The sequence below is a fragment of the Apium graveolens genome, chromosome 5 (assembly GCF_009905375.1).
Source record: "Apium graveolens cultivar Ventura chromosome 5, ASM990537v1, whole genome shotgun sequence".
Lineage (NCBI taxonomy): Eukaryota > Viridiplantae > Streptophyta > Magnoliopsida > Apiales > Apiaceae > Apium > Apium graveolens.
Window position 1 is genome coordinate 34,238,646 of NC_133651.1, and position 72,089 is coordinate 34,310,734.

At 36.6% G+C, this 72,089-nt stretch overlaps 4 protein-coding genes across 9 annotated transcripts; 2 read left to right on the plus strand and 2 right to left on the minus strand.

The window, feature by feature from the left end:
- Positions 1–29,056: 29,056 nt before the first annotated feature.
- Positions 29,057–53,948, plus strand: LOC141723811 (uncharacterized). Of its 4 annotated transcripts, none has more exons than XM_074525715.1 (9): positions 29,057–29,364; positions 29,612–29,704; positions 29,821–29,899; positions 30,002–30,080; positions 32,334–32,373; positions 32,458–32,592; positions 32,816–32,953; positions 34,165–34,501; positions 53,790–53,948. In XM_074525715.1, the coding sequence occupies exons 1-8, from the start codon at positions 29,129–29,131 to the stop codon at positions 34,448–34,450; spliced, it is 1,086 nt and encodes a 361-aa protein (XP_074381816.1). In that variant the 5' UTR covers positions 29,057–29,128; the 3' UTR covers positions 34,451–34,501; positions 53,790–53,948. The 4 variants fall into 4 exon arrangements, with proteins under 4 accessions (XP_074381816.1, XP_074381814.1, XP_074381812.1 ...); XM_074525713.1 differs by having other exon boundaries at positions 29,058–29,364; positions 53,786–53,948; XM_074525711.1 differs by lacking the exon at positions 53,790–53,948 and adding an exon at positions 35,001–35,353 and having other exon boundaries at positions 29,058–29,364.
- On the plus strand, positions 37,263–40,709 carry LOC141723810 (vacuolar lysine transporter YPQ1). Of its 3 annotated transcripts, none has more exons than XM_074525710.1 (12): positions 37,263–37,695; positions 37,782–37,824; positions 37,967–37,993; positions 38,249–38,347; positions 38,441–38,547; positions 38,698–38,875; positions 39,179–39,280; positions 39,394–39,492; positions 39,610–39,630; positions 39,755–39,813; positions 39,905–39,995; positions 40,276–40,415. In XM_074525710.1, exons 1-12 carry the CDS (start codon positions 37,424–37,426, stop codon positions 40,285–40,287), a joined length of 1,110 nt encoding a protein of 369 aa, XP_074381811.1. In that variant the 5' UTR covers positions 37,263–37,423; the 3' UTR covers positions 40,288–40,415. The 3 variants fall into 3 exon arrangements, with proteins under 3 accessions (XP_074381811.1, XP_074381810.1, XP_074381809.1); XM_074525708.1 differs by having other exon boundaries at positions 37,290–37,695; positions 40,336–40,709; XM_074525709.1 differs by lacking the exon at positions 39,610–39,630 and having other exon boundaries at positions 37,272–37,695; positions 40,336–40,709.
- On the minus strand, positions 49,950–50,420 carry LOC141659966 (uncharacterized). Its single transcript, XM_074466915.1, has one exon. It carries the CDS (start codon positions 50,418–50,420, stop codon positions 49,950–49,952), a length of 471 nt encoding a protein of 156 aa, XP_074323016.1.
- Positions 53,949–56,276: 2,328 nt separating the features above from the next.
- On the minus strand, positions 56,277–57,442 carry LOC141659967 (uncharacterized). The gene is made up of 2 exons (XM_074466917.1): positions 56,842–57,442; positions 56,277–56,695 (listed from the first exon to the last, which is right to left on the minus strand). Exons 1-2 carry the CDS (start codon positions 57,440–57,442, stop codon positions 56,277–56,279), a joined length of 1,020 nt encoding a protein of 339 aa, XP_074323018.1.
- Between the last annotated feature and the right edge of the window lie 14,647 nt (positions 57,443–72,089).

The window sequence follows — 72,089 nt, forward strand, 5'->3', positions numbered from 1 at the left end:
TTCAATTGTATTTTACAGTTTGTCTTCACTTGTAAACTTGGTGATATATATAAACCAAGTAGCAGCTAGTAATTAGATATGAATTTTCCTTGAGCTGTTTAGAAACATCAAAAGAGAAAATCATCTAGTTTGTACTAGGAAGCAGCTGTGATTTAATTCTTTGAATCACAGATTTTTCTGAAATAACACATCTCTGGTGGAACAACAAATCCACCAGAAAAGTTTTTTAAGTTCTTTGTGTTCATTACATTTGTGTTTGAATATATATCTGTCTGCATCAGCTTCAAGCAATTCACACACATTTGATCACTCAAACACTTAGCCTTAGAAACTGCTCAAAACTTGAAAAAGTTTTGAGATTTACATTCAACCCCCTTCTGTAAATCTCATTGTTAGTCCACTGGGAATAACAAATGTGTCATGGAACAGAATGTCCATGGAAACTTCATTGTCTACCGGGACTCTCTTGACAGGATAATTTCCAATTATCGAGGTGATAACTAGGGGAACATCCTAAGGAAACTTCTGACCTTTAAGGCTGGGATCAACGAATTTAAGTGTCATCTCAGTCTTAGCTTGTCTAGGTGCACTCCGACTATTCTCATTACCTCTTGGACGTAGGCCTTTAGAGAGTTTTTTTATCTCAGCGGTCTTTGTCCCTCTCGAGATCATATTAATAACTGACCCTCGTGGCTGTGGGTTACGATCTTGGTCGTTACCCCTTCGATCATTATCTTTTTTCTGGCCTCCTTCATCTTCACCCTAACTGAAATGTCCATACTTTCCTCTTCAGATTAAAAATTCAATTTCATCCTTGATTTGTCTGCAGTCGTCGGTGTCATGACCAATATCCTTGTGGATGCTACAATATTGGCCCTTGTCTCTCTTCTTGGGGTCTCCCTGTAGTGGCTTCGGCCATCTGAATTCCTTGTCCTTCTCGATCTCTAACATGATTTGGCTCATTGGAGCATTCAACCTCGCATACTCTGTGAACCTCGGTCTTTGATTCTTCTTGAAAGCATAATCAGAGTTCTTTACAGTTCGAGGATATTTGTCCTTGGCATCATACTCCTGCTCCATTTTTTGCTTCTTGTTGCATGTGGCATCACTGCTTGCAACTGCCTTCTTCATGCTTTCCTCGACCTTGATACACTTTTCGGCTTTCTTTTGGAGCTGTAACATATTTTCAAGGGGCTCGTTTGGCTAAAGACATCTTGAAGGATTCATTCTTAGTTCCTTGTTGTAAGGCTATCATGGCCACCGTGTCATCAAGATCTGGTATCTTCAAGTTCTCCTTTGTGAATCGGTTCAGGTAATCTCTTATGGATTCCTTTACTCCTTGTTCAAGGCTCATGAGATAAGCCAAACTTTTTTTATGCACTCTTCCATGGATAAATTGTTTGATGAATTCCTGAATTAGTTCTTTGAAGGACCCAATCAAGTTGAGGGGTAGATGACTGTACCATTTTTTATCCATACCGTCTATGGTTTGAGGCAACGCCTGACACTTAATATTATCATTTACGAGTTGCAGCATTGGGACATTAAAGAATGTCCTAACATGATTTGTTGGGTCACTAGTACCATATGCCTTGATGGTGGGCATATTGAACTTCTTTGAGATATGGGTGTTCATAATATCTTCAGTAAATGGGGGCTTAGGATCATCGGGATCTCCTATGGGCATTAAGTTAGTTGGATCGGCCATTGGGGTAACAACCCTTTGTCTTGGTATCGGACCTTCCAGGTCTATGACAGGAGAAAAATCCCTTGATCTTCCTGTTAGTGTGGGCCTTAGGGGCTGATGCATATCCATGTCATATTTTAGCATTAGGATTTAGGCTTCATGAGCCCTTATCATATATTGGATGTCTTAGGAAATCGTCCCTTGAGTCCTTCAAGGCTGACGGTGGCCTCTTTGTTTAGGCTCCTTTCTTGTACAGCTCCTCCTTGGAGCGATCTCTTCCTCTGATGAATCTGAATCTCTCTTTGAGTAGGGTCCAGTAAAGTCACGTCCTTCAGGGATGGGGCTAAGCCACAGATGTATTGGGACGTCCGTCCTTCTCCTTGGCATGAGAGGCCATTTCCTCGAATCTCAGAATACAAAGGCATCCCATAAGAGGGGTTAGTAGCCCATGGGATCACGGTCATCGATATCTCATACCAAACAGGTCGGGTATTCAATGACGCATATAGTTACTGGAGTTGGGGATTCGTCCCTATGAATGGATCTAGAATTGGGGGATTCGTTCCTTAGAGGAGGATCTTGGATCGGGGGTTGAGTTTGTGTTTAATTCATTGACACATGAGCTCCTCATCCTTCGGTGGCATAGGTTGAGTGTAGAGGGATCTTAACGGTGGATGGGATAGTACATGACAAAATTGGATCATCAGCCCCATCATTGTTTATGCTCCGTGTGTTCACCATAGTTGATGTTGTCTTCCCCTATACCGCGCCAAATGTTGTGGAATAAAAACTATTATTGTGATTGTCTTTAATGCCAGGGCTGATGAGCTTCGATTTTTAATGGTTGTTCATTGCATTCGAGACTATTGGTCCCCGTAAGATGCCTACGTATCTCTGTGTTGTAGATAATCAAGCCAAAAACGTAGTTTTAGATTGAGGGGTAAAGCTCTTTATATAGATGTTGAGTCTAGGGTTAGACTTAGGTTTGGGGACTTGATGGACAAGTCTCCGACTTAGATGGTAAGTAGGACTAGTCAAGGAGGTGGATTCTAGATCCTTTCTTGTAGGAGTCTGTTTTCATGTTGGACATTTTTGGGTCATCGTGAACTTTATTTTTAGGTCACCTCATCGGGCCTAATGTGTAACTGATTTTTATGTCGTGGTTGCCACGACCCACTTTGGGTCGTGGTTGCCATGAACTACTTAGGTCGCCATGATTCACTTTGGGTCGTGGTAGCCACGACCTACTTTGGATCGTGGTCACCACGACCCACTTTTATTGTGGTGTTCATAGATTTTGATTACGGAATTTCAAAATATAAATCCGCACATTTTAGATCACTAGAGTCATCAAGAACATCCATTAGTACATCTCCAGTTTAGTACTAGTGATTATAATGATTATGACGATGAGTATGATAGAAGAATGTTGATATACAATGGTTGTATTTAACCCATAAATATTTCTCATCTATCTTACTATGATTGTGCCTGATGTGGTTTCTTTCTCCACTTGTTCTGTGCCACTAAGTTACCTTTCTTAGCCAACAATATAGATTTCATTTCATCACAAATGGGTTATGCTATTACTATAAGACATGTGATATTGCAATTTATATGCGTTGTATGTTCTATCCTACAAAGATAAAATATAAATCTCACGAGCACTTCATTATTCAATGTGCATCCCCCAAGTACTCGGTGTGTAGTGCAAGTAATTATATCATTACGGAGAATACCATGGAATATACATGTGGAACATGCAGTAACTTCCAGATGCATGTATTATGTGCATCAAGTAGAATGAAACATAAATTTTAAGAACACATATAACTTTGAAATACCCTCCATTCTTCAATGAGGGAGTATTATATAGTGAAATATATGAAGAACAAGTTAATAATCAGTTATGGCTCTATCATTATGGTGAATCTGATCACTCTTTTCACTTTAATAACCTCTTTTGGTATGCAAGTGTCAAGTTAGGAGGGACAATTGAGCTTCATATTAACGATCGAGTACACATACTTGGTTTGGTATAAAGATGCGTGAAATAAAGAGTAGTCCCAACTGCTTGTATAAAAGCTTAAATAAGCATGAAAGAACGAACATTCCCAGTTACTATTGTAAAATCTGTAAGAAGGGTACGACTTCAATTATTTTTTCAAATGTGATGGTTGTGAATATCTCATCTACTGCAATTGTTTCATTGAAATCAGGGATGAGTAACAGGCTAATTCACTTTAGAGTTCATATGGTGTTTTTGTATCTTACCGCACTATTGCAATCAAGAAATCTCTACTATGGTCTAGTTTAATTTTTTAGAATTTAATTCAGATTGAGAATATATATTGCTAAATTTTTGTTTATTAAAGCAAAATGGTGTCATTTTGCTTGTTAATTGACATAATTAGTTGAGAATTGTGTGAGAATGTTTGACAATTGAAAAGTTAAAAACAGCTTAGACATAATAAATTAGTTAAAAGTGATGGAAAAAATGTTATCAAAATGTCACAATTATTTGTAAAATTTTGCTAACTATAAAAGTTTGAAATAAGTTGTTCGAAATTGAAGGTGACTATATTTGTACCATTATGGGCAAGTGGGATTGAATGGATTGTTTATGATATTAATTTAAAAAGATATACTTCCCAATCTTAATTATGAAATAAAAACTATTAGAAAAATAATTTTTCATATATAATAAATTATAGATGTTTGGTACTTTGGTCGATATTATTGACCAAATAATTTTTCAAATATAATAAATATATATGTATGGTACCTTGGTTGGTATTATTGATCGATACGAGAAAAAAATCGTTCGGGGTTTCATAATTTGTATGCCGCTTAAAAATTCAAGTTTTAGGAAGACTTTCTTACACAATTTTTTAACAATTCTAATAAAAATTACCACCATCCCACCCCAATACTGACATTTGGGTGGGGCATTGATGGTTAAAAAAAGGTTAAAAATATATAAATAGAAGAAAACAATGGGTAAGTTAGTGTGATGTCTTAAGAAAAATATGCTATTTAAGAACATATTAACAATTGGATATTTTTTTTGTCAAGAATGAAATAATTTCATTGATAAAATTTCAAAATACAAAAGAGTATATTTTCCAATCACAAACTTCATCATCTAACCGAAAGGCAAATAAGTTGCCTCCGGATGTTTAGACAATAAAACCTTAATGTATGAAATAGATAACCCACAAAAAAGTACTCGTTAAAATCTCACAAGAGTAAAACCTTATGGAAAAAAACTCGGGGAGAAAAAAGAGTATCCTCTATAACTCACATTTTATACAAAACTAATAATGACTAGTGTCTTCCTATAATTTGGATATTTAGACAAGATATTTCACAAAGAAAAAGTTAACCATCTATTAGGCAGGGTATTATATTGTCCAGTTATCCCCAAAGAAATGAAACCGTGAGAGGTTATATTGTTTTTTTCCTTTTAAAAATGACGTGTGTTTCAAATTGCACCAAAAATTTACTCTTTCAACTTTCAAGTCTTTATTAATTAAAAAAACATATTTAGGTAAAATACAATAATATCAAAAATTTTGTTTTTCTTTCGATAACACAATAATACCAAAATTTAGTAAACACGGTAAAACGAGTCCTAAATGAATCAATTTTATTGCAAATTCTAGTTCGATTCTATCTGCCTACATAAACTTACAAGTTTTTTTTAATTTATTTCTTTGATTTCAGCCCAATTTCATTTCTTAGAATAACATTAATAAATTTCAAGTCTTTTATTTTATCTTCAGTTTTTTAGTTCATATCAAAAAATAATTTCATTGTCATTTTAATTTCTATTCTTTAAATTGACAATATTTTAATACTGACATTTTAGCTTTAGATGCAAAAATTAAAAAAATTCAAAGCCGACGTGCAAAAAGAGACAAGAGTAACTTTTAAACAAGGCCTCAACACCTATTTTTTCTTTTTCTTTTTTTGATAATTTCCTAGGTGCCTCCTTATATAAGAGAAAATTTTATAACTCTGTTACATATCAAGAAATCGATTTTGCAACCTCCAAACACATTTCACAAAAATCCAATTTTATTATAATTAAATATTTCAACAATGTTTGCAACAAAGGTGCCATGGAAACTAAAAAACATTGCATGAGTAAAAATGTAAAATATTTGGTGTATTTTCTAATACAAAATTTGAGTACCTTCGGTGCACATATTACCTATTACAGATGCGGAAAGCCTGTTAATCATTTTCTATAGAATTGCAGAGGGATACTCACTAAATATTGGTTGTGCAATTTACTTATATAGATGTATGTTGATTTATATTTTCAGTTACAAGAGCTATCTTCATATTTATCATCATGTGATAAATGTTACAGATATATTTGAAAGACTATGATACATAAGAGAATTTAAAACATAATAGACTTAGTGTTGACACTCCCATACAAGTTGAACAGCCAGGCATGGATGAACAACTTGTTCCGTAAATTCTGAAACCTATTACTGCTAAGGCCTTTCGTAAAAATACCAGCTAACTAATCCTTAGTGGAGATAAGGCGAACTTTGAGTTGTTTGGATGCTACTTGTTCCCGGACAAAGTGATAATCAATTTCAATATGTTTGATGCAAGCATAAAAAATTGGATTGACCGTGAGATATGTAGCACCAAGATTGTCACACCAAAGCATCGGTTATGGTAGTTTTGAATACCCAAACTCTTTTAGTAATGACTGAGTTCACATAATGTCAGCAGTGGCAGTGGCGACACCTCTGTATGCAGTTTCGGTGCCTGATCTTGAAATTGTTTTATGTTCTTGCACTCCAAGTCACAAGATTACCACAAAAAAAGACACAATATCCGCTGGTAGACCTGCGATAATCAGGGCAACCAGCCCAATCCAAATTTGAATAAGCGTGAGTGGATAAGCTGGATGGAGCAAAGAGCATTAAACCGTGGATGACAGTGTGTTTGAGATAACGAAGTATCCTTTTGACTGCGACCCAATAAATTATAATAGGTTTGTGCATAAATTGGCATACCTTGCTAACATCAACATCGGTGTCAGGATGGGTGAGAGATAGATATTGGAGGGAACTGACAACACTACGATATTGAGCGGGGTTTTTAAATATCGGACCATCAAACTGAGATAATTGTTGATTTGCAGCTAAATGTATTGAGATTGGCTTGGCACCATCAAAATTAGTTGATTTTAACAGGTCTAAAATGTATTTCCACTTGGACAAAAATAACCCATTACCATGTGGAAGGACCTCTATTCCCAGAAAGTATCTTAGGGAACCTAAATCTTTAACAGCAAATGTGGACTATAGCTGACCAATAAGTGCGTTGATGTGATTTTAAATTATTCCTGTGATGATAATATCATCAACATAGATTAAAACATATAGGGTTAAATTCATTTTTTGCAATATAAGAAGAGATGAATCTGCCTTTGATTTGATAAATCCAATTTGAAGCAGATAACTCGTGAGGTGCGAGTACCATCATCTAGGGGATTGCTTGAGCCTATAAATAGACTTCCATAGTCTACAAAAATGATTGGGGGCCTAGAATCAACATAACCAGGAGTTTGTTTCATGTACGTCTCTTCCATTAAATATCCATATAGAAATGCATTTTGAATATGAAGTTGACATATCTCTTAGTGATGTTATAATGCAATAGTAAGAACAAAGGCAAATAGTACAAGGTTTGACTACATGGCTAAATGTTTCTCAATAGTCGATGTCTGCCTGTTGATTAAAGCCTTTGGCAACTAGGCATGCTTTATAGCGATCAATTATTCCATCCAGCTTCCTTTTGATCCGAAAAACCCGTTTGCATCCGATAACATTCATGTTATTTTACTTAGGTGTAAGAGTCCAAGTCCCATTCTACAATAATGCATTGATCTCATCATCCATTGCGTTGTGCCATTGATGATGATCTTTTGCCTGCGTATAACATGTTGGTTCATCGAAATCCTGCAATAGATAACAGTCCCATCACAACTACTTCATTATTTTAAAAAAGTGTTTAGCAATCTCGAACAATTAGCAAGAAATTAAGAGCTTTAGTATTTATTACTATGATTTATTAGCAAATGGTTCAGGTGGTAACTAAGTGTTTAAACTAAATTTATGGACCAAGCATAAAATAGAGGATAAATAAAGATTAGGAAAATGTGGTGGCCTAAACTGAAATCAAGTTAGTTTGTTTAAACATGGAATTTATTTATCCAAGATGAACGACTGAGGCACTGGTGTCAGCAACAGGAAAGTTTATTATCCTTATAAGGAAATACTATATTAAAACAAGTTGGAAGATATAAAATGAAAATAATACAAATGGGATAAGTTGTTTAGATAATGCTTCAGGGCTCAAGTTGAAAGTTCCAATGCCAACAATAAAGACAAATTCAAAATATCAATATCACATGGTTCAAATAAATTTCTACTCCTCCAAAATTATCCAAGCTACCTAACTATTTTAAAATTACATGATCCCCCTCCCTTGTACAGAAAGCTGTTTAGCCAATCAGTTGACGGAGTAATGCCACTACTGCTTGAAGATTTCCCGATGTGGCAATTAGGGTGCTAGCATGTCGGCACGATTGTCACTAAACCCCATTTCCTGGAGCTGAGAGAGTTGGTAGTAATGTGCGTCCAACCATGAGAGTTGAGAAAATCCCCATCCTGCAAAAGGTACATTAGTACCAGCAACGTGATTTAATTAGTAAGAAAACCTCAAGTAGCTTCATTCAAATTTAACATTATTTATACCTCTTTCCAAATGCCTGAAATTTATATACACACTCACACACACACACATAATATATGAGAAATACCATGTCCTGACAAGTTAGCAGTTGAAATACAACGACATGGTGAATATCAAATGGTTTGTGGAACCATATAGGTGAGATACCAAAATTAGTGACTCCTACATTTCACTTAAATGATTGAAATATAAAAATTCATGCTCCAAGCTAACAAGTTTCAAGCATTTTACAAATCAGATATATAAAGTAGCAGACCACAATTTCTCTCATGTGCATGAAACCAAAAACATAGCTTAATCTCCATATTTTTTACATCCCAAGTACCGTGTCTTCTAATTCAAAATTATTATTTATTGTTCGACACCTTACAACTTTGTCCACTACTGACTAATATTAATCTAACTCTATTTTGGACTCCAACTACCACTTATTATTTGCCAATAAAGACTACCATGATCAGCATTTGCATAGCAAGTAGAACAACGAAATTAGGTCTCATATCAACAATATACTTATATAACATGCAAAACATTCAATTATCATAAGGATAATTTCAAAAGTTGTAATATACTTAAGGTACAAAAGACTTGCTATATCTCAAAAATAAAAAGTAGTATTGCTTACTTTTAAAGTCATCTTGACTAAACTAAAACACTATATAAGATTCTACAAAAGACTTGCTCTATCGCATTTATTTTTTCAGCTAGCAGCCTAGAACTAATGTTCAGCCCAATGCTTTATTAATGATTTAATTTTGTCAATGTAATTGAAATCTAATTAAATTTTAAACTATTTTTGTTTAAAAATAAGCATCTAAATAAATCGTCCAAGTAACTAGATTATGAGGTAACTAAACATATCAATGATATTTATTATCATTACATAGCAAAAAAGGAAAAGATCGACGTATTGTAGGCAGATAATTTTTTTATTCATGTTCAACTTAAACTGATCCTAGTCCAATATGGATCACCAGTATAGAACGTTCATTGCACTTATAGTTTATAAATACAACTACTAGTAATACACCCTTCTTTCAAAAGAAGACTTACCAATGGTTAAGCTTGGCATGAGATCAATTTTGAAATTCCCATTAAGACCGGAAGAACATAACATCTCAATCTATGTAAGATAAAAGATCTATATTGAAGAAGTAACACACCATCACATATCAGCATTTCTGCCACGTGGAAAAGGTCCATTCAGGAGTGGCTCATTCACGTTATCATACCTTTGCCCTAACATATTAGATCCCTCAGGAAAAAACTCATTGTTAATCAAGAAGGTAACTATCATGTAAGGGTGTTCCACTGCATATCCAAACGCACTTTGATATGTGTTGTCTTCACCTGCAGGAGGAGAATCAAACACGCTTGGACTAGAGAAAGTTCTAGTAGGAAAAGTTCTACGAGCCATGTGAATCACATGACCTTCCTGAAGACCTTCACATTAAAAAATAAATTTAGCCAAAATGAAATCATAAATTCCACTCATGGTAACCGAAAAAAATCCCGACTTCAAGTTTAGAGATTACATAAGCCCATGACACAACTTGATGGAGAACACAAAATATAAATTATGAAAGTTTACAAGGATTAAATGTAGGGCTATTTTGGGGGTATTAATAAAAGTATTAATTTACCAATCTCATGTAACATGTAGAAAGATAATTGTTCTTATTATCATAGCAAAATGCGCTTAGGACAAAGCATGATAGCGCAATGCAAAATCTCGTAGCACAATGGAGCATAGCGTAATGTGCTAAGAACAGAATTTTCCACTGCATTTTTCCCGAGATTAAAATCTTTAATGACAATTTTAAATCGAAGTTCGGCGTAATGCACTAATAACAACAATAACACTTTCATATTTTCATAATCAAAAATTTTTGTGCCTGGGTAAAATAAAGCTCAACTAGTCTTCCAGTATTATCTATCTATTCAATAGCAACTCATTTTTTCCATTATCCATCTATGAGGGTAAATCAATACTAAACAAGTTTTGTTACTATATCCAACATTAAGCATCTATCCAATTTCAACTCGTGTATATACATATTCTATTATCAAAAATTCTTCTTTTCATAACAATTACAGAAGCAATAATTCAAGTAAATCAAAAAACATTTTAATCAAATATAATAAAATCAAAATAAAGTTAATGATGATTACCATAACTCCCTATGGTTTTATCATCTTGGAGGAACTGACCACTGTAGATCAAACGTTGTTCATTAACAGGAATGTTTTGAAGCTGAGCAATTAGACCTTTGAGTTCACCGACCATTAATTCAAGCCTCGTTCGAATAGAAAACCTCGTTTCGCTTGAATATTGGACGTTGATCAATATTCCGGGGACAGTCCCGTCTGAGCTACCTGAACACCATCACCGATAATTTTTACTTTAAAATCATATTTGCACCTCTTATAAAATGGAGAGTAAAGATATATACAAAGAATGAAGCCTTATCTAATGTGTTTGTATGTGTGTGTAGATATAATCCCCCCTCCCTAAAAAATGCAATCAAGATTAAGACAAAGAAGCTGAAGTGTTACCTCCAAATCTCTGATTTTGGATAGAACCAATTGTTGAAATGTCAGGTGTGTCGTTTCTGCCTAATTGAGTAGCAACAGCAACCACGCTTGTGCTAGCTAGAAATATAGCTGGAATAGATCCACGAATCAAGTATATCACATGATCATCTTGCAAACCTTCACATTGCAAAATAAAATAAGTCAGACTTAAATCAAATTATTTTGGGTTGGGGACAACCGGACAAGGTATTCATGAGTCGCAACTTCAAGTTTAGAAATTATATAAATCTATGACACAACATGACATGATTGAAACCAAACAATAATCAAGAAATATTACAAATATTAATATATGTTATTACGGGGATTTAGTAAGGTATAAATAATTTAAGAATGTCATAGTATGGTAGATTCGAAGATATATTTATTGATCATATTTCTAGTATAGCATTACAGTATTTGCGCAATGCGCTAAGAACAACATCAAATAATAATTCACATTTTTCATAATTAAAATTTTAATTAGTAAGTCAAAACTCAGCGTAATTTGTTGAGAACAACAACATTTCTCCTCCATGTTTTCCATGATTTTTTTTGACAAAGATAAAAAATATATTAGAATGAAGGACAAACTAAAGCTCAACATGACAAAAAAAGCTCAACAAGTATGTCCATGTCTACTACTTTCAGTTTCAGCTCATGTATATATTCCAACATTGATAGCAGCAACGATGAAACTAAAAATCTAAATTATAAACGCAAGTTAATGATAATTATCATAAAAATAGTAAAAAAATCTATTCAGATTTAACACATATACATTAAAAAATATGATCACACGGTACCACAAATAACAAGCAATCAATCAATCTTATAACAAAAAAATCAAACATAAAACATAAATCAACTAATCCAACTTAAATATAACACTTGTGTAAGCAATCATTCAATAAAATCAACAAAATAGTAAAATAAAAACATGAATTAATAAAGACTAATTACCATAAACTCTAAACACTAATACATTTATTCAGATCCTTTTTTCTTAATCAACTTATATCATCAAAAACATCTTTTTATATAGTAACACAAATGACAAGCAAACATTCAAAAAAATATTAAAATAATATATGAAGATAAATCAAGAAATTAAGCTTCAGTATTAGTAAAAGTGCACAAGCAGTCATTCAAAATAAAAAACAGTAAAATCAGTACTATCAAATATGGTAAAAATAAGAAGATTAGTTAAAAATTAAGATTATACCATAACTCTCGATGGTCTGATCGTCATAGAGTTCATTATTAATGTGAAACAAACGTTGTCGATCAACAGGAACATCAAAATGCAAAGCAACCATGACTTTAAATTCAACAACATTTGCATCAGTGGTTGTTCGAATATCAAAGCTTCTCAAATTGATGCTATAATAAACATTGAGTGATAATATTTCATTAGCCATTATCACTTTAATTGTTATAAAGATAAATTTGTAGCACTTTTTGAATATCGGAGAACAAAGATAAATACTGGTGAGGAGGCCTTTGTGTGTAGTGTGGGTATTTATTTCTCAGTTATCGTTAGTTAGAGTTTGTAACTGATGCATATTAGGTGCCACATGTTCGTACATGATTTGGTTGTATATGACAGATCTTCATACAACTCAGTGTACAAAATTTTTATGTCTATTTTGCTTGTTTATGCAGTTGGTTTACAAGTTTTGAAATAAATGACTCAAAAGAAATAAAATTTACAAGTAATTTCTACATTCGAAAATTGGTGGTAGTTAGATTTCATTTGGATTTTATTTGTAAAATCCGAGTATTAGTCCAGATTCATTGCATAAAATCTTAACGGGGCGTATTCAATCAAAATTTTTATGGATCTTTTTGGATTTTCAAAATTTAATGGCATTCAATTTAAATTTTAAAATTAAAAACCAAAGGTGTTCAATTGGATCGTAAAAAATTTATTAAAATCTGAGTGTATTTAATATAGATATTAAAGAATCCATTAGAGCATTGTGGCATTCAATTTGGATTTTAAAAAATCCATTGATATGTAATGATATTTATAGGGAGAAATGCTAAAGTCCCCGTTAACATCACTGAAACGGTTTCCAAATACTGAGTTGTCATCGTGTTATTGGTTACTCTCTTCAAAATAAATTGGGGCCATGCATTAATATGAATTGGTCCCCTCGTGCATTATCAAGACTAGGGGTGTAAACGAGTTAAACTGTTCTTGAGTTATTCGAGTTCGGCTTGTAAAATATAATCGAGCCGAGTTCGAGCTCGAACTTCAAATTATTCGTCTTGTAAGATTCACGAGCTTTATCGAGCCTTTATAATTTTTAATTTTTTTATTTTAAATAATTTTTTGTATATATATCTAATATTTTTTTATATTTTATATATTTAACCGAATCAAACTCGAGTCGAACTAGCCATATTTCAAATTTTTGTCAATATTTAATGAAATCGATTTGAGCTTCTAGGTCGAATTCGAGTATATCGAACTTTTTATGAGACAAGTTTCAAACTTGAAATTTAACTCGATCAAACTCGAGCTCAAGCACGAGTCTGAACATTTTTAATCGAGCTCGGCCGAACTTGACACTGTTCGATTCGGCTCGACTCGATTATACCCCTGACCAAAACTTTACAAGATTTTTTTTATCAAGGTTGTCAAAATCCACAAACGATTAAAATCAACAAAAATCTTTTAAAATCCATCAATCATTTAAAATTTATATTGAATACTCCCCCAATCTCTTCCAATTGTTTATGTTTCTTAGAGAGTGTCTGTCACGTATTTTAAGGTGCATAAAAATACATTTATTTAACTTTTTTTACAATTTTCTTTTTTCGAATAAAAGTTGAATGCTTTAATTTTTATTCAGAAAAAAATATAAAAAATTACAAAACTATATTTTTATGCACCTTAAAATGCGTGTCGGACACTCTCGAAAAAATGTAAACAATTGAATGGAACGGAGGGAGTATTTATCAAAAAAAATGAATTGAATACATGTTGGTAATATCAAAATCTGAATTCTTTTTTAATAATGTTGATACTACATCTTCATCTTTTGTGAATTTTAACTTTTCGTATCTTTAGATTCATTGATTCTCAATCTTTAATATAATTATTATCTTTTTAAAGTAAAATATATGTCATAGAATTATTTTAAATTATCTAAAATAATTACATAACTGACGTGATTTTTTTATTTCCTGTCATGATAAAAAAATTATGACCTTTAACGGGTATCATCAACTATAAGGATATGTTGAAATAAGTAACATGTTTGATCCACTTGGGCCATTAAAACATGTCAGGATAAAACAAAATTAACCTTACATAGGAGTGATGAGTCATATGCTTAAATTAGCAATCTGCTTGATCCACTCGGGCCATTAAAATCAGATTCAAAAAATTAATAAGATGAGTTTACCATCCATTGTTTAAGATGAGAAACAAACTGGATATATATAATATTTGGACACATGAGTTTTTTCCCCCTGAATATTTGGACACATGAGTTTTGTTTGAGCAAAAAAAGGTAAAATATCAGCTATCAAAGTGGGATTGGGGATATAATACTCAGTGTTCAGGTGTCATTCTTTTTCAATAGTAAATGGATCATTCATCATGTAAATAATATTTTAACGGATAAGTCCCATGTAAACAAAATCATGGGCATAACACACTTATTCTTTATTTCGAGAATTTTTACGGAAAATCCCCCATCTCCCTATTCTTTTACGATACGATAGGGACAAGGTGGTTTCTCCTGGACGATACTTCAAAGATTTTGAAACACAAGCATTATGCCCGTATATATTGAAATACATACTCTATAATAAAATTGTTAAGTTAAAATATTAACGATTAATATTTACATAATATAACCAATTTATTAATTGAAATAATTAGAATATGTGCAAATAGATATTTATATTTTAATGTTATACACTTATACATATCATATTTGAATAAAATTCAAGTAATCATGCAACACATACACACACATATATCATATTTTTGTATATTTACATGTTTTGGGTTTTTGTCTAGTAGAGTTTTCAATAAGAACATAAAGTTCGAATAATAAAATAAAAAAAATCTTTAAGAGAACATTGTTAACGGTCACATCCATCGATAAGAGCTTTTAGATATAAATCAACATGTTATACCCAGCGTCCCGACTTACCTTTAATCCATTGAGCAAGAGATAAATTCATTTATAGGATACTAAAAATTTGATGGTATCAAATAAATGTGTGTTAAATAATGATATGTTAGATAGAGATAGAAAAATAATCTGATACGACAGACATTCGATTCGAAACCCAAAATTTTGGAAGTCATCGTCATGTTATACCCGGCGTCCCGGCATACCCTTGATTCATTGATCCATTGAAAAAGAAATTAGAAATTTGATGATATCAAATAAGAGTATTTTGAATAACAGTGAGTTGGATAGAGATGGAAAAATAATCAGACACGACGGATAATCGATCTGAAACCCAAAATTTTGGATTTACTGAACCCGATTTTTTAGATTTTGATTTAGATATCGATTTTATTTTTAAACCCGAACTTTTTTTGAATTTGGATTTTAGATTACACCGATATGAAACTCAAAATTTTGGATTTACTTGATTTTTTGAATTTGGATTTATATATGAATTTGATTTTTAAACCCGAATTTTTTGGATTTGGATTTTAGTTATAGCGATCTGAACCGAAACCCAAGAAAACTGAATACATACTGTTATACCCAGATCTTCTTCGGTCTGTATGAACGGTCTTCGGCCTCCCAGGAACTGCCTTCGGGTGCTACCTGAAAAGGAAGAGAGTGTGAGGGATTGTCCCCTCGATTCACCTCCGGTGTGAGAATCAGAATCTAGATGTAGAGTGGGTTTAAGGAATACAAGAAGGTAGAAAGTGTTTGAGAGAATGAATGTATCTATGTCTTACTTCCCTGGGGTTTTTATACCCGCATCTGTCATCAATGCTTCGTCTGTTACACCTTAATTATGAGAAGGAGTGAAAAAAGGGACGTTATGTTTGTGTAATCCCAACGGTTGGAGTAGATGTGGGCCTCAATCTGCTGGGCTGACCGGGCCTTTAGTTTATGGACATGTTGGGCCTTCAGCCCAGTAATATAATTGTTTAACGGGCCTTTGTTTGGTGGGCCTTATTGGGCCCATAGCCAATATGTCCATGTCCTTCGATCGGGCCTTCGGGCGGGCCGATGGACATCAATATAGGCCCATCTTGGGGTGAGGAAACCCTAGGACGACTGCTTCGGTCTTACCTCGATTTTTTTGTACACGTGGGAACGTCGTGGGTGCATTAATGTGACAGCTATCTGTCACGTCGTTTCATGGTTCAATCTCAGCCGTTGAATTTCAACCATTTTAATCTGGAGCGTCCATTTCAAAAGAGCCCCAAACGTCACCTTTTTTAGCACCCAAACCCATTTTAGGCGCCTATATAAAGAGCCACGGTACACTCTTATTTTCTTTTTATCTCTTTCCAACAATCTAATACGAACAATAATAAAATCTATCCAAGTACTTCCAATCACGGGCAATAACAACTCCAATTTCCCCAATCATCTCGTCTCAGTCAAACAACATCTCCAAATCAGTAAGTTCTTTTTTGCACATTTCGTGTTTTATACAAGTTATTACTAAGTGCTATTTTTGTATGCGGGTCTAGAGGTTAATTTCTGGTCTTTGATCTTGGGGTTTTGTGTTGTTTTTTGTATGGGATGTTTTTTCTGGGTAGTTTGTAGGGCTTTTTCTGGGTTTTTGCTTCTTTTTTTTAGGGGCACCCACTGGGTTTAAAGAGAGCATGCGAGTTTTTCTCAGTCAAGAACTCTCTTCGAGGGTTTTTGATTGTAGAACATCTTTCGGGAGCCGACCCAGGGTGCTTAGTTCTTCCTTCTTTCCTGCCCGTGGAGTTTCAAGATGGCATGCGAAGGGTTTCTGTTAGTCGCTAAATACGCGCTAATATTACACGCAACTATACGAGTTCGCAAGTAGTATAAGATATAAATCAGATTCGATCCTACAGAGACTTCATTGGTTAAGTATCTAAATTACGCACCTAAGCAACAATGTATGGTTATTATTCAATGCTAAGACTTTAACAAAGTGAGAATGTTTATAACTAAGAATTATGCTAATTATTATAACTACGAGAATAAAATAGACTGAGTTAATATATATGACAGATATGGGATTCTAACTTCATTAATTACTTTATTCAATAGCCTTATTATTCTCAACCTTAGCATGCAATGGTTATGACACTAATCAGACAACACGAAACTGATAAACGCCAACTTTCATTGCACGGGTATCATTCTACCAGACATCCACAAAAGAGATAGAAACTGAATAGGCACCAATTATATTAAGACCCTATATGTCTATAGAATTTGACAACATAACGGTTTAAGCACAAGTTATCTATCTTGATTACATAGGGCAAGTAAGATGGGTAAAATTAAATACGAATCATGCATAACAATACATGAACCTATGCTAGCATGGCAAGTTCTAAATCCTTATATTCACTTTCGCTTCATTAAGAATTAACACACTATCTTATAAGTTCGCGACGCTCATAAGACGAATACGCACAACCAATACTAGGATATCATACAATCACCACACACTAAGGCATCAAACAATTTAGCTAAAAAAATCCATAAATGAATCCGCTAGAACCCCATGATAACGATTAGCCCATAATCGAACTCATCGCCAACGTGGGTTCCAATGAAAACATGATATAGCAAACATAGTCTTTATACGAATAAATAAAACCAAAGTACACACAAGAATATAGGTTCAGCAAAACAAGAAACAAGAATCCAAATTACAACTCAAAACAAAGATTCACAAGAATAAACTAGATCGTCTTCGCCTTTGTTGAATTGTGCCAAAAAGGTCTCTTGCCGTCTTCTCCTTCCTTGATGTCTTTAAAACTCTGAATCTCTGAATTTATCATTGAAAAATGACCTAAATTATGTTTATATAGCAGTCCAAGCATCCCAGGAGTCCAGAATTCGAATTGCAAAAGAATCAGGATTTGTTTATCCCGACCCAGCGCGGGCGCGCTGACTTTCTGTTCCCCCGGCGCGGCCGCGCGCAACACCAGCTCGGGCGCGCCTGCCTTCTCCCAAAACTTTATTTTTTCTTCTTCTTTATTCCTTGCAGCTTTGAGCCAATCTTTCAAGCTTTTATTTCAACACATCCTAAACACCATATTAGCATCAAAACAATGTTAATTCACCTGATTCACGAAGTAAAGCCTGAAATGCAAAAATACTTGAAAACACGTTAAAACACAAATAACTTGAGTACAAATACACCAACTCAAAGCTTATTAGAGCATAAATAAGTGTCATAAATGCCACTTAATACACCCCCAAACTTGAATCGATGCTTGTCCTCAAGCATAAACAGACTCAAAGAATAAGAAATATAAATGCATGAATGCAACTAATATGAATGCAATGATCCCCAAAGAATAACTGAACCAATAAACTAGCAACACCTCAGCAAATGCTATTATTCGTATAAAGATCCGTCAAATCTCACAAATCAATCTACAAACCAGAGACATGCGTGTGTGCAAATGCTTACAGATGTACTATCACAACTAGATCGACAACCATGACTCACTACTTATCAAGACAATCACAAGTTTATAAACAAAATAAAAGCTAGACTCAAAATAACTTATAAAACTCCAATTCTTATATCGGAGTTAATCATGGATTCATGCTTTTATTCATACAAAAAAAACACATATGCTTATTTGACCGTGCAATGAGTGAGGTCCACAAAAGACTTATACAATAGCACCCATATAGCGAGCGTTAGGTTAGCGGATCCCAGACTATAGAAGCCTTAGGTCACTAGGCACAAAGTCCCCTAAGAACTTAATAACTCGAGTACTAAAGAGCTCACTCGTGATCAATTATACATAAAACTTATTCTTTTTTTTTCTTTTTTTTTTCTATATTATTTTTTTTTACAATTTCTGAATGAGTGTGTTTCGCTCCATCTCATTCAACCCTAGACTACTCATTAAAATATGAGCCGGCTACTAGCCATTTGACACCTAGCCATACAACCAGCAATGAAATCCAATTTCCTCCAATTTTTAAATATCCATGTCCTTTATTATTAAGAGAATATCCTAGATTCTAAATATAAACAAGCGATTAAACTTCGACAAACCAACAAATCATGACTATGATCTAACACTCTAGCAACCTATAAGGCTTAGTGAAATATAAATGTCTCTAGCATGCAAAACAATCCAATAAGACTCAACATTACTAAATATGACATCACTACACTAGCATCAATATCACCAATTAATCGGAAAAATTATCTAAGGGAATCATAATATAATGCAAATGCATGAAACTACATGAACAAACTATCACAAAAACTATCAAAAAGATAATAAAATAAAAAAACAACTATCGATGTGGAGAGAGATCAACGCTTCGATGCTTCTGATGTCGAACTTGACTGAGGAGGAGAAGGACCTGTATGCGGCCCTAGTGGACGCGAGGGTGGACAAGCTCGGTCCCGAGGAGTTCCAGGACAAGGACTGACTACTAAGTTTGTGGAGTGGGGGTAATAGTTTCTTCCTTCATCTATTTTTTATAGTTGTAGCTTTATCATTATATATATGCTTTCCCTTATGTACATTCGTCATTTTCTTCCTTTTGTCTTTACGCTTTATTTTACTTCGCATATTTGTAGTACTTGTCTAGACTTCCCTCTCTTATGTCTTCCTTGTTTTTCAGTGTCTTCCAGGGAAGCCCTCATCGAGAGGAATAAGGCCAAGGCGGCTGAAAAAAGGGTCGCGTAAGTGGCAGCAAGGGCCAAGGTGGCCGGTAAGAAGGTTATTCTTGATCCTTCCACAGAGGAGACGGAGGAGAGGCCCGATGTTGAGAGGGCGGTCCCGCTTCAACAGGCCCCTCCGGCTTTCAAGGATGGCGAGGGGGGCGAGCCGGAGTTCATGGGAGAGGGGGCTCCATCCAAGAGGCTCCGAAGTCGAGATGGGGTCGTTTAGACGTACCTCCCCAGGTGGGGCATTTTGACGTCAGATCACACTGTCTACCCGGCTAGGCAGTCAACGAAGGATGTGGCTCCCGACTTGTGCCACGGTCTATAGCTCCCTACTGATCTGCCTTCTTTCACGGAGGCCTCTCCGATAGAAGCTTGTACCGAGCTGATGTCTTTCATGCCCCTAGTATGTAGTCAATTTCCTTTTATTTATCTTAGTCCCTCTTCATATTTTTCTCTTCGTTCGCTTGGCATATTTTTGCCTTGTATATTTTTTGTAGGCTGCGGTCGTGGAGGACAAAGTCCGATACATGGAGGCCAGACGGCCGATGTCAAGAAGCTTGAGAGGAGGGCCACGACGACCGAGGAAGAGCTGGAAAGGGTGCAGACCCAGAACAACTTTTTGTCGTCCAGGCCACAGTGTTGCAGAATGATAGGCAGCGGCTGGAGGGGACTTGGCCAAGGCGAACAAGAGGATCAGCCACCGGAACCTCCAGCTGAAGAAGTCCTGAAAGGATCTTTGAAAGATGAAGAAGTAGCTAGATCGGACAGAGGAACGCTATTTTCAGTTCGACGCTGACTATGTCTTGGAGAAGGCTCACAGCCTCGGCTGGGACTATAAGCAGCTGCTTCACGATAACTTGGAGGATCTCATTGGCCGGTCAGCAGTAGAAGCCCCTCTCATCTCTTCCGGAAAAGACGAAGAGCTCTCAGATGAAGACCTTTAGTCTTACATTTTATGACTTGTAATAAACTTTAATTGATACTCATGCCTTCGGGCTATATAATTTAACTCGCCTTCGGAAAAAACCTCTTTAAATTTTAATGCATCTTTCTTTTCTTTCATCCGCATTGTTTATTTTCTCTGTATTTATTGCATCTTCAGCCTCACTTTTGCCTTAGCAATTTTTTTTGTGCCTGTATAGTACCCTTGCATCTTTGGCCTAACTTTTGCCTTAGCAGTTTTTATTTCTCATGTCCATCTTCGGCCCCAAGTGTTATAGGGCCGAGGCCTAAGTCCGAAGAGAACCTTGGGTTGTTAACACTAAGAAGGTTATGTCCTTTTAGGTGAAGGAACAGGGGGTGGCCTTCTTTGGGTTGTCCCTAGGCTAGTGTTACTTTGTTCATTCGTCAAAAGTAGTGCTTGCAAAAATTAAAGCAAGATTTATAAAATTTGAAGAGCGATTAAACCTAGAAGGGGAATGGCTCGTTTTCTTTGGGATCTCCCCTAGACGAGACTTTCTTCTTTCTCCAGGTTTACTTGTAAGAAATTTCAAGTATATTTTGGGAATGAAAGGCTTGTCTTCTTTGGGATCGCCCCTAGATAAGGCCATCTTCGTTCCTCGGCTATTTCACTTTCCTTTTAGCAGTTGTAGTGAGAAATTATAATGAAAGGACGAAGGGGAAAGTCTTTTTTCAGGATTTCTCATTCGTCCTTTTCCTATTTTGTAATTTAATAGTCATAGGACGAAGAATATTAATCTATTTAGGATTTCCCCTAGATAATATCCGTTGGCCTTTTATTTTAAACAAAGAAAACGTGGAGGCCGAAGGGTTTATCTTTTTCGGGATCGCCCCTAGATAATACTAGTTCGGCCGCTTAGTCGGTAATAATTTTTTAATAAATTTGCTAGAAAGAAATGCATTTTTATTGATCATTAAATCATCACACTTTTCACATGAAACTCAGAATGAAGTACAAATGATAAATAAAAGAAATTTTTCTTACTGATAAAATTTTTGCAGGCGACTGGCATGCCAAATATTTTTATTACTTCGCCAGCTAGCATTTTTAGCTTGTAAGTTCTTGGGCGAACGACCTCAATTACTTTGTATGGTCCTTCCCAGTTCGGCTGAAGTTTTCCTTGTCTTGTTGGCATGGATGCGGTTAATTCCCTTAGGACCATATCTCCGATGCCGAACGACCTTTTTTTATTCCATAGTAGTAGTGTTGGGCTGCCTACAGTAAGTATTTCATGTTTTTTTGGTGGGCAGCCTCTCTTTCCTCTTCTAACAAGTCCATATTCTCCTTTAAGCCGAAGTTATTGATTTTCACATTATAGACCTCAGTTTTGCAAGACTCCAGGCCCACTTTGAATGGAACCAGGGCGTTTGTTCCGTAGGCCAACCTGAAAGGAGTTTCCCCAGTGGAGGACCTAAGCATCGTTCGGTAAGCCCATAAGACCCAAGGTAGTTCTTCAGCCCATCTTCCTTTGGCTTCATCTAACCTCTTCTTTATTCCTTGAAAGATTATTTTGTTCGCTGCTTCGATTGCCCCGTTCCCCTGGGGATGTACGACTGAGCTGAACTTTTGTTGAACTTCAAAATAATGCAGAAACCTTCGGAACTTATTTCCAACAAACTGGGTTCCATTATCCAAAACATAAATTTTTGGAATTCCAAATCTGAGAATGATCTGCTCCAAAAATAACTTCTTGGTTGCTTCTTCAGTTATGGCGGATAGCGGTCGGGCTTTGACCCACTTGGTCATGTAGTCGATAGCAATTATGTAGTATTTTGCATGTTTGGTGCTAGTGGGGAGAATTTCAACTATGTCCACGGCCCACATGGAGAATGGAATGGGGCAGAGGACAGAAGTCATTTCTTCGGGAGGGTGCTTCGGAACCGTGGTGAACAGCTGACATTGCTCGCATTCTTTGCATATTTCCTCACATCGGCTCGCAAAGTCGGCCAAAAGAATCCTTGAAGAAGGATCTTAAAGGAGAGAGACCTTCCGGCCAGATGCACTCTGCAAATTCCTTCATGCACCGCTTCTAGGGCTTGATGTTGCTCCTCAGTGTTCAAGCACCTTAAGAGGGGCTGGCTGACAGATCGGCGTACATCCTTCCATTGACAATTGTGTAGTTCGATGCCTTGTACTTTATTTTTTATGGCTTCCCTTCGATCTAAAGGCAGGATTCCTTTTTCCAGAAAATTCCGAATCGGAGTCATCCAATCGGCGCCTTGGCGAATTTCCAAACATTCTTTTCTCTCGATCGAAGGCGTCTTGACTTCAGTGAGGTAGATAGAACCAGTTAGGCTCTGTGTCTAATCCGAAGCTAGCTTGGAGAGGGCATTTGCCCGACTATTATTTTCCCTGCCTATTTGACTTAACTCAAAAGTTTCAAATGACGAAGAACCATTTTTTTACCTTAGTGGCATAAGCCTTTATCCGAGGGTCCATTTGCTCGTACTCTCCCGAGAAGTGCTTGATTACTAACATGGAATCACTGAACGCCCTCAAGTGCTTTGCCTCGAGACTTCAGGTCAACTCTATTCCTGCTAGGAGGGCTTCGTACTCGGCTTCATTATTGGTGAGGGGGAAGTCGAACCGTATATCCTGACATATCTCAAACCCTTCGGGGCTAGAAAGTATTAAATCGGCCCCACACTTCTTCCCGGCGACCGAACCATCCACAAAAAGCTTCCATTTACCCAGGTTTTGAATGAGTTGTTCTTCCGGTGTAAGATCCTATGGCTCGAAAAACATGCACTCGACCATGAAATCTTCCAAGGCTTGAGCTTTGATCGCCGTTCGGGGGATGTATTCTAGGTCGAATTCCCCCAATTCGATGGACCAGGCCACGACCCTTCCTGAAACTTCTGGTCTTGTCAAAATTTTCTTTAAAGGCTAGTTGGTGACAATTTGGATTGTTCAGCCTTGAAAGTAATGTCGTAAATTTCGGGAGGCCATGACCAACCCATATGCGAATTTTTCGGCGTTGGGGTACCTTATTTCTGCATCCTTAAGGACATGAGATACATAAAAAATAGGATGCTGGTTACCTTCATGATTTTTCACAAGTACTTCCCCCAGTGTTCTGTCGGACACAGCTAAGTAAAGCTGAAGTGTTTCCTTCGAATCAGGCATCATTAAGAGTGGTTCCTTGGTGAGATATCCTTTTACTTCCTCGAACGCCCTTTGACATTCAACCCCCCACTCAAAATTCTTTAACCCTTTAGCATGGCGAAGAAAGGAAGCACCTCTTCGGCTGATCTGGAGATAAATCACTGAAGGGCGTCCAATCGGTCGGGTAGTTTTTGGATGTCTCTGATGCATTTGGGAGCCTCCATGTTGATAATTGCTTCGATTTTCTCCGGGTTCGCCTCTATCCCACAGTCACTGACCATATAGCCCATAAACTTTCCACTGGACACCCCGAAGGTGCATTTGTTCAGATTGATCCTCATGTTATTTCTTCATAGAGTTTCAAAGCATTATGTCAAGTCCTCGACATGATCTCGGAACATGGACTTCACGATCATGTCGTCCACATAAGCCTCCATATTCCGACCGATCTGTTGCTTGAACATTTTGTTCACCATTTGCTGGAATGTGGTTCCAGCGTTCTTAAGTATGAAGGGCATTTTAATATAAGCATAAGTTCCCTTTAGAGTTATGAACGATGTCTTGGGCACATCCTTGTCGTTCATGGTAATTTGATGATAACCATAAAAAGCATCAATAAAACTAAGTACCTGGTATCCATCCGTGGCATCTATCATTTGGTCGATACTAGGTAGAAGGTAGTGATCCTTCGGACAAGCCTTATTGAGGTCCGTGAGGTCCACGCATATCCTCCACTTTCCATTGGATTTATAACGACCACCACGTTATTCAACCAATCAGGTATTCAAATTCTTCAATAAACTTAGCTTCCAGCAGCTTTTCTACTTCGGCCTCAATGACCTTCTATCGTTCGGCTACAAAAGTCCCCTTCTTCCGCATTATCGGTTTGCCTCGGGCTACACATTAAGGCAATTTTTGACCGTCTTGGGATCCAAACCAGGCATATCTTCTGGCCCCCAGGCGAACACATCACGGTACTGCCGAATCACTGCAATAACCTTTTCTTTTAGACCTTTCTTCATATTTCTCCCAATTCGAACCATTTTGCCTGCATGGCCTGCATATAACTCAACCTCTTCGGTCTCGGCAGCTGGCTCAGCAATCGGACTTGAAAGATCTGCCCCGAACTTTTCAGCTCGATGTTCAGGGTCTCTCTGCTTCTACTGGGCTCTACTTCGGCTTTTTTTCTCTTTCTAGTTTTATTTGGCTTCTCATAGGCCTGATCTTTCTCCAAGTCCTCCAACATTATAATTCGGGCGGTTTTCTGATCACCCCTCATCTCTCCTACCCCTTTCTCAGTTGGGAATTTAAGCTTGAGATGGGGTATAAACTCTACTGCCTCAAAGGTTGACTAGAAAGGTCTTCCCAGAATAGCATTATACGGACTCTCGATCTAAACCACGTAAAACTTTACTGGCTTTTCAACGGTATATGGCAATTTACCCAGAAGGACGGGAAGAGTTATCGTACCTTCAAACTATATCGGGTGCCCTCCGAAGGCGTAAAGAGGTGCTTTATTGCAGGCTTCAGTTGTTCTCCCACCAAGTTCATCTTATAATAAGTCTTGTGGAACAGTATGTTGGCCGAACTACCGGTTTCCACAAGCATCTTCCAAATTTTTTTCTGTCCAATGAGAGGGTTGATGATAAGGGGGTCTTCATGCGGGAGAATGACGTCCTCATAATCCTCCGTACTGATATTCATAGGCATGTGGGGATTTTCCTGGACGAACTGATAGAGTTTGTACACTTATCATGCGTATTTATTCTTAGCCATTTTACTATCTTTGTCCAGCACACTACCCCCGGATATTGTCTTCACCTCACCCCTTATCATGTCCCTTCGTTCAGGCTCCTCGGCTTCTGGTTCCTCCTGATTGTCCTTCGGTCCCAGTCTGTCCCTCGGATCTCGGATGAACTGATTGAGTTCGCCTTCTTTGATCATACGCTCATTAAGCTTCTGGAGATGGTAGCACTCATCAGTGTTGTGCCTTTTATCTCTGTGATAATCGCAATACTTGTCGGGGTTCTTCTTGTAATTTGGGACTTTCATCTTCGTCGCCCGAACAAATCCAGGCTTGCCCTTGATCTCATGGAGAATCTTGGAGACTGGCGCATTCAGAGGGATGATTATAGCTGAATCTTTATCTCGACGTTGTTCGGCCCCACAGTCGATTTCTTTCCTTCCTTATTTTCTACTATCCCTTCGGTCATTCCCAGATCTTGAGCTTTCGTATCTTTCTGCTCGCTTCGATCGATCATCCCTTCAGGAATCTTGGTAGCCCCCAATATTTTTCATCTTCCGCCGAATGTTCTCACCCTCACATATATATCATTTAGGGATTTGGGGGGGGGAGGAAATCGTAAAGGGAGGAGCGAAGTTTTTTTTACCTTTCTAGGGGTCTAGCCCCGCCGTAAGGAAGCTCATAGCTTTGACTTTGTCAAGATTCGTGACCATTCCAGCTCATTTCTTGAACCGAGCCAAGTAATCCCCTAGTTCTTCGTTCGCCCTCTGTCTACAGTGGACCTGGGCCTCAGTTTCCTTCGTCTTTCAGCATAGGTGCGAGTAGTACTTTAAGAACTTTCTCTTCAGCTGCTCATACGACCCGATGGACCTGGGTTTGAGGGATTTGTACCACATCGAGGCAGATTCCTCCAGATAGGTCTTGAATATTTTACAAACCATGATGTCAATATGCTCCATTCCAATCATCAGCAACTTGTATTTTTCACAATGGTCCTGCGGGTCGCCCTTCCTATTAAACTCGCTCATCTTTGGAAATTTCCTTTCCTCTCATGGGGGGTCGATATTGCTTAATTTCCTATGTCACAATCAGTCTTCGATCAACCATTTTATCACCGAACATAACTTTTTCCAGGCGAGTAAGTGTGATCAGGGACCCATCAGGTTCTTCGTCCGAATCGGATGAAAGAAGCTGCTTCGTCTTCTTCCTTCTGGGATGTGAATTAGAGTAAGACTCATATTTTTCGTCATACCCCCTACGATACTTTCTTGGCTTGGTGGTTTTCTCTAGCTCATCAATTCGCAACGCTTTGCGCAGCGCTTTCTCCAGTAACTCAATTTCTTCCCTCTGGAGCTGAAGAGCTTTCAATCATAATGCATCGGCCTCCCTCCTCTTCGCTCGGGCCTCCGCTTCCTTTTCTGCTTTGTCATCTTTTACTTTGCCCTTCTCCGCTGCTAACTTTTCTGCACGGATCTTGAGAAACAAAGACTCCTCTTCGGGAATTAGCTTGATGACTCTGTCGACATCCACCAGGGAGGACGTATGTCCCCCGTCGTGAGGAGTGAAACCAGGTGGTGGTGAGTGTTCGTGAACTGTGTTTGTCATTATCTCTATATCTCGTTTGTGATTCTTGTATTCTCACATACGGCGTCAAATGTTACGCCCAAATCTTCTTTGGTCTGTATGAACGGTCTTGGGCCTCCCAAGAACTGCCTTCGGGTGCTACCTGAAAGGGAAGATAATGCGAAGGATTGTCCCTCCGATTCACCTTCGATGTGAGAATCAGAATCTGGATGTAGAGTGGGTTTAAGGAATACAAGAAAGTAGAGAGTGTATGAGAGAATGAATGTGTCTATGTCTTACTTCCCTGGGGTTTTTATACTCGATTCTGTCATCAATGTTTCGTCCATTACACCTTAATTATGAGAAGGAGTGAAAAGGGGATGTTATGTTTGTGTAATCCCAACGGTTGGAGTAGATGTGGGCCTCAATATTCTGGACTGACTGGGCCTTCGGTTTATGTACATGTTGGGTCGAAGGCCCAATAGTATAATTGTCTAACGAGCCTTCGTTCGGTGGTCCTTATTGGGCCCATAGCCAACACATACATATAATATTGTAATAATGTACCTATTATTATTATTATTATTATTACTACTACTACTATTATCTATACATTTATATATTACACATCATAATTCCTCTATCTCTTCCATTTGTTTACATTTGGGTTGGACACGGAGGTTAAGAAATATGATAAAGTAGTGGAGGAAAATTAAAAAGGTGAGTAAAGTAGTGGTGCCGATTAATATTTTATGTATAAAGTGGGTATAGTGGAGACAAGCAGTGGATGTGGTTAGTTTTTATATTATAAAATTTTTACTATTTTTGGAAAATTTTGAAATGTAAAAAGTTGAAAGGGACATCCTAAAAAGGAAATTGTAAACAAATGGGAGGGATAGAGGGAGTACATTATAGTTAACATACATATATCTTATTTTATATGCTACAAATTTTTTTTGCTCGAGTTTTTGTACTTGACATTATATATAATAAACACATTATTGTTTAATTTTTAGAATATATATTTAAATTATTGTTAAAAGTAATCCATAATAAAAATCAATGAAATTAAATTACTGTATAAATTAAATGGGTAAAAGATGAACAAATCATCTTCTAATAATGATAAATCTAGTTAATGCCCTAATGCTGTGGTGAAATGATTGAAATTACCATGTTAAAATTCATCATCCCCAATACTGTAGTTTGCGTATTCGATTCTAGATTTTGCTTATTATCTAATTTTTGGGTTTTGAAATGATTTTAGTATGATCATGTTCGTATATCCATTTTCGGGTTCAGATTTGGATACAAATAAAAAATTTGAAATTGGATGTAGATTATGTCATACCCGACGTGACTGTCATCCTATTACCAATTTCTGAGAAAATAAAAGGGAAAGATTGAAACCAAAAAGATGAGTTTTGTAAAAATCTCAAACTTTAGACATTTAGGAATGACTCCCTCCGTCACCCTCAATTTTTTACATCGGGGAGAGAGCTCGACTTGCACTTTAATGTTCTTATTAAATGTAGTTGCATAAATTTTTTAATTTTTTTTTCTTCTAAATAAAAATGTAATGTTTAAATTTTTATATAAAAAAGAAAAATTTTAAAATGAATTCCGTAATTATAATTTATAATTATCTTAAAATACGTATTAAACATCTGAAAAAAATTGTAAAGAAATAAGGGGCGGTACTTTTCATCTAATGCTATTTGCGGCAACCTGAATTTAAATAGAAACATGGGCCCACACTGAATATCCTTCTGCTTATGTTTGCCCGGCCCATTTCTAAGCCCAAATTTCTGCAACATTTCAGGATCAACACAGCTAAAAAATTCATCGGAAAATGGAGATTTCTCACAGATTTCCGGCAACCTCTCTCGGGCAAATCGGCGTTCGCAAAAGCAGCACTACTCTTATGTCACTGAACTTCAACAACTATAAAGCATCATATTCTACTAATACCAATTTGCGGTACGACGTCGCTTCTTCTCAATTAAAATCATCTGAAAATCGAATCTTTATACTTGGAATAGGTTATGTCGGCAAGTTCTTTGCTCAAGAATTAATCAACAAATACTGGTATCATCTCTCTCTCTCCCCCCCTCCCTCTCTATCCCCATCTCTCTCTCTCTCTCTCTCTCTCTCTCACTCTCTCTCTCCCTCTCTTGCTCTCAGTCCATTTGTTCTTTACACTTTGTAATTCTTGTTGTGCGATAAGCATAATTAGCATATTATCAAGTCATTAGCTTTAACTGTTATTTTACAAATTTTAATATTTTTTCGGGTTCTCGAAATTTTGGAAATTGATGAGTATGTATGTGTGTAGGATTGTATCTGGGACTTGCACTACTAATGCCAAGAAGGTGAAGCTTGAGGAAATGGGATTTAGTGTACATAAATTCTATGCAAATGAACCCGAGTGAGTTCGTCTTTAAATTTTTTATGTATATACATATGCATGCTATGAGCCTATGACTGTTCAAATTTTCAGGTGAAATGCTTGTATAGTTACTGTTTGGTGCTTATATATTGCAGAGTTGAAGTTCTAGATGATTTGAGCCGTCATACTCATCTTCTCGTCTCCATTCCTCCTGTTGAGGGTATTGGTGATCCGGTACATAATTTCGAGATTTTACATTCTAAGAGATGTTCAGTTAATAAAGTTGTAGACTTGTAGTGATAATTTTTCTTCTTTAAGTTTGCCGTTTTACTGTAGTTGCTTCAACATGGTGAGCTTCTAAAAAGTAGACTAGTGGATGGAAACCTTCGGTGGCTCGGTTATTTGTCATCTACAAGTAAGCCTTTCTTACTTTATACATGAAAGAATGTCTTCATATTATTACATATATAGTTTGAGAGAGTACATTGTGGTTGGACAAGCGGTGTACTGTACTTGTGCATTGTTAACCAAGAAAAAAATAGGGAATTCATTAATAGTACCCCTCTGATTTTGGCTTTTATGAATGGTATCATTACGTATTTTTGACTTACACATGGTAACACCGTGTATTTGTATACCCACCAAATATATTATTCTGTCAATCAAAAGTTAAATCAACGTTTAAATATGAAAAGACCATGCATAGTAAAATCCGGTCACTAGAGAAAATCCGGCCAGGTCACCTAAATTGGTCAAAAACAGGCCATTTCACAGGATTTTTACTTCGTTTTCATTCAGCACCATATGGGTAATTTGAATTCGAAAACCATCACCAAAACAACGATCTAAGCTTCGATTCCGGTAAAAATGTCGAACAATTCTGATAAATAATTAAGGTATTATAAGAATTCTACAAAACTCAATCAAATTCAACACAAATCAGTCATGTATAGACTCCAAATTAAATGATGTATCAATACCCATAAACAAAATCAATGAAAAACTACTTAAAGTGAAAGCCCTAATTCGACTAAAATTTGAAAATTACCAATCGTAAAATCTGAGGTTAGAAATAGGTAGAGTTTGATTGGGGTTTCAGTTTGGTTACTAGAACTTGTGATTTGGAGCTCACTAACGCCTTCAATCGGGATTTTGATTTTCAGATTAGTTGAAGAACTCAAGAACACCATTTCAGCGAACTTTTCAGATATTAAACTGATTTTCTGATTTTTTTTTTAGTTTTAATATTTAAGAAGAGTATGTAGTTTACAAAATAATACGGGAAAACTATGATTTTCAATTATTTTTTTAAAGAAAATACTAGATAAATACGGTCAACTAACGGTCAACTAACATTTGTTTGACAGAATGGTATTACATAGATGAAGCTATATATACAGTGGTACCACTTAGAAGCCAAAAATATTGGATTGTACCACTCAGAAAAGCCAATACTAAGAGGGTACTATTAATAATTTCTCAAAAAAAAATTGTGATCCTATAACTTACTGCAACATAAAAAGCCACAAAGGATGAAATTGGGACAACAAATTTTGGTCAAGAATACTTTATATACGTAATATCAGTAATTAACATAGATAATAAAAATAATTTTTTTGGCAGCCTTCTATATTAGTTATCTGAAGTTGAGTAGGTAGCTTCGAGGTGCTGATTTGGCAAACCATGCAAATCAAGAGTACTGGTATAACTCTTCATATACTTCCAGTCAAAATGCATAAAGGACTGTTATGTTTTTTTTGTGAGAATGGCTCATGACTGCATCATTAGCTGGATTTGTCATCTCTAGTATTTACATATCAAAGAATCAGGTCAAGGAATTGAAAACTCAGATGCACAAGTGTTGGTATCTGTTATGTAATAAAGTAATAAACCCTTCCAACACAACAAAATGATGTTTATTACCGTGACATTGTATTTTCTAAATAACAATATTACACGGTTATGAAATTCTATGAAAAAAGAATAGTAAAAGACAGTGTTATGTGATGGCATTATGCCGGTTAAGTGGCTAAATGATGAATAAAATTGACCCTTAAGTTACAATGTCTTCCACTTTTAATGGCAAGTTGTTACGCAGTGGCATTTCTGTTTACTGTAAACATATCAGTTTGTTGATGAAGCTGGAAAAGCAGGTGCCTAGTTCAGTGAACGATTAGCCAAATAACCTAAAAGGAATGTTACATTAATTATCTGCCCTTAAGAATGCCATATCAATATTTTGTTTAGTTCCTGGATGATAAAATGGGTTGAAAGTTTTCAGTTATTTAACCACAATCTTGTTTCAGTGCAGTTTACTAAAGTAGTAATTAAATTAAGTTAAATTACAGGTGCCTAGTTCAGTGAACGATTAGCCAAATAACCTAAAAGGAATGTTACATTAATTATCTGCCCTTAAGAATGCCATATCAATATTTTGTTAAGTTCCTGGATGATAAAATGGGTTGAAAGTGTTCAGTTATTTAACCACAATCTTGTTTCAGTGCAGTTTACTAAAGTAGTAATTAAATTAAGTTAAATTAGTCAATTAACTCTGCTATACTGCTGATGAAGGGACTATCTAATTTCTCCATTATAGGGTAGAGGAAACATTTGGTTTGAAATTCGTATGTGAGATTATAACATTAGAATATCTCGTGTAACCCTATAGGTGTATATGGAAATTGCAGCGGTGCATGGGTCGATGAAAAGTAAGTTTTCCTCCTGTTATCTTGTATGTCGTTTTTCCAAAGAGGTGGCATAACTACAACTATGTAGCACAATCAAAATGGCAGTTACCCAGCCAGTAATATAAGTGGATCAGCCAAAGCAAGACTAGCTGCTGAGGAAGGTTGGTTACACTTTGGCAGTCAACTTGGGCTTGAAACAAAAATATTTCGACTAGGCGGTATCTACGGCCCTGGCAGAAGGTTGATGACTATTTTAAAAACAAATTCGAAAGTTCATCACTGTTTTTTTCCTGAAATTTGTACCTTTCTGTCCGAAGCTTGGACACAAGAATTGTCATAATTGAGAAATGTGATATAATGACTTTTGATGATTATAAACCTTCATATTCAGTAAAACTAACCTTCTCCTTCGTGCATATCTGATTTCAGAAGTAGTTGATACTGAGATTGATATTCTTTACAGTGCAATTGATACTATCCTCAAGCGGAAGCAATTGTCGGATGTTCAGAAGTTGAGATCGTTCAGTAGATATACTTCCCGAGTACACATTTCTGATATTTGCCAAGCACTTTATGCCAGTATTCAGAAGCCTTCCACCGGGTAAGCCTTTTTTGCCTCTTCCTTTCTTGTCTGTTTTAAGGATTTGGGGTGACATAGCAACTTAGTAACCATTAAAAGAAATGATTAGGAACACACAAATGTTTCCACATGAATTTACTTTGTTGAAACAATTATATTTACACTCAATCAAAATTGGCCGCACCTAATAGGCTATTATTGCTGGCATTCTGACAAAGAAGTAAACAGAACTTTGTAGTCTGCCGATGTGCCTGTCAACCCAGGTTTCTTATACTTGCAAATCTTTTATTTCGTGCCTAATGAAATGTTATTGTAATACTTATTTTTTTTTAATAATCATTTCAGTTTATGCTTATAGTTACCCTTTATTTGTGCCCTTCTTTTTACATGATTAATCTCCCTGTTTTAGTATAACTTATATCACTCTATCTGTAACTCTTTCCCCATTTTAAATATTATTGATCCCCTCTTTTTAAATGTTGTTACATAATCATTTCAATTGTATGCTTATAATGACCCAACATTTGGCCCCTCTTTTCTTAACATAAATAATCTCCCTATTTTTGGTATAACTTATGTCAGTCTATTTGTAACCTTTTCCCATATCTAATATATAAATGATCCTCTCTATTTACATGTGGCTATCCCCCACCCCTCTATTTATAAATCTCTTATTTTAAATATGCTTGAGTTCTTCTGTTTTGGTATAATGATACTTCCTCTCTTTTTAGTATAAACAGTATATCTCTAACTTGAATATTAATTTTTTTAAAGCAAACTTCAGATAATTTTATGATATTTTAAACATCATCAAGATTATAAAGTGAATCAAATTTATTATGATAATACTAAAAAGAACCTAAATGGCTTGCATCTGCATATGAAATGGTATATTCAGTAATGCATTATTTCCCCGTTAACAAAAGCTTGATGATGCTTATAATTTTTATTGTTCTGTTATATTATTATGTTCACCCTTTGGACTCTGGAGACTGTAAATAATTTTAATTTGTCATTTGTTCCCTGATCTATGTTCCCCTTTCCCTCTCCTCTCATAGTCAAGATTACCACCGAGATGAAATGCATTATTCTTACCGAGATGTTCCCTTTTTATTATACACTTCCTGCAAGCGCCATACTCTGGATCTATCAAGGAAGATAATTTTGTGTTGACGTGTGTGTATGTGGTACTAATACTTCAGTTTTTCCAAAAATATTTCCTCTTCTTTCAGGAGTATATTTAACATAGTTGATGATGATCCTGCCCCAAGGGAAGAAGTTTTCATGTATGCCCAAAATTTGGTCGAGAAAAAATGGCCGGGCCAAACACGACAAGTAGTCACCTGTGAAAGGGCGGAATCATCTCTGTATAAGGCGAATGCAAGAGGTGACAAGCGAGTATTGAATGCTCGTATAAAAAAAGAACTCGGAGTCCAGCTGCTATATCCTAGTTACAGGTCTGGATTGCAAAGCATTCTTGAGCATCTAGACCTTTCCATGTACACCCCATATAGCTAATGTTGCAGAACCTGAATGTCTTTGATTGATTCAAGACGATGCTATTCACAGGTAATGTATGCATTTTAGTAAGAATGATAGTATCTCCTTCCTGAAATCGGAGACGCAGATTTCCACTTCTTAAGTCATTTTTGAAGTAGATCAGTTTAGCTATGTAAGTTTTGAAATCATTAGCAGTAGATACTTGAAGTAAATGAAACTTTTAAAAACCAGAAGTTATCAAATTAATTAGAAAAACTGGACCAGCATAATTTTAACATAAGAACAATGCTAGTTAACTTTCAGTAAATCTCGATGGGTTCAGACAACCATCTGATAATTCCTTATATATGTCGAACCTGAGTTTAGTCATAAGATACCTACTCAAATACATCCAAGAATATTGTTTAGCTACTTCTAACAGATGCAAAATTAAAACGCAAAAACAATGCCCTCAATCGATTCAATTTAATTATTTTTTGTACATGTAAGCTATTCTTTCCGATGTTCCTTTCTAAGTCTGTAAGTCATGGTTGATGAATATGTTATTAAAGCCATATATTGCATGCAGGAAGGCAGGAGCAGATGGGGAGGGATGGAAATGATTAAACCAACAAACTGAAGTGCTCTATACTTTTGTAAGCATTATAAATTACGTGTATTTTCATTGTTGTGGATGACAGGCAAGATATAGATAGGATGTATATCTGGAATCCTGATGCACAAAATAACGACAAAAAGGCAGGGCAAGTAGATTACATGGTTTGTGTTTATGAGGAGAACCAACACCGTAACAGCTTTATCGCCTTTTTTGTACAGACCTGAGAATCCCCCCCCCCAACTTGTCTATTCTTATCCATAATACTAACTAGTTAACAATTTTATTTTTCGTTTTTTTATCTTCTAATGTTTTGAATCCCGAAATGCATGCCTTGTATATTTTTGTTTGTAGTAATTGCTTATTTTGTTACGTAATATTATGCATTATTATTGTCAGTTTGTAAGTAACTATATTTTTGTAAAATTTTCGTATTTTTGAGAACAATGTATGAGTTGTGAATTCATTTAAGGGAAGTAAAGCATGTGAATGGTAAGGGAATTAGTTTCAATTTCCTTCGTCATCATGCTCCCCAGTAGCGAAAGTAAATGTTAATGAATGTAAATTTGACAATCTTTCACTTCAAAATTTTTACTCCAAAAATAGGATGAAAGTATTTTTTTTCATAAACACTTCCTTTCTTCTCATTAAAAAACTAGGGAGTAAGGCCCAAGATAATACAACATTTTGGTGCAATTGTGACATGGAGAGATATACATGAAGGCTGTAAAGTTGTTAACACAATGCTACTGGAAATCGATAACTACTCTTTCTCCATCAAGTGTATGTCGCTTAGCTCATTAAAAATACTATTTTTTTTCATAGGTATTCACAAATATTTTATCAGTAGTTACAAGTTGTTGAGGCGGTGATGGTTGGTTGGATCATTGCTCCCAAAATAACATTTTTTATATTTCTATTCACATTCTCATATATCAAAATTGCACAAACTTAACCTACAAGATCTCCCGTATTCAGAAATACTAATGTTGATTGAATCGAAATACTAATAATATGATGCCATAACAAAAATGTGATGGATGTTTCGAGATTTGGAGGTAAATATTGGGGAGCATGGGATTTGACTAAACAGGTGATAAGATTTGAAAACACAATTAATGCAGTCCTCAATACTACGTTGGATAATTTAATGTTACGAAACGGACGTGCAACAAAATGAAATGTGACACGTGTCCTTCCAATTATACTCCACCTTGCAGGCTGCAACATCGAGATGCCGCTTCCTGTCCACCTCATCCCCGTTACCTCCTGGTCTTTGTTTTTTAATCATACTCTTAACTTAATCAACTTGAAAGTTAATAAAAATTTAAGATTTCTTAATTCCTCTTAATTTTAGCTCTCAGCTTTCAGTTTTTTGCTCCATGTACTTATCATACTGCCTCTGTCATTCCAATTTTTTTTAATTTTTAATTCTTCCATTTTTTTTTAATTATTTCTAGCTCTTTTGATCGAGACATTTGATCGGAACACATTAATATATTAAAATATTTCGAGTTGTGTGCAGAAAATAAATGATCTACAAACAATCTAGCTCTTGTTATCATATGCCATTTCATACTTAATTGAGTGATTATATATAAAATCAGTGTAAATATATAATAATTGGATAGCTTTACCAAAAATAATAATTAACTATTGAAACACTATGTAAATACCAAAATACATACTTGTAGTCATTTTTTCTCTTATTAATTATGAACCTTTCCTAGTTTTCAAAAAATAAACTTCTAATGGTCAGAAATGAGGTTAATCATATGCCTTATGCACATAAATAAGCAAATTTCTAATGGTTAAAAATGAGATTAATTTATGCCTAATGCACATAAATACAAATAAATACAGATGGATTGTTGGACAGTGAACCTAGATGTTTTCTTTAACCAAATTCATCCGCTGTTAATAATTTGTTTTACCCCGACATAACATTATGATCACATGCATTGTAGTATAGCAAACCTGCTAGCTAGTAGTCTAGTACCCTTCAACTTCAAATCAGAAATAAAAATAAATATGAAATCAGAAAGTGGTCACCTCAGCATGAACTTGGCCTTAGTATGATACACTGTTCATTACTTAAATTATGATATATATATATATATATATATATTTGTCATCTTGATCATTTGGTTTTAAAGAGCACTAACTTATTTGCATAGTTTATACTTGATATTAATTTACAGTGTACATTTTACTACAGTTGAATATTCAAAATCAGCTGTAAAAGTTTGAGGATGAAGTAAAATGTTGTCATTTCACGTGGAGTATATTACCGAGGGATATGCTTCACTTCCTTATTTAAACAGCTCTAGTACCAAAGTACTTGCATATTCAGTTTCATTCTTTTCGACCAAAAGCTGTAGAGAGAGATTAGAGAGATGAAAAATCCATTATTATCAGTAATGTTGCTAAAGAACTCAGGAGTGTCGTCTTCGACTTCGTATTGCGTGGAGAGAAGAGCTTGTGTTGGTTGGGTTGATAAATATTTCAAAGACTGTTTGTGTGACACTAGAGACAAACTCTCATTTGCTTCTGGTATGCTGAGTTTAATCAGCTGGGGAGTTGCTGAAATCCCACAGATTGTCACCAACTTTCGCTCTAAATCTAGCCATGGTGTCTCCCTTTTGTTCCTCCTCACTTGGATTCTCGGGTATCTCTCTCTCTCTCTCTCTCTCTCTCTCCCCCTCCCTCCCTCCCTCCCTCCCTCTCAATATTCTTTTTCTTTCCATGGTGCAGTGATATTTTTAATCTGATCGGCTGTCTTCTTGAACCAGTAACGGTGAGTATATAGCTTTTTAGTTTCTTGTTTTTTTAACCTTCTTTGTCAAATATTTATGTATATGCATATTTTCATTATTTTAGTATGATATTGAATAGATATAACTACTTTATCATTCTCACATTTTCTATTCTTGATGCAGTTACCAACACAGTACTACACTGCCCTGGTATTAATCTAAACTTGTTTCAATATTTTCCATAGCAATTTACCGAGTACAATTTTAAGCAAAAGTTTGAGTACTAGTTCAAATTTACTAGAACCTAAACAGGCATTAATAGCCAGTTTAAGAGTCCGTTTTGCAAAAAAAAAAAAAAAAATTGCTTTGATTCGGAAATATCTATTATGTATCTGCTAGTTTCAACTTGATGAAAGTATATTGTAGTATTTATTAATTTTCGTGATGATATTTTTAATTGTTCAGCTCTATACAACAAGTACAGTGATACTAGTGTTGCAGTGCCTCTACTACGATCATGTTTATAGTTGGTGGAAGAGCAGAAAAGTGGATTCTAATCAACCGGTGCCAATTCCTTGTTTTCATATCTTATCTTAATGGTGCTTGTAGTCTTGTTTTTACATTTTGATAATATAAATTTTGTATGTTGTTCAACAGATTGAAGATGCCAAGAAACCTCTAAAACCAACAAAGGAAAATGATGATGATGACTCGGCAACTTCAACAAATGATGAACGCAGAATCCCCACCAACTTCTATTTCACGTATGTGGTAACGTTTTTCGATTGTTGTTTTGAAATGATCAATTGCGGACATTTTATTAGTTAAATTTGAATACTCTACCACTGATAAATTTTAAATGGTACACTGTAGTTCTACTCTAGTAATGCAGATTGTGGATTATAATTTTGCAGATCAGCAAGATCTATGGCGGGCAGTGCTACACCACCAACTCGATCTTATCTATGGACTGCAAAAAGTGGTCCTTCAGCATTGACACTTGATGCCTACTCTTCTTCTGATGACGAGGCTGATGCTGCTGCAACAGCCAACAAGAAATCCAAAACACAACCCAAGCCAATCCCGCGTTCTGTGAGTACCTATATATTACATTCTAATTACAAAATCGTTGCATCTAACTCAACTTATTGGGTATTCATGTGCCTTGTTATGATTATTGATCATGTGTTGGATATCTTTATAATTATTTAATTTTATAATTGGATGTTTAAGTGCCTATTTAGACAACTAGCATTGCGGTATCAGCTAGAATTTCACAGTGGTTATAAACTCATTATAGTGTGTGCATATGTATGTGGGATCATTATCAATGTACATAACTACTGCTGCACTATGTTAATTTCTGAAGTATAATGTGGTATCATGTAATACCAGGCTGGTTATGGTGCATTTCTAGCAACTTCACTCAACTTGCCAAAAAGCACCAAAGCTCTGATTCAAGCATCCGTAGCACTTGGCGGAAGGAAACTATTACAAGTAAGACGATGATCAACAATTATATCCAGATCACCCACACACATAATACACACATTGATAAAGAATTGCCTTAAAATTACAATGCATAATAGTCTGACAAATTAGTTGAACAGGGGAATGAGGATACAGAAAAATTTGTGGTTGGCCAGTGTTTAGGTTGGATGATGGCTGCTGTATACATGGGTGGCCGCATCCCCCAAATTTACTTGAATGTGAGTGCCTAGACGGTCTGCATATCACAGCTTAATATGTAACTTTTTCTGTGAGCAACTGTTCTATTGTTTCTTTTACGTTGCCTTGCGTGACACATATGTTTGATAAATTTTCAGATTAAAAGAGGAAGCGTTGAGGTGAAAAACTTAACCCCTAGCCATGATATATATTATACCTTCTTCGACAAAATGATTTACATTTCATTCAATTGAGGGCTACTTCATCATTTTGATGATCTTTAATAGTTATTTCAACATGTAGGGACTGAATCCTTTCATGTTTATCTTTGCACTCATTGCCAATGTCACTTACGTGGGAAGGTGCATTTCTTATAATCCATTCCTCCTTTTCTGAATCTTTTGCTTTACTTTGAGTTTCATTCACTATTATTTTGCCTGTAAATGATTGTAGCATTCTTATAAGAAGCACGGAATGGGACAAGATAAAGGCCAATCTACCATGGTTGTTAGATGCAATAGTCTGCGTTGGACTCGACTTATTTGTATCCTCCTCTTATTCTTTTAGTTAATACTTGACCTTAGAATCTTTATGCATTCATATGCCCCACCCACACACAACAGATATTTCTGACAAACATTTATTTGCTAAGAGATATCTTATGCTATTAATATTTGCATACTGTATTTCATCTTTCTGATGTTTTTTTGCAACTACTTTGAAAATTTCAAGTTTTTTCATAAATTATTATGAACACACTCTGTCCACTCCTAGGAACAATTGCATACATGTTATTCCTCAGACTCTCAAATGCTTCTTTCGAGCCTGAGACATAATGCAGATGACAAGTTGTAAAGAGTGTATCTTAACATCAATGACCACAGATCATACTGCAGTATATTTACTACAGATACCTCGAGAAGCGGACTGCTAGTGGGAGAGGACACAATGATGAGTATTCGGAGAGCCCATAAAACTTTGATGCAGAGTCTTCCTGGCTCTTTATTGCTTACATAGAAGGCTACAGAGATCAGAGATCGCGTGAATAAGTTAGTTTATGTGCTAATGTTTTCAGAGCATGCCTGCTGTGGCAACTTTAAACTAGTGAGAGGATTATGGTATATTATGTATATGTCCACCAGAACTGTTAGCAAGCCTATCTTTCCGTTCAATTAATTATATAGATCATGAGAAGCCAGTACTAAGGATGAATTTGTAATCCACCTGAGTCGAGTTAAGCTAAAATTGGACTGATCAAGTTTGCTTATAACTTATAAGTCTATACTGCAAATGTTATAAGAAACCAAAATCTTGAATTAGAATGCTAATTCTTGACCAGGAGTTCGAGTCTCATGCTTAAACGTACGATACGTTTTAAAATTTAATCAAAAAAATAATGTTTTGATTTGTTTGTGTAAATCTTAACGGGATAGGAGAAGGAGCTGTTCACGAACTGAGCCGAGTCGAGTTTTGATCGAACCGAGCCGAGCTTTAATTTTTTTTCTGACGAGCCGAGCCGAGCCGAGCTTTCTTAACGAACAAAAACCTGTGTTCGAGCTCGAGCTCGTTAACGAACGAGCCGAACACGAACTTTTATCGAACAAAATCGAGTCGAGTCGAACCGAGCCGAACACGAGCCGAACACGAGCTTTCTCCATCAAAACGAGTCGAGCCGAGCCGAGCCGAGCCGAGCTTAATTAAAAAATTCTGGTCAAAACACCGGTTGACTGTTAAAATAACAAACCAAATACTTTTATTTTTTTCTAAAAATTTTGTCATATCACTAAAAAATATTGATCTTAACATCCGTACGGTTGGATCATTCATAAATATTTTTTAAAAAATCGAAACATTAATACGATACTAAACACTAATTACAAGTACAAGTCAAAACACCGGTTGACTGTTAAAATAACAAATCAAATACATTTATTTTTTTCTAAAACTTTTGTCATGTCACTAAAATATATAGATCTTAACATCCGTACGGTTGGATCATCTATAAATATTTTTAAAAAAATCAAAACATGAATACGAGACTAAACACTAGTTACAAGTATTGTTCAAACAAGTGGTTGATTGTCAAAATAACAAACAAAATAAATTTATTTTTTTCTAAAATTTTTATCATGTCACTAAAATATATAGATATTAACATCCGTACGGTTGGATCGTCTATAAATATTATTTAAAAAATCAAAACATTAATACGAGACTAAACACTAGTTACAAGTAAAGGTCAAAACACCGGTTGACTGTTAAAATAACAAACCAAATACATTTATTTTTTTCTAAAACTTTTGTCATGTCACTAAAATATATAGATCTTAACATCCGTACGGTTGGATCATCTATAAATATTTTAAAAAAATCAAAATATGAATACGAGACTAAACACTAGTTACAAGTATTGTTCAAACAAGTGGTTGATTGTCAAAATAACAAACAAAATAAATTTATTTTTTTCTAAAATTTTTATCATGTCACTAAAATATATAGATATTAACATCCGTACGGTTGGATCATCTATAAATATTTTTAAAAAAATCAAAACATTAATACGAGACTAAACACTAGTTAGAAGTAAAGGTCAAAACACCGGTTGACTGTTAAAATAACAAACCAAATGCATTTATTTTTTTCTAAAACTTTTGTCATGTCACTAAAATATATAGATCTTAACATCCGTACGGTTGGATCATTCATAAATATTTTTAAAAAAATTGAAACATTAATATGAGACTAAACACTAGTTCTAACAACTATTCAAACAATTGGTCGATTGTCAAAATAATAAACAAAATAAATTTATTTTTTTCTAAATTTTTTATCATATCACTAAAATATATAGATATTAACATCCGTACGGTTGGATCATTCATAAATATTTTTTAAAAATTGAAACATTAATATGAAACTAAACACTAGTTACAACTAAAGGTCAAAACACCTGTTGACTGTGAAAATAACAAATCAAATACATTTATTTTTTCTAAAAATTTTGTCATATTACTAAATAATATAGATATTAACATCCGTACGGCTGGATCATTCATAAATATTTTTTAAAAAATCGAAACATTAATATGGGAGAAGTACTAGTCAAACTACTAGTTTACCGTTAAAATAGCAAACCAAATATATTTATTTTTTCTAAATTTTTTATTATATCACTTAAATATATAGATCTTGACATCCGTACGGTTGGATCATTTATAAATAATTTCAAAAAATCGAAACACCGATCAGGAAATAAATACTAGTTACAAGTAATAGTCAAATCACTTGTTAATTATTAAAATATCAAATTAAAAAATTAATTTTTAATATCTGAATTTTTTCAAATTACTAAAATATGTATTTTGACATTCGTATAGTTCAATAATTTAAAAATATTTATAAAAAATCTGAATAAAATTCATAATAATTAAATATATAAAAAATAAATTTTTTTTTAATTTTTTTTCGAGCCGAACCGAGCCGAGCTCGAGCCGAATCGAGCCGAGCCGAGCTCGAGCCGAGCTCGAGCCGAACATGCCAAAAGCTCGGCTCGAGCTCGTTTTCTTAACGAACACATTTTTGTGTTCGAGCTCGAGCTCGAGCCCTTAACGAACCGAGTTGAACCGAGCCCTTAACAAGCCGAGTTCGAGTTTGTTCGCGAACGGCTCGGTTCGCGAACAACTCTACATAACATAATTTGAGTTTCCGAAACTTTAAATTAAGTTTTCAGCTATTTTCGGCCAAAAAAAAAATGAAATGAGTTTTAACAGAAGAAGACAGTTTACATGACCCAGTATTTAAGATAATATTTCACCTGTAAGTGAAGATCCTAAATAAGAAAGTTTCAGATCTGTCTACCTATATCTCCTATATTTTCACATGTTTCACAGACTTCGGGTAAATTTTGTTATTGCACGAGCAGATACCAACTGAAGCTCTAAGGTTGGTTATGTTTCGGAAAACAAACAAAATCATAATTCTCTTCTACATTCTGTCGTTCCTATATGGTGGATGCTTTAGGGGATTAGATTAGTCAATTTTTTTCTGAAGGAAGTGCAATGGTGCTTATGTTCAGCTTTCCGCTATCCTCCTACTAGCACGTTTAGAGGAATATTTGGTAGGTTACAATGTTAGGGAGGGACTTTGTGTACTCTCGAGTGTCCCTTTCCCTTCCTCTGTCGGGGTCTAGCTAGGACTCAAAAAAGAAACAGCCTGTTAGATATTTTGCCTTCTGAAAATTATAATAAAATTAGTGTTGGATGATTACCAAGATGTAATAACTTATTTAACCCAGAATGTCATAATCATCTCCTTATTCCCAGAGTTTTAGACAGCCTCTCTCTAGATCTCTAAAAAGACTCTTAAAAGTATTCGTCTGCTAAATGACCACGCTCTTCTTCCTGCTACACTGGTTTCTATTCTTTTCTTCTTAGATAGGTGAGAAAGATCGCTGGTTGAACTTGCTCTAAAAACTATTAAGTGATCCTTCAGGTCTGGAAACATATTTGACAACTGAGAAGGAAGGGTCATCAGTTTCCAAGTTCCAACTGAAAAGACAAATAACTAACTAGTTTGTAATTACAATTACAAAGTCACAAATCCCCTCTAAAGCAAGGCATATGGGAAAATGCCTGGTAAGTTTAGCACCTGCATCTGCACTGCTGTGTTCAGTGCCCACACAAATGTCAGAACTTGTGAACTTAGCTTCTTTTGCTGCATTCAATGCCCCCTACAATTGTTGTCATTACAATGATGTTTGAAAGGAAATGATCAAATCTCTTTGTTACAACAATTTCAAGATGACTGACAAACAGATACAGTTCAATTGCACGGTTCTTAAGCAATGTTGCTGTTGTGCCTGGAAGAGATAATTTAGTTAAACGGTTTGGTTCAACTATAATTCTCTAATTTTGATTTTTACAAAAATAGATAAATGTGTTATATATCTAATAAACTACTAAATTATTAAACTACTACTAAATATAGTATACTTATTCTACTAAACTACGAATACAACTTATCCTATTATTAAAAGATATAAATAATAGTGTTACATATCTGCTAAACTACTAAATTGTTAAAATACTAGAAATAATCTATTTATTCTACTAAATTACGACCACATGTTATTCTATTATTTTTATCATAAATTTATAATCATTATATATTTATATAAATATTTTAAAAATATAATATAACTTGATAAATAAAAATTTAAAATATTAATGAAAACCCGTGAATCACACGGGATTTATGCTAGTATTTATTAATATATGAGACTCAATTATAATGAGTGATCTTCTTTACTTAATGTGTCAACCCTTTTTAATGAGGTTGTTGTCTCTTATTTATACTAAGTCCCAAATTGGCTTATTCATACAAATGGGTCTTCTTGGGCTCTACATTAATAACTAATAGTTACTCTAATTACAACTCCTTTGGGCCTTCTCCTTTTGGTCCAACATTTGTCCCCCCCTCCCATTTTCTTGCAATATCTTTAGATTTGCTGTTTTTGATTCACCACCTGAGAAAAAAGAAAAGAAAAAGAGAGACAATTTTAATATAAAATCAGAAACCTTTTGATTTGGTTGATTTTTTTTATTTTTTTTTGGCACGTGTGTGTGTCCTGCACGTGTATATTTGTTGTTGTTTTTTTTATATATATTTTTTCACTCACTCTTTCCCCCTTTTCTTTCTTTTTTTTATTATTGGAGCCAAAAAACCATTCAGTTTCTCTCCGGATTTCATAAAAGTTCAGCCGTTGCTCCGCCATTTCATCTCTCGCCTGTAAGTTTCTTTCTTCTCCGACCTTCTCTTTTCTTTTTCGTTTCTTTAGTTTACTTTGTGGTGTCAGGTCTAATTCGACTGTATTTGTTGTGTGGATTTCCTTTCTTTTCCCGTAATTCTTCTTTGCTCTTCCTTTTTTCTTTTTTATTGTTTTTCGTTTCGGTGTCATGTATAGTTCTTCAGCCTCTGTTGAGACCGTGTCTGACCGGAATCCTGGTAAGACGCCTCTCGATGAGGCGGATCAAGAATCCTTGCTTAATCTTGACCACCTAGAGATTCCTGAGAACCTAGCGAATTGCAATTTCTTTGATTTTATGAATGAGGGTGAGTTGTTTAGCGATGAATGTGTTGAGTCCCGGGATCCCGTTCCTTTGAGTCCTAGGACTGTAGCGTTTAGGGAGCGAAAGTTAGCAGATAATTTATCGATGGGTAGGCTTGAATTTGGGGATAAATCGAGTTTAGACTATATTAGTTTTTATGTGAACAAGCATGTGCCTTCGATTAAATTAAAGAACTGGGTCGATTTTGGTAACGGGTATAGGATCGGGTTCCGGGTCCTAATGACCGGGTCTGGATGATGCCTGAGTATGGCATGCATGGGATCCCTTTGTTGTTATTTGAGTTTGGACTTCGACTTCCGATGCACCCTTTCCAGTTAGCACTTTTCGAGGCAATAAGGTATGGTGTCGCGCAACTGACTCCCAATTATGTTGCTCAAGTAAATGGTTTTATTGCGTTGTGTCACGAAAAGGGTCGGGTTCCTACGAATCCGTTATTCTTTTTCAATTTATTGGATTCGATATCACGAGGGTCAAGTTTATTTTGATTCGCGACATAAGCGAATGAAGATAGTTAGTGTTCGCTCATCGAACTCCGGGTATCATGCTAAGTGGTTGTATTTTGGGGGTCCTGACTTAGAGTTTGTGCAGTCTTGTCGTAAAGTTAGTCGAGAGGCCCTTGATGCTTTGAATAGACTAGACAAGTATGATTCCGAGTTTTTGGATGATTTTCATGGGTCGATGTCTTTATATTCCCATTTGCAGCTGAAGGAAAGTGCATTTTTGGAAAGTCATTCTCGTAAGGATATGTTCCCTTTATATCTGTCATTTTGTTCTTGTTCTGTTTTTCTTTATTGTTTAATTAAGAATCATCTTTTTCTGCACTTGCTGGAAGCTCTTTGAAGAACGTGCTTGACAACGGAGTTCGAGGGAAAAAATGGATAAGGCGATGATGCTCCTAATTCAGAAAGCAAGTGGGTCAGCTCGCGAGGGGGTGAGAGTTGGTGGTTCGAATGTTGGGGAATCCAAAGTTGGCGGGTCTGTTTCCATTGAATTGCTGGATGACAATGGTGATCGGGTTGTAGAAGATCGTAAAGAAGCTGTTGCGGACGATCCTGAGCTGGTGCCTAGGAAAAGGTAGCGTTCGGATATCGATGGTGCGAGGGTTGTGGCTGATCGTGTATCGTTGAATAAAACACTGACAATCGTTGGAGGAAAGGGGCTTTTAAAGACGTCTTCAGATGTCAATGCATCGAGGGATGTCGTGCGCGTGGAGATTCAGCCTAACGAGAGGTGGACCGGAGGCTCGACAGTGCCGCTACAGGTTTTTAGGGCCTTCCAGCTTCCACAAGACATGGTGTCTTATTCTGTTAAGAAGCGCAGTGACTTAGTGGACAGATGTATGGGTCGTGCTGGTCGGGTATGCATCTCTGATGCCTAATATTATTTCTTGTTTGATTTTGTAGTTCCAAATTGACGTATGTATTTTGTTTTATTTCTAGTTCCTTTCGGATTTCACTTACATCATGAGTGAATTCAAGAACGATTGTGATGGCGGGCCGACCTCTAATCTTAGCGCTGATCTTGGGTCGATGACTCGAGAGAAGAAGAGGTTTGAAGATTTGTATTCGGCGGCGGATCGTCGGGCTGGCGAGTTGACAGTGGCTAATACTCAGTTAAGCACACGGGTTAGCGAGTTGGAAGCAGAACGCGATGTTTCTAATAAGAAGATAGCTAAATTGGAGGAAGCCTTACGCAATGTTACTCTGTCGAGAGATGATGAGAAGGGGATGCGGGAGAAGGCTGAGAAAGACCTTGTTGACCTAGCTGCTTCCAACCGAACCTTGATTGAAAATAACTGTCAGATGAAGGTGGAATTGGAGAAGAGCATTGAGGATATCGCAAAGATGTTGGGTGAAGGTTATGGTCGTTGTTTGATGAGGTTATCGAGTGATGGGGTTGATATAGCTGGTCATTCATTCTGACGATTATATTCGTGATTTTGCTCATGCCAGGAATACTGCTCAGGATCCTCCTCCTAACGATGATGCTTGAAGGCGGGGAATGCCCCGTTTGTGATGTAATAATAATAGTACTTTTGAACCTTTGGTATTTGTTGGATGATTCTCGAACTGATTTGTTATTCCTGCTGGTTTTTGGTAATGGTGGTTACATGAAACAACATTTTATAGTTTTCACAAAATTATTGCCGAAATCAAAATTGTGTACCCCCCTTTCATTCCCAAAGTATGTTATATTCTCTGATAAAACTAAGTGTTAAGAACTCTAATGTTGAGTGGATAGAGAAAAATGTAAGCCCTAGCTTGGGCGAAAATCTATCTTTTTAATTTTCGGCATGAGAATTCTTTTAATCTGAATATTGAAGATGTAGCACGCACACCGCTACAAGTAACCAATGAACTGTTATTTTTCCATACTGTTAGAAAACCATTAAGTTCAGAATACCAAGTAGGTGTGTTCTCGGTGAAATGACCGGAAACTAATGAGTGAAATTTGTTCAATTATAACCTTGTTTGTCTATATTTTTTGCAATTTACTGAATGAAAGGGGATAATAAGTAGTGAAATTCGACGCCACGGATTATAAGGTGGGGTTTATATACGACAAGTTTTAAATTTTATTTGATTAGCCATATGTGCTGGACTCGTATTCTCGAGTTTGACTTAGTAATCGTCGAATTTCGAGAGATTTTTTTTTTAAGTTTGGTCACTTTTCGTGATCAATTCATGAGATCTTATCATGAGTTCATGAAATTTGGAGAATTTGTTTCATATAAATGCCCTTTTAAAGAGTTACAACTCATGTTTTGTGTAAGTGACTTTTTCCTTTTGTACGTCTTTCTTATTTGAGGCGCCTTTAAGTATGGTTGAAAATTCGAAAGATAACTTAAAAGCTTTCATTATCATAAATTAAGTGTCCCTCGATGGGGATCTCATAACGACCCTCATTGCATCGAAGGTTAATTTTGGTAAGGCAGTTGTAGCCTTGAAGTTTTAAATATTACACATAGGAGCATGTTACTGATAAAATTTCTTGAGGTGGATGCCGTTCCCGGCGTTCTTGATTGGCTGACCGTTGAGGTGTGAAAACTCATAAGTTCCCATGCTGACGACCCTCGAAACTCTGTATGGGCCTTCCCACGTTGGCTTGAGCTTTCCTATGACAGTGGGTTGGGATGCAGCGGAATCTCGGAGGACGAGGTCCCCTATTTTAAAGTGCTTACTCTTGACTCTCTTGTTAAAGTAATTTGCAGTTTTCTCTTGCTGCGCGATCATGCGTAGTTGAGATTCCTCTCTTGTTTCTTCGAGCAAGTCATTGTGAAATCGCAAACCCTCGAGTGCGAGGGAAGGGTCGAAAACCTCGACCCTTGGGGAATTTAGGCTTATTTCAACTGGAAAGACTGCATCGACGCCATACGCTAGGCGAAAAGGGGTCTCACCTGTCGAGCTTCGAGGGGTCATCATGTATGATCACAACATATTTGGCAGTTCATCAAACCAGCAGCGGGGAATTTCTTCAATTCTTTTCTTTAACCCTTGTAGGATGGTTCTGTTCGTTATGTCTGCAAGTCCATTGGCTTGTGGATATGCGACTGAGGCCTTGATATGTTGGATTTTTAACTCTTCTAAAGTTTTCTCAAATTGTGCCCCCACAAACTGCGTGCCATTGTCTGAAACTAGGATTCGCGGGATTCCAAAGTGAAATACCACATATTCCATGAAAAATTCAATCATTTCCTTCTCTCTGATCTTTGAAAGAAGTTTTGCTTCGACCCATTTTATAGCATAGTCCACCGCGACCACGATATATTGGCACTGATGTTTAGATTTTGGAAAGGGTCCTACGATATCGATGCCCCACTGAAAGAAAGGGCATGGTGCGAGGATAGAATTGAGCTTTATCATGGGTCGGTGATCTACGTTTCCATGTAGTTGACATGCTTGGCACTTTCTAATATATTCGTCACAATCTTTCCGAATTGTGGGCCAATACATACCTTGTCTGATTATTTTAAGGGCTAGGTTCTTTCCCCCGAGGTGATCGCCACAGATTCATGTGTGTACCTCGACCATTGCTAGATGGGCTTCTTCTAATGTCAAACATCGGAGGAGTGGTTTAGATAGAGCGCGCCGATATAGCGATGAACCAATTACACAGTAATTTCTTGCCTTGAACATGAGTGAGCGAGCTTCGCATTTCTCGTCTGGGAGTTTGTTGTCGATAATGTACTCGAGAAATGGCTTTCGCCAGTCGGAGCTACTCTGGATCTGGTCGATAGAAAACTCATCGATGGTGGGAGTTGCTAGGACGTCGACGTATACCGGATTGCGATTGATTGGTAGATTGGAGGATGCTAACTTGGCCAAGGAGTCGGCCCACTGGTTCTCTTCTCTATCGACATTTGAAAGTTTCTATGAGGAGAATTTCTTCAGTAGATCTTGTGCTTTTGCCAGATATTGAGTCATTTTTTCATTATGTGTCTTGAATTCCCCGCTTATTTGTTTAGAGACTAACTGAGAATCTCTGAATATGTCAATAATTTCAGCTTCAAGGTCCGTCGCTAGTCTTAACCCTGCGATGAGTGCCTCGTATTCGGCGACATTGTTTGTAGTTGGGAATTCAAACTTTAGAGCTTGCTGGACTTTGAATCCCCCCGGACTTATTAAAATAATTCCCGCTCCTGCAGAGTCGCCTGTCGATGATCCGTTGACGAATAGTAACCACGGTCTTAAATGATTTTCGTCGAAGCTCTGGGCTTTAGCTTGGAATTGACACTCGGCAACGAAGTCTGAAAGTACATAGGCTTTTATCGGAGTTTGAGGCTTATACTCGATGTAGAACTGACTTAATTCAATTATCCACACAGCAAGTCTACCCGTCATGTCGGGTTTGTGCAGGATCCTCTTTAGGGGTTGATTCGTAAGCACGTGAATCTCCCTTCCCTGGAAATAGTGTCTCAGTTTTCGGCTTGCGATAATTAAGGCATAGACCAATTTTTCTACTTACGGGTATCTGACTTCGGCATCTCGAAGAGAGTGACTAATGTAGTATACCGGGATTTCTTTTCCTTCATCGACCTGAACCAGTACGGCCGCGACAGTTTCATCGGATGCAGAGAGGTATACCTTCAGAGGCCCGCCAGGTAAAGGTCAGGTGAGGATGGGTGGGTTTGTTAGGAATGCTTTTAGCTCAGAGAGATTCTTTTCGCACTCCTCGCTCCATTCAAAGTGCGAGGACTAGGAAGCTTTATTTATTACTGAGAAAAAGGGAAGGCATCTTTTTGACGATTGGGGAATAAACCTTCGAAGTGCGGCGATGCAACTGGTTAGTTTTTGTAAATCTTTTACTGATTTTGGATTTTCCATTTCCAAGATTGCTCTTGCTTGAGATGGATCTGCTTCAATACCTATTTGTGTGACCAAAAAGCCAAGGAATTTTCCGGCAGTAAGACCGAATGAGCATTTAGCCGGGTTTAATCGCATGTTGTTTTTCCTTGCATTTTCAAATGTTTCACGAAGGTCTAATACATGGTCGGAGGAAATCTTCGACTTTGTGATCATGTCGTCGACATATATCAGCATGTTTCTCCCGATCTGCGAGGCGAATATTTTATCCATCATCTGTTGAAAAGTAGCTCCGGCGTTGATTAAACCGAAAGACATCACTCGGTAGGCGAAGACTTCCCGGTGTGTGATGAATGCAGTCTGCTGTCAGTCTTGTGAGTCCATCTTAATCTGATTGTACCCCGAAAAGGCATCCATAAAAGATAGAAGTTCATTCCCAGTTGTTGCATCAATGAGTTGATCGATATTCGGGAGTGGGTAAAAGTCTTTAGGACATGCCTTATTTACATCTGAGTAATCGATGCACATTCTCCATTTTTCATTACTTTTCTTGACCAGAACCACATTCGAGATCCATGTGGGGAACTGTATTGGCTCAATGAAACCGGCCTCGAGTAACCTATTGATCTCTTGGTCGATGGCTGCTCTTTTCTCGGCAGAAAATGTACGGTGTCTTTGCCTCACTGGCCTGATGTGTTTACTGATGTGTAAAGAGTGTCGGGCGACGACCTCGGGAATTCCAGGCATATCTTCTGGATCCCAGGCGAAAATGTCAGAAAATTCACGGGTAAGGCACGTGATATCTTTCTTTAACTGATCAGGAAGATTTTTGCCGATCCTTGTAGTTTTCTCAGGATTACCTTCAAACACTTCAATTTCTTTAGTTTCTTCGACGGGAGAGCAAGAATTGCTAGTGGGCGGGTCGATAAGGTCCCTCGGGTCGATGTCGAGCACTTGATTAACGTCTAATTCTTCGTCTGTCTTTTCTCTTGTAGACACGGTGGTTAAGTAGCATTGTCTTGTTGTTGCCTGATCACCGATCATTTCTCCAACACCGAAGTCTGTGGGAAACTTCATTTTTAAGTGGGAGATAGATGTTATAGCTCGGAGTGCAGTAATCGTTGTTCGCCCCAATATGGCGTTGAAACTTGAGGAATCACTAATCATGTAGAATTTGACCACTTTCCAAACCTAACAGGGTGGAGAAACAAAAAGCACTGGCATGTCGACGGTTCCTACCACATGGACTTCATTGCCTGTAACCCCGTATAACGGGGTTCGGGAATTTTCAAGTCTTCACTCTCCGATGTCCATTCGGGAAAAAGCATGATAATATAGCACATCGACGGAGCTACCATTATCGACCAGCATTTTCTTAACCGTGTTGTTTCCCACAGGTGTTGTGATGACAAGAACATTCTGGTGGCCTTCGATGAGACCGGGACGGTAATCATCGTCGGAGAAAGAGATGACTGGGGAGAGATTCGCTCGAGGGCGTTTAGTTGTCGAGGGATTGACATTAAAAAATTCTCGAGCAAGCTTGCGAGAATTATGGGAGAGGCCCCCGGCGGCTATACCGCCAAAAATGAAATCGATTACACGATCGTCCTCACCTCGATGGTGGCGCCTAGGCTCATCATCGTGTTGTACATAGTGGACTAGTTGTCCTCGATGGTGATAATACTAAAAAGAACCTAAATGGCTTGCATCTGCATATGAAATGGTATATTCAGTATTGCATTATTTCCCCGTTAACAAAAGCTTGATGATGCTTATAATTTTTATTATTCTGTTATATTATTATGTTCACCCTTTGGACTCTGGAGACTGTAAATAATTTTAATTTGTCATTTGTTCCCTGATCTATGTTCCCTTTTCCCTCTCCTCTCATAGTCAAGATTACCACCGAGATGAAATGCATTATTCTTACCGAGATGTTCCCTTTTTATTATACACTTCCTGCAAGCGCCGTACTCTGGATCTATCAAGGAAGATAATTTTGTGTTGACGTGTGTGTATGTGGTAGTAATACTTCAGTTTTTCCAAAAATATTTCCTCTTCTTTCAGGAGTATATTTAACATAGTTGATGATGATTCTGCCCCAAGGGAAGAAGTTTTCATGTATGCCCAAAATTTGGTCGAGAAAAAATGGTCGGGCCAAACACGACAAGTAGTCACCTGTGAAAGGGCGGAATCATCTCTGTATAAGGCGAATGCAAGAGGTGACAAGCGAGTATTGAATGCTCGTATAAAAAAAGAACTCGGAGTCCAACTGCTATATTCTAATTACTGGTCTGTATTGCAAAGAATTCTTGAGCATCTAGACCTTTCCATGTACACCCCATATAGCTGATGTTGCAGAACCTGAATGTCTTTGATTGATTCAAGACGATGCCATTCACAGGTAATGTATGCATTTTAGTAAGAATGATAGTATCTCCTTCCTGAAATCGGAGACGCAGATTTCCACTTCTTAAGTCATTTTTGAAGTAGATCAGTTTAGCTATGTAAGTTTCGAAATCATTAGCAATAGATACTTGAAGTAAATGAAACTTTTAAAAACCAGAAGTTATCAAATTAATTAGAAAAACTGGACCAGCATAATTTTAACATAAGAACAATGCTAGTTAACTTTCAGTAAATCACGATGGGTTCAGACAACCATCTGATAATTCCTTATATATGTCGAACCTGAGTTTAGTCATAAGATACCTACTCAAATACATCCAAGAATATTGTTTAGCTACTTCTAACAGATGCAAAATTAAAACGCAAAAACAATGCCCTCAATCGATTCAATTTAATCATTTTTTGTACATGTAAGCTATTCTTTCCGATGTTCCTTTCTAAGTCTGTAAATCATGGTTGATGAATATGTTATTAAAGCCATATATTGCATGCAGGAAGGCAGGAGGAGATGGGGAGGGATGGAAATGATTAAACCAACAAATTGAAGTGCTCTATACTTTTGTAAGCATTATAAATTACGTGTATTATCATTGTTGTGGATGACAGGCAAGATATAGATAGGATGTATATCTGGAATCCTGATGCACAAAATAAGCATCAAAATAACGACAAAAAGGCAGGGCAAGTAGATTACATGGTCTGTGTTTATGAGGAGAACCAACACCGTAGCAGCTTTATCGCCTTTTTCATTAGTTTCCATGAGGAGAATTTCTTCAGTAGTTCTTGTGTTTTTGCCAGATATTGAGTCAATTTTTCATTATGTGTCTTGAATTCCCCGCTTATTTGTTTAGAGACTAACTGAGAATCTCCGAATATGTCAATAATTTCAGCTTCAAGGTCTGTCGCTAGTCTTAACCCTGAGATGAGTGCCTCGTATTCGGCGACATTGTTTGTAGCTGGGAATTCAAACTTTAGAGCTTGCTGGACTTTGAATCCCCCCGGACTTATTAAAATAATTCTCGCTCCTGCAGAGTCGGCTGTCGATGATCCGTTGACGAATAGTAACCACGGTCTTAAATGATTTTCGTCGAAGCTCTGGGTTTTAGCTTGGAATTGACACTCGGCAACGAACTCTGAAAGAACCTGGGCTTTTATCGCAGTTCGGGGCTTATACTCGATGTAGAACTGACTTAATTCAATTGTCCACGCAGCAAGTCTACCCGTCATGTCGGGTTTGTGCAGGATCCTCTTTAGGGGTTGATTCGTAAGCACGTGAATCTCCCTTCCCTAGAAATAGTGTCTCAGTTTTCGGCTTGCGATAATTAAGGCATAGACCAATTTTTCTACTTGCGGGTATCTGACTTCGGCATCTCGAAGAGAGTGACTAATGTAGTATACCGGGATTTCTTTTCCTTCATCGACCTGAACCAGTACGGCCGCGACAGTTTCATCGGATGCAGAGAGGTATACCTTCAGAGGCCCTCCAGGTAAAGGTCGAGTGAGGATGGGTGGGCTTGTTAGGAATGCTTTTAGCTCAGAGAGATTCTTTTCGCACTCCTCGCTCCATTCAAAGTGCGAGGACTTGGAAGCTTTCTTTATTACTGAGAAAAAGGGAAGGCATCTTTTTGACGATTGGGGAATAAACCTTCGAAGTGCGGTGATGCAACCGGTTAGTTTTTGTAAATCTTTTACTGATTTTGGATTTTCCATTTCCAAGATTGCTCTTGCTTGAGATGGATCTGCTTCGATACCTCTTTGTGTGACCAAAAAGCAAAGGAATTTTCCGGCAGTAAGACCGAATGAGCATTTAGCCGGGTTTAATCGCATGTTGTTTTTCCTTGCGTTTTCAAATGTTTCGCGAAGGTCTAACACATGGTCAGAGGAAATCTTCGACTTTGTGATCATGTCGTCGACATATATCAGCATGTTTCTCCCGATCTGCGAGGCGAATATTTTATCCATCATCTGTTGAAAAGTAGCTCCGGCGTTGATTAAACCGAAATGCATCACTCGGTAGCCGAAGACTCCCCGGTGTGTGATGAACGCAGTCTACTGCCAGTCTTGTGAGTCCATCTTAATCTGATTGTACCCCGAAAAGGCATCCATAAAAGAGAGAAGTTCATTCCCAGTTGTTGCATCAATGAGTTGATCGATATTCGGGAGTGGGTAAAAGTCTTTAGGACATGCCTTATTTACATCTGAGTAATCGATGCACATTCTCCACTTTTCATTACTTTTCTGGACCAGAACCACATTCGAGATCCATGTGGGGAACTGTATTGGCTCAATGAAACCAGCCTCGAGTAACCTATTGATCTCTTGGTCGATGGCTGCTCTTTTCTCGGCAGAAAATGTACGGTGTCTTTGTCTCACTGGCCTGATATGTTTACTGATGTGTAAAGAGTGTCGGGCGACGACCTCGGGAATTCCAGGCATATCTTTTGGATCCCAGGCGAAAATGTCAGAAAATTCACGGGTAAGGCACGTGATATCTTTCTTTAACTGATCAGGAAGATTTTTGCCGATCCTTGTAGTTTTCTCAGGATTACCTTCGAACACATCAATTTCTTTAGTTTCTTCGACGGGAGAGCAAGAATTGCTAGTGGGCGGGTCAATAAGGTCCCTCGGGTCGATGTCGAGCACTTGATTAACGTCTAATTCTTTGTCTGTCTTTTCTCTTGGAGACACGGTGGTTAAGTAGCATTGTCTTGTTGTTGCCTGATCACCGATCATTTCTCCAACACCGAAGTCTGTGGAAAACTTCATTTTTAAGTGGGAGATAGATGTTATAGCTCGGAGTGCAGTAATCGTTGTTCGCCCCAATATGGCGTTGAAACTTGAGGAAGCACTAATCACGTGGAATTTGACCACTTTCCAAACCTGACAGGGTGGAGAACCAAAAAGCACTGGCATGTCGACGGTTCCTACCACATGGACTTCATTGCCTGTAACCCCGTATAACGGGGTTCGGGAATTTTCAAGTCTTCAATCTCCGATGTCCATTCGGGAAAAAGCATGATGATATAGCACATCGACGTAGCTACCATTATCGACCAGCATTTTCTTAACCGTGTTGTTTCCCACACGCGTTGTGATGACAAGAACATCCTGGTGGCCTTCGATGAGACCGGGACGGTAATCATCGTCGGAGAAAGAGATGACTGGGGAGGGATTCGCTCGAGGGCGTTTAGTTGTCGAGGGATTGACATTAAAAACTTCTCGAGCAAGCTTGCGAGAATTATGGGAGAGGCCCCCGGCGGCTATACCGCCAAAAATGACGTCGATTACACGATCGTCCTCACCTCGATGGTGGCGCTTGGGCTCATCATCGTGTTGTACATAGTGGACTAGTTGTCCTCGATGAATTTTTCCTTCGTTGAAATTGTTGAGTTGAAAACATTGCTCTGTTGTATGGCCAGTATCCTCATGATATTCACAATATCTGGAGCTTGGGGGCCTGCCCGGTTACATGGGTCTTGGAGGACGGTAGTCTGGCTCTGTTTTTAACACTGCCAAAATTGTCGTCTTTTCGGTGTTGAGTTTAGTAAACTCTCTTTCAGATCGATTGCCGGGCTGCCAATCTCTTTCTCTTCTATCCCTCGGAGGAAGATCCTATGTGCGTGGTGGGGTGATCGGCGACGTTCTCGACACCTTTCTCTCGCGGGGGATCGTGGACTATAGCTGCGGCGTCGTTCGTATTTTGACGACCTCCGGGGGGATTGTATGCAGCTTACTGCTTCTTGAAGCATCATGCGATGTTCTATAATCTGGAATGCGGCCTGGAGGGTTTTTGGCCTTTTTTCAAAGATTTCTTCTAAAAGTAGCCCATGCCTGGATTTATCGATACCTGCCGTCAGGAAATTGACAGCCATCTGCTCTATTAAGTCTGGAATTTCTGCTATCTCTTCCCTGAACCGGGTTAAGAAACTCTGGAGACTTTCACCAGAGCGTTGGTGCATTGTCATCAAGGATGCTGTAACTTTGATTCCTTTGTAGTTGCTGGAGAATCGAGCTTGAAACTTGCTTTTCAAAGTTGTCCACGAGTCGATTGACAGGGGTGGCAAGTTACTGTACCATCGGAGAGCCGTGCCTTGAGGGCAAGTGGAGAAAAACTGACACCTAGCGATCTCCGAGTGGCCGAAGAAAGCCATGCGACCATCAAAAGTATTTAGAAATGCTAACGGGTCCGAAGATCCGTCGAAATGATCGAGGGCAGGCGTTTTCAACGTCCTGTCGATGCGTGCTTTTTCAAGAACCAACGACAGGGGGCTTTCAGATACAGTTTCAAATCATGACCGGTTTTTCATTATGGTGCGCATCTGAGCGATTTCCTCTTGCATCTTGGCAAATTCCTCATGGGAGATAGATTCTGTGGACTCGGTTAACTGAGAAACATCGACAGACGATATTGTGCGTTGTCGACGTCCTCGAGATTGTGAGTATGTCAATTCTGCAGACAGCTCATACTCATAATCGGCGTCTTCGTCGTCGATGTAGTGATCATCGTCTTGCTCTTGATTTTTAATCGAAACCTGCTGAAGTTCACGACGGGGACGATGGATTTCACGCTGTCGTTCAAGTTTGGCTTGAAGCATCTGTGTCTCACGTTCCAGGAGCTCCAGCTCCTCATCGGAGTATGGCAAATCCTCCGGATCTTCATTATTTTCAGCCTTCGACCTTTCAATTTTCTCAAGGTGAAGTCGCATGTCGCTTGACAACACCTTTTTTCCTTTGGATGTCTGGATCCTTTGTCTTTGATCCGATTTGAACTTCCCCTTCCTGTCTCGCTGATCAGCCTGTGATAACTTCGGCGCCTGATCATGAGAACCTTCTTCAGGGGGAGGAAATAAACACTTCGGCTTCAAAGTCGAATGTTTGGGTGGCTCTTGTGCCTCGTGACCGTTCGAATTGGTGATAGCCTCTACCACTGGTTCTTTCACCTGAGTTGGTCCGGCTGTTGCCGGATCAATCTCTTCAACGATCATCTTCGGTTGGATTTAAAAAGTAAACTCCTCCTTCTAGCGCCAAATGTTGTGCGTGCAATATTTATTAATATATGAGACTCAATTATAAGGAGTGATCTTCTTTACTTAATGTGCCAACCCCTTTTAATGAGGTTGTTATCTCTTATTTATACTAAGTCCCAAATGGGCCTTCTTGGGTTTTACATTAATAACTAATAGTTACTCTAATTACAACTCTTTTGGGCCTTCTCCTCTTGGTCCAACAGTTGCATTTCAGGAAATGCTTCCGAGTGACAAGCCACAATCGCTATCTGTCACTTAATGATTGAGATGCAGCTACTAAAATAACTCAACAATAAAACTTTTGAGTTCAGACGTGATCTAATTTACGGGCCTCCAATTATGCTGGAAGCAGGTAAAATGATGTTTCATGTAGCCAATACAAAAAAAAATGACGATTGACGCTTCTGCGGGAGCAAGTTCAACCAGCTTTTTGTGTTCTCACTTATAGATACTTAGTAACTCAACTTATAAGTTAGAATTTATAATTTATAAGTTGATAAAGTGAAATGTTGGTGACGACTTATTTTTTCTTAACCTATTTTGATTTTTTTTCATTTTTATTAATTTTAATCTTAATTTATATATTTTAAATGTTAATTTAGTTTAAAATTTATGAATTTAGATAATTATATTTAAAAATTAAATATTTTAGTTCATTTAAGTTAAAAAAATTCTGACTTATAAGTAAAATTATCCAAACACTTATATAGCTTATAAGTGTTCATATACTTATCACTTTTAAAGTTACTTATTCATTTTAAATCATAAGTTATTTATTTTAAGATTTCTCAAAAGAGCACAATATTTTCTTCAACAATTTTCATATAATCATTATTTAATATATTTTATTACTAAAAATATTTCTTTCAATTTAAACAAAATATATAAAAAAGAGAAAGACATCATATACATGTTATATTTTTGAATATTAGTTAATATGTTTATTAAAACTGAAAATCATTATTAAAAATAAGTAAAATAAATACTGAAATCATAAATACCTATATTTCACTCTAGATCCTTAAATTTCAATTTAAGTCAAAAAAAATAACTCATTATGTCAGTAACTTTTTGTATGCTTGTTAAGTCACACAGTGCATCAAACTTTACAAATTACAAATAAATCATATCAAACTATTTCTATTAGTAATACTAAAACAATATTTTCAAACATAATCAACTATATCAGCTTTTTAGACTAATTACATATACTGTAGTATCTTACAATACAATATAATTGAAGTGTTTAATCAAAAGTTTAGAAGTTCAGACAATCATTACATGTTAAGAAAATCCAAATAGCATTTGTAAATTTTGGAGCACAAAGAAAAAAATGGATGATCTAGCAAAAAACATTTCCTTTGGAGATATACTCCCCATAAAATTATTACTTATTTTCTTTTATTGTCATTTTTAAAAATATTTATTACTATTTTTATCATATATCCTATGAACTGATTTTCGAGATATACTCCACATAAAATTATTACTTATTTCCTTTCATTTTTTCTATAAAACATTTTTTAATACATATATTAACATATTTGTAAAAATATTTATAAACAAAATTTTGCTAATTTTTCATTTATAAATTATTGCTATGTGTGAATAGTAATCAATTTATTTATTTTAAAATCGGAAAAATATCAATTTTCAATTTTAAGAATTTGCTGAACTCGAGCACCCATCAATTTGAAGTATTTAACATGAGGAGGTGAAATGGGACCCCGTGAAACTCGTGGACAGATTATAATTTTCCAAGTTAAAACGCCGCATTTCTGAGTATATCATTAAAATAATGAAGACTTGTTGCTTGTTACTTGATGATATCAAAAGAGCGTACTCGTAAAATAGAAAACATGTAAAGAGTTTCGAAAAATCGTTTCTAAATGTCTATATTTGATAAAAGATAAATTAATAATAAGATAAATTTTTAGGCTGTATTTGAATGGGGTTGGCAGAAGGTGGGTTGGGCTGGGTGGGAATGGACTCAAGAGAACCATGGGCCCGTTTGGAAAGTCTTAAAAAATGTAATTTATGACTTAAAATTGAAAAGTGTCGTTTAAGTGATATGAATCTCATAATTTATAAGTTAATAGCTTAAAACTCGTGCGATGCACTATTAATATTTATATTTTTTATTTATATTTTATGTGATTTTATTGAAATTCTAACATAAATAAATAAATATGTTAATTAATAACAATATAATTATAATTTGATTGTGTATAACTTTAAGTTAAATCAAATAGTATACTATAAAATAGTATATGTTTGATGAGATTTGAACCATTAACCTTATTTATAAATAATAATTAAATGTTTGATGTTGGCGGGTTTCGAATATGTGAACTTGGTTAGTATATTTATTTATAAATACTAGCCTATAACCGTGCGATGCACGGATTGTTTTTAACATTCGATAGTTTTTAATAATATATTTTATAATATAATTTTCAATAGTTGAAAAATAAATCGAAGAATATAATAAATTATAACAATATATATTTTATAATAATTTGAGACTTGACTGAAAATAAATAATATAATATAATATATTGTTTAAATAAAGAATATAAAAATTTAAATATAATAAGCTGCTGACGGGGTTCGAACCCTGAATCCATGACAGCAGTTTAAATATTAATATAATAATATTTTATTATTGTATCCAATGGTTCTCATTTTTCTTTCTGACGGTTGTTATTTGTCGTGCCAGACAACTGTACCGAGCAACTACCAAACAACTGTACCGAGCAACTACCAAATAGAGGGTGTTCTGCTTATAATAGTATAGTATAGATTACTATAAATGTTTGTTGTTGGAAGGATTCAAACCTAAAAATATATTTGTAATTTTATAAATAATAATAAAAATGTTTGTTGTTGGCGGGATTCGAACCTGTAAGCTTGGCTGGTGTATTTGTTTTAGTATTCGGATCTAACGATTATGATAATTTGGTTAAGAGATCTGACGGTCGTGATCGAAAGGGATAACCGAAAACAGGGTTAACCAAACTACAAATTATACCCATGTTCAGTTATTATAATTTAGTATAGATTTATGTGTTTGAATAATTTTACGTATACATTACTTATAAGTTGATGATGTGTTTGGTAATCATAACTTAAAAATTACATTTTTTGAAATAAAATAAAATGTAAATTATAAATTACATAAATTAATAATCTTAATACAAGAATATAAAATAAAGAACGAGAAATTTAAAAATAAGAATTGATTTAGGTTAGTCGGTATATTGATCTTGGGTTAAAAGAAATACTATAAAATTATTTGATTTTAACTGAAATAACGATTTTATATAATTACAAGATTTGTTCTATGTCTAATTAAAAATCTAAATTTGAAATTAAAAGTTATACAAAGCAAATAACACAAGAAAAAAAAATGATATTTACGAAAATTAACTCAGGTTCTATACTTAAATTAATTTTATATTCTAATTGCTATAAAAGTTGAAATATATAATAAATAAATTCTTAGACGAGGTGATCTAGAGAGGAAGAAACAATAAAAAGGGTTGGACCCATGAAGGCTAAGCTGATCAATTAAATGAAATGTGAGAAAGTAACCGGCACCCAACAATCTGCTTATGGTCATATATGGGGTTAAATGATCATTCTAATTTGTCATCCAAACAGCACCAATAAAATGAAATGAAATTTTAGTGCATATAAGTGGATTTTATGATCACCCGTACAGCCACCATGTTTGGGAAAATTTATCAAAACATGGGTTGGATTTTGTTAGAGTTCATTAAGGATTGAAAATGGTTAATTTGTAATATAAAAATTGAACTTTTCCAATACTTCAATTTGGGGTGTTGACAGCTTACCTTTTTTTATTCATCCTCTCTCTTCCATTCTCCCGCTCTATTAAAATTTTTTCATTTTTTTTTTAATTTTTTAAAAATATTTTTAAATTTAGTTAATTTTTTTAGATAAATTTAAAAACATTCACTAATTTTTTAATATATAATTTTTTTAATCAATATATAATTTATATATGATAAAAACTAATCTTACTACAGCTCCAAACGAAACATAACCAAACATGTGAAGGGTTCAACCTCTACTAACAATTACATCCAAATAAGGTAAGAGTTCAATCTAGTCTAACCAAACCTAACCTAACCTAGCGTAAAGTAGCTCAACCCAACCCCTCCCTCATCGACCTCCAATCCAAACAAGACCTTAATGTTATATATGTGCATGCTCGCAATTAAAACGTGACAATTACTTATCTTTTTTATCTCACTTTAACGGTCTTTCTAACGTGTGTCCAAGAGCACACAATAAATACTAAATTTTATGAGTTTGGTGTATTTTTATTGGTGGAGTTGTTATAAATGCAGGGGTTTATCAATATTTATAATTAGAAAACCAATCAAAATGCACCAAAATCACGGGAGTTAATGCGTATTGTGTGTTTTTTGACACACATTAGAAAAACGGATTTATTAATTGTATACTAAACTGGGGTATTCATGGAAACAAGTTTTTAGTAGAGTCATGATTCATCTTAATTTTCTGGGACCAAAACTCTAAGCAATGTTACATGGATGTGTTTAGTTTTGTTGGGTTTAGTTACTTATCTTTTCACTTAGATAATTTTTTATAATTAAATTAGGGTATCTTGTACTATTATTTGTATATTTGTCTACGAGCATTATTATTTTGAAGAATTATGGAGGTTTTAAATTGATAACTGAAATAGATTTTAAATATTATATGTCGTGATCTGATTTGCTATAAATTAATTAATAATAATATATCCTTAAATTTACCTAAATTTCAAAAATAAAAAAAATCAAAATTATCAAATTATTATTATTACATCATTTAAAATTAAATTTTAATAACTATATAACTTTAACACTACTCAATTATCCATTTCCCAATTTTTGCTCCATATTCAACCAATTTACGCAGCGGTAGATGCCGATTCAGACTTGAAGCCACCAACCAGCATCTTATTTCATGCATTTATAATATCTGTACGCGATTGACGCCCCGTTACTTTTTTAATTTTCATTTTAATACTCATTTACTTACATTTTTCAATATATAACAAGTTCGACTAACATTTCAATTCAGTAAAGTTGAAAAAATTATATTTACCATGCAAACAAGATATTAAGAACATATTCCCCGAAAAGTGAGTTGTGAGTTGACGACTAAATTGAAATAGAAGAAATTATTTTCTTTTCACTAAACTAAGAGGTTTTGTTTAGAAAACTAAAAGAGAAGCATCTCACTATCTGCAATGAATTTATGTTTTCTGGTTGGTCTCAACCGTTTTAAGGAACGGTCCTAAATTCTTTGATGTTAGTTGTTTACGTAGGTAATACGTGGAGTAATTATCTATTCCATCGGTCTCAAAATATAGGTCATTTTAATTTTTTAGACGTATTTTAAGATGAAAAAATAGGATTGTTCTTTAAATTATATTTTAAATTTTCTTTATTTGAATAAAAGTATATTTATTAATTTTTTTTTTAAAAAAAAAGAATATTTTAAAAAAGTATGTGAAATTATTACTTTTATATATCTTAAAATATGCGCGAAAATTTAAATTAACTTATATTTTGGAACGAAGTGTATTTATTAATTAAAAAATTTCAATCATGATTGTCTAGTAAAATTGTACTCCCTCGTGGGGCTGAACAAAACCACCAAACTGAAATCGAAAAAGCTAACCGTGTTAATTCAGTTCGGTCTTAAATTTTCAGAATTTCTATCTATTCGGTCCAGATCGAATAGACCGAAATAAAATTTGATTCGGTCCGGTTCTTGTAAAAAATATTTCGGTCAGGACCGAATATACCGAATCATAAATATTATAATTTTATATTATATATATTTTATATATATCTTCAATATTATAATCATAAATTTAAATTTGTAATTGTATTTATACACTTTTAGAATTGTATATATCACCTTACTTTAATTATATTTTATAATTTATAATTTTTGGTTTAAAATTTTAATACAATTTTTTTTTGAAAAAATTAAGTCTGTTCAGTCCAAAACGGAACCAAACCGAATTAATTATGTTCGATTAGGTCCGGTACATAATACAATTTCCGTCTGATTCCAAAAAAAAATAATAATTCGGTTTTCAGCCTATTTGGTTCGGTTCGATTTTGGACCGAACCGACCGAATGCTCAACCTTATTCCCTCTCATCATCCGTGTACTCCTTTGTCCCATCCATCAAAAATTTCTAAATAAAAACAATTTTTTTTAATATAAAAAATAACTCATTCACTAATTTCTCAATATTTATCTTATTTATTAAATATTGATATTGTACCCATTTTTTTTATTTTTTCATTGTTTTATTGTTGGACCAGGACAATACGGCCCAAATAAGTTATAATTAGGATAATTCTGAAACATAATGTAAAGCCCAAGAAGGCCCATTTTGTAAGAAAAAAGCTCATTTGGGACTTAGTATAAATACAAGATATCAACCTCATTTGAAGAGGTTGGCAAATTAAAGTAAAGTGATAATCTCCTAAAATTATAGTCTTAATAATATAATAATATTATTTCGGGATCATCATTTGGCGCTAGAAGGAACTTTGCTTTACAGATCCAGCCGGAATATGATTGTGAAGGAGCTTGATCCGAGAACGACCGGACCGACTCAGGTGAAGGAGTTGACGGCATAAATTGCCGCCGACCCCTCGACCCACGGTGGTCATGAACTGCCCAAACAACCGGCTTTAAAGCCGAAGTGCTTGTTCCCCCACCTGAAGTTCCTCCTGAAGGCCAATCATTGAACTTGAAAGATACATAACAAAGAGACAAGAAGAGAAAGTCCATCTCAGATCAGCGTTTTAGAGTACAGACCTCCAAAGGTAAGAAGGTTCTCTCGAGCGACATACGACTACATTTGGAAAAGAAAGAAAAGCTAAAGGCCCAAAATCAAGAAAATCCAGAAGAACCACTTGATTCAGATGAAGAACTTGAGCTTCTAGAACATGAGACTCGGAGGCTGCAGGCCAAACTCGAACGAAAACGTGAAATTCACCGTCTTCATCGAGAGCTCCAACAAACTACAATACAAAATAAAGAACAAGATGATGAATTTTATGATGAAGACGACGATGCTGAATACGAGTATGAGCCATCGGCAGAGTTGACATATTCACAACCGCGCGAGCGTCGACAGCGGACAGTGTCATCCGTCGAGGTCTCGCGTCAGACTGAGTCCACGGAATCTATCTCTCATGAGGAGTTCGCCAAAATGCAGGAAGAAATCGCCCAGATGCGTACCATAATGAGAAATCAGTCGGGGTTTGAAACCGTCTCTGAGAGCCCCCTATCGCTGGTCCTCGAGAAAGCACGCATTGATAGGATGTTGAAAACTCCCGCCCTCGATCATTTTGACTGATCCTCGGACCCGTTAGCATTCCTCAATACCTTCGATGGACGCATGGCCTTCTTCGGCCACTCAGAGGTCGCCCGGTGTCAGTTTTTCTCCACTTTCCTCTAAGGCACAACCCTTCGATGGTACAACAATTTGACCCCTCGGTCAATTGACTCATGGGCGGCCCTAAAGAACAAGTTTCAAGCTCGTTTCTCCAGTAACTACAAAGGAATAAATGACACAGCTTCCCTAATGACAATGCACCAACGCTCAGGTGAAAGTCTCCGAAGTTTCCTAACCCGATTCAGAGAAGAAATAGCAGAGATTCAAGATCTAATCGAGCAAATGACAGTCAACTTTCTGACAGCAAGCATTGATAAATCCCGCCATGGATTGCTCTTAGAGGAGATCTTTGAGAAAAGACCGAAAACCTTACAAGCAGCATTTCAAATTGTAGAACACCGCATGATGCTCCAAGAGGCAGTGAGTTGCATCCAGTCTCCTAAGCGCTCCTCTAGATACGAACGGCGCCGCAACTACTGTCCGCGATCTCCCGCGCGTGACATATGTCAAGAGCATCGCCGATCACCACCTGGTCGTATTGTCGACCATCCCCCAAGGGATATAAGAGAGAGGGATTGACAACCCCGCAGTCGACCAGAGAAATAATTCACCAAGCTTAACACTGAAAAAACGACCATCTTAGCGGTCCTGAAGGGAGAGCCGGACTATCATCCACCGAGACCCATGAAACCGGGTCGTCCCCCAAGCTCTAGATACTGTGATTACCACGAGGATACAAGTCACACAACTGAACAATGCTTTCAACTCAGTAACCTCATCGAGGGGAAAATTCGCCGAGGACAGCTGGTCCATTATGTACAACGGGAGGATTCTCCTCGACGTCATAGACGAGATAAAGAAGATCGGGTAATTGACGTTATCTTTGGTGGCATAGCTGCTGGAGGGCTTTCTCACAACTCCCGAAAAACCTATGTCCGAGAAGTTTTTAATGTCAACCCACCAACAACTTGAAGGGTTTTAGCACATAAACGCAACGAAAACGTAAATTTAAATCTTAAAAAAAATGAAACCCTCCGCAGGATCCATGCGAAAAATAATATTTAATTTGTAGTTCAGTATGTTTACCTTAAGAAGCTTTACGTTAATGGAAAGATGGAGGTCTTTAATAGCGGTCCAAGAAAGATGAACGGAAATCCCTAGCAGCTGCTCCTCAAGTGTGAAGCACTCCACCGGTATCCACCAAGAGTACAATGTAATGGAGGAGGAAGATGTTGAGAGAATTAGTTGCCTCCCTCTTGTTCTACTTTAGAATTAGGGTTAATTATTTGGGTTGAGGCAAATAGGGTTTATAATAGTATATTTATAGGCAAAATTTTCAGGTGAAAATTTTCCATAAAATGTTATTATTATTATTAACCCTTTAATTGATTATTCTTATTAACCAACTAACTAATAATTAAAACACCTTTTAATCATTAATCCCTTTTTTAAACACTTTAGAAAAATAATTCTCTCATTTGATTTAATTTCCAAAATTAAATTCTTAATTAATAATATTAAGAATTAATTAAATCTCATTTAATCAATTATTAAATCTGCTAATTAATTATTTATTTCACAAATAAATAATTACCAGCCATTATTAATTAATTTCTCCACCATTAAATCATTCTCTTTTATGGTGTGACCCTGTAGGTTCAATATTAATCCGGTAGTAGAAATAAATAATAATAAAACTATTTTATCATTATTTATATAAATTCTCTAATTCATTAAATATGATTAATTAATAAATTAATCATATTTATTCTACATCGTGAGGGATACTTCTCAGCATATCGCGACTATCCGGATAATACGAATTCACTGCTTAGAATACCAAGAACATATTCAGTGAGTAGTTACCGTACAATCAATTCCTTCTACCCTGCAATGTCACGATTAAATACAAGGCATGTAACTTGTGTCAAGCCTATCTTATTTAATCATTTGCTTTCCCATTCACTATGCTTAGTTCTATTTAATCATTTGCTTTCCCATTCACTAACATAAGTGGATCAGCATTGAACATTCTCTTCCTTCACTGGAAGGGGTAGATCCTTTATTGATCATACACTATCTTCGTGTACAAATTCCTACCCAGTAGAGCCCTTATAATTGTCCCTGGAGACTAAGAACTAAATCAAAGCATAGTTCAGTGTACACAAGATGACTATGATGACCTCAAGTCTAAGGATATTTGTACAACTATCACTATGTGAACAACTGCTGATACGTGAGTGAACGCCATCAGTTTTTCAGCTGTGTGAGTCATGTTCAGTGAACTTATTCTATAATAAGCACCTACATACTAGCTATAGTGTCACCACACAAATGTCTATGAGAATAGACATCCTTCATAATGAAGCAAACATAGTATGTACCGATATTTGCGGATTACTAATTACCAGTTAGTAATTCTACGACCAGGAAATATTTAAGTTTAGAGTTATCATCTTTTAGGTCTCATTATTATGATCTCATCATAATCCATAAAAAGCTTTACTCTAAATTATGGTATATCTTATTTAAACACTTAAATAGATAAAGCCCGTAATAAAACCAAAACAAGTCTTTTATTAATATCAATGAAATCAAAATAGATTACATAAAAGTTATTCCTAAATCATCATACATGATTGGACTTAGGACACATCTCTTTCACAATAAACGCCCTCGAGCAAACCCTTCTCCTGTCATTTCCTTCTCAGATGATGACTACCGCTCTGGTCTCATCGAGGGCCATCAAGACGCTCTTGTCATCACCACACGAGTGGGAAACAACACGGTAAAAAAGATGCTAGTCGACAATGGCAGTTCCGTGGACGTTCTATACCACCATGCCTTCTCCCGAATGGATCTCGGGGATCGACGCCTGGAGAATGCTCGAACTCCTTTATACGGGTTTACAGGGAATGAGGTACATGTAGTTGGAACGATCGACATGCTGGTCCTCTTTGGTTCTCCCCCATGCCAGATTTGAAAGATGGTCAAGTTCCACGTGATCAGCGCATCCTCAAGTTTCAACGCAATATTGGGATGAACGACGATCACAGCCCTTCGAGCTATAACTTCCATCTCCCATTTGAAAATGAAGTTCCCTACAGATTTTGGTATAGAAGAAATGGTAGGTGATCAAGCAACGGCTAGGCAGTGTTCCCTAACCACTGTTTCTCCAAGGAAAAAGACATATGAAGATTTAGAGGTCAACCAAGTACTCGACATCGACCCAAGAGAATTGATCGACACATCTACGAGCAATTCATGCTCCCCTCTCGAGGAAACTGAGGATATAGAAGTATCTGAAGGAAACCCCGATAAAATGACAAGAATTGGCAAGAGTCTATCCTTAGGTCTCAAGAAAGAAATCACGAACCTTATACGGGAATTCTCCGACATTTTTGCCTGGGATCCGAAGGACATGCCCGGGATTTCGGAAGTCGTGGCACGACACTCGCTGCACATTAGTAAGGACACCAGGCCTGTGCGACAAAAACACCGAATATTCTCGGCCGAGAAAAGAGCCGCCATCGACCAAGAGGTCGATCGACTCCTCGACGCCGGCTTCATCGAGCCTGTGCAATTTCCCACATAGATATCAAATGTGGTCCTAGTCAAGAAAAGTAATGGGAAATGGAGAATGTGCATCGATCTCAGATGTTAATAGGGCGTGCCCCAAAGATTTTTACTCTTTGCCGAATATCGACCAACTCATTGATGCTACGGCGGGAAATAAACTCATCTCATTTATGGACACCTTTTCAGGATATAATCAAATTAAGATGGACTCCCACGATTGGCAACAGACTGCGTTCATCACGCATAGGGGAGTCTTTAACTACAAGGTGATGCCCTTCGGTTTAATCAATGCGGGTGCCACTTTTCAACAGACGATGGATAAAATATTCACCTCACAAATAGGAAAGAACATGCTGATATACGTCGATGATATGATTACAAAATCAAAAGTTGCCTCAGATCATGTAACAGATCTTCGAGAAACGTTCAAAAATGCAAGGGTAAACAACATACGACTGAACCCAGCAAAATGTTCATTTGTCCTTACGACGGGTAAATTCTTAGGATTCCTGGTCACCCAGATAGGTATCGAGGCTGACCCAGCTCAAACAAAAGAAATCCTGGAAATGGACAACCCAAGATCTATCAAAGACCTACAAAAACTCACCGGGTGTATAGCCGCGCTTCGAAGGTTCATCCCTCAATCCTCGAAGAGGTGCATCCCCTTTTTCTCTGCAATGAAGAAAGCTTCTAAATCCTCACAGTTTGAATGGAATGAAGATTGTGAAAAGAATTTCACGGAATTAAAAACATTCTTGACAAATCCTCCAGTTCTAACTCGACCAATAACTGGCGAGCCGCTACGAGTATATCTCTCTGCCTCCGATAAAACTGTTGCGGCAGTATTGGTTCGTGTCGATGAAGGGAAAGACATCCCTGTGTACTACATTAGCCATTCACTTCGGGACGCAGAAACAAGGCATCCACAAGCCGAAAAACTCGTATATGCTCTTGTGGTCGCGAGCCGAAAGCTTCGGCATTATTTTCAAGCGAGAGAAATCCATGTTCTCACCAATCTACCTCTGAAAAGAATTTTGCACAAGCCCGACGTAACGGGCAGGCTTGCAGCCTGGACTATAGAGTTAAGCCAATTCTACATCGAGTACAAACCTTGAACGACGATCAAAGCCCAGGTTCTCTCAGATTTCATCGCTGAATACCAGTTCAAATCCAAGGCACAAAAGCCAGAGGATGACCAATCACGCCCGTGGCTTTTGTTCGTAGATGGTTCCTCAACATCCAACTCTGGAGGAGCGGGGGTTATATTAATCAGTCTAGAAGGATTCAAAATCCAACAAGCGCTCAGATTCGGGTTCTCCGCCACAAACAACGTGGCCGAATACGAGGCACTCATCGTAGGACTAAAGCTCGCGTCCGATCTTGAAGCAGAAGTCATCGATATATTTGGGGATTCTCAATTGGTCGCTAGACAAATAAGTGGCGACTTTAAGACACATAATGAAAGGATGTCCCAATACTTGACAAAAACACAAGAGCTACTTAAGAAATTCTCTTCATGGAAAATGTCAAATATTGACAGAGAGGAGAACCAGTGGGCCGACTCTCTTGCCAAACTGGCGTCATCCAATCTTCCTGCTAACCTCAACCCGATATACGTCGATGTCTTAGCGGCTCCCTCCATCGACGAAGTATTGGTTAATCAGATCCAGACTAAGCTCGATTGGTGCCAACCTTTCCTCGAGTACATCATCGATAACAAGCTGCCTGAACATAAAATGGAGGCTCGCGCACTTATGTTCATAGCCAGAAACTACTGTGTTGTGGGATCCGCGTTATATCGACGTGCTCTCTCCGAACCACTACTCCGTTGCTTGTCTCTAGAAGAAGCTCTCCAAGAGATTATTGATACATACTGGAATTTGTGGTGAGCATCTTGGGGGGAAATCCTTAGCCCTTAAAGTAATCAGACAAGGTCTATTTTGGCCCACAATTCGAAGGGACTGTGAAGATTATGTCAAAAAATGCCAAGCATGTCAACTCCATGGAAGTGTAAACCGTCGACCCACGACTGAGCTAAATTCAATACTTAGTCCATGCCCCCTTTTCCAATGGGGAATAGATATTGTGGGTCCCTTTCCAAAATCCAAAAATCAGTGCCAATATATCGTAGTCGTTGTTGATTACGCCACCAAATGGGTCGAAGCAAAACCCTTCTCCAAGATCCGAGAAAAGGAAATGATAGAATTCTTTATGGAGTATATTGTCTTTCGCTTCGGGATCCCCAGAATCCTAATTTCTGATAATGGCACATAGTTTGTAGGGAAGCAGTTCGAGAAGGCCCTGCATGACTTAAAAGTCCAACATATCAAGGCATCTGTAGCATACCCCCAAGCTAATGGGCTTGCAGAGGTAACAAATAGAACCATCCTGCAAGGCCTGAAGAAAAGAATTGAAGAAATACCCCGTTGTTGGGTCGATGAACTCCCAAATGTGTGTTGTGGTCGTATAGAACAACCCCCCGAAGCGCAACAGGTAAAACCCCTTTCCGCCTTGCATACGGCGTTGATATTGTCATACCCGTCGAGGTAAGCCTAACTTCACCACGGGTCGATGTGTTTGATCATATCATTTCCCTCTAAGGTCTACGACTTCACAATGACTTGCTAGAAGAAACAAGGGAAGAGGCCCGAATGCGGATGGTTGCCCAACAAGAAAAAACCGCAAGATACTTCAAAAAAAAGGTCAAGTCCAAAGACCTCAAGGTTGA

What these genes read in the sequence shown, in the direction of transcription:
- LOC141723811 (XM_074525715.1), top strand. Translation starts at nt 29,129, where the DNA reads ATGGAGATTTCTCACAGATTTCCGGCAACCTCTCTCGGGCAAATCGGC. An exon ending in CGGTTATTTGTCATCTACAA is followed by an intron (nt 30,081 to 32,333) that starts GTAAGCCTTTCT and finishes GTAACCCTATAG; the next exon opens with GTGTATATGGAAATTGCAGC. An exon ending in GGTGCATGGGTCGATGAAAA is followed by an intron (nt 32,374 to 32,457) that starts GTAAGTTTTCCT and finishes TCAAAATGGCAG; the next exon opens with TTACCCAGCCAGTAATATAA.
- LOC141723810 (XM_074525708.1), top strand. Translation starts at nt 37,424, where the DNA reads ATGAAAAATCCATTATTATCAGTAATGTTGCTAAAGAACTCAGGAGTG. An exon ending in CTCCTCACTTGGATTCTCGG is followed by an intron (nt 37,696 to 37,781) that starts GTATCTCTCTCT and finishes TCCATGGTGCAG; the next exon opens with TGATATTTTTAATCTGATCG. An exon ending in TTAAAAGAGGAAGCGTTGAG is followed by an intron (nt 39,631 to 39,754) that starts GTGAAAAACTTA and finishes TTCAACATGTAG; the next exon opens with GGACTGAATCCTTTCATGTT.
- LOC141659966 (XM_074466915.1), bottom strand. Translation starts at nt 50,420, where the DNA reads ATGACGGGTAGACTTGCTGTGTGGATAATTGAATTAAGTCAGTTCTAC.
- LOC141659967 (XM_074466917.1), bottom strand. Translation starts at nt 57,442, where the DNA reads ATGGCTTTCTTCGGCCACTCGGAGATCGCTAGGTGTCAGTTTTTCTCC. An exon ending in GGCAATCGATCTGAAAGAGA is followed by an intron (nt 56,696 to 56,841) that starts GTTTACTAAACT and finishes GCCATACAACAG; the next exon opens with AGCAATGTTTTCAACTCAAC.